The sequence below is a fragment of the Impatiens glandulifera genome, chromosome 4, assembly GCF_907164915.1.
Source record: "Impatiens glandulifera chromosome 4, dImpGla2.1, whole genome shotgun sequence".
Lineage (NCBI taxonomy): Eukaryota > Viridiplantae > Streptophyta > Magnoliopsida > Ericales > Balsaminaceae > Impatiens > Impatiens glandulifera.
In genome coordinates, this window is record NC_061865.1 from 59,326,063 (window position 1) to 59,398,151 (window position 72,089).

The 72,089-nt window shown below is 26.3% G+C and overlaps 8 protein-coding genes across 8 annotated transcripts; 4 read left to right on the forward strand and 4 right to left on the reverse strand.

Annotated features, from left to right (window-relative positions):
• Positions 1-1,015: 1,015 nt before the first annotated feature.
• LOC124935570 (protein NRT1/ PTR FAMILY 2.11-like) lies at positions 1,016-4,745 on the reverse strand. Its single transcript, XM_047475997.1, has 4 exons — positions 4,661-4,745; positions 4,375-4,592; positions 2,906-3,489; positions 1,016-1,904 (listed from the first exon to the last, which is right to left on the reverse strand). The coding sequence occupies exons 1-4, from the start codon at positions 4,743-4,745 to the stop codon at positions 1,016-1,018; spliced, it is 1,776 nt and encodes a 591-aa protein (XP_047331953.1).
• Positions 4,746-9,438: 4,693 nt separating this feature from the next.
• Positions 9,439-11,200, reverse strand: LOC124936347 (homeobox-leucine zipper protein HAT5-like). Its single transcript, XM_047476840.1, has 3 exons — positions 10,738-11,200; positions 10,125-10,519; positions 9,439-9,974 (listed from the first exon to the last, which is right to left on the reverse strand). The coding sequence occupies exons 1-3, from the start codon at positions 10,796-10,798 to the stop codon at positions 9,624-9,626; spliced, it is 807 nt and encodes a 268-aa protein (XP_047332796.1). The 5' UTR covers positions 10,799-11,200; the 3' UTR covers positions 9,439-9,623.
• A 3,285-nt stretch (positions 11,201-14,485) lies between these two features.
• On the forward strand, positions 14,486-15,728 carry LOC124936510 (RING-H2 finger protein ATL48-like). The gene is made up of 3 exons (XM_047477015.1): positions 14,486-14,699; positions 15,093-15,213; positions 15,314-15,728. Exons 2-3 carry the CDS (start codon positions 15,138-15,140, stop codon positions 15,472-15,474), a joined length of 237 nt encoding a protein of 78 aa, XP_047332971.1. The 5' UTR covers positions 14,486-14,699; positions 15,093-15,137; the 3' UTR covers positions 15,475-15,728.
• A 1,710-nt stretch (positions 15,729-17,438) lies between these two features.
• On the forward strand, positions 17,439-19,615 carry LOC124935939 (tRNase Z TRZ1). The gene is made up of 8 exons (XM_047476382.1): positions 17,439-17,724; positions 17,831-17,993; positions 18,079-18,149; positions 18,232-18,327; positions 18,398-18,511; positions 19,069-19,137; positions 19,237-19,311; positions 19,382-19,615. Exons 1-8 carry the CDS (start codon positions 17,491-17,493, stop codon positions 19,454-19,456), a joined length of 897 nt encoding a protein of 298 aa, XP_047332338.1. The 5' UTR covers positions 17,439-17,490; the 3' UTR covers positions 19,457-19,615.
• Positions 19,616-20,154: 539 nt separating this feature from the next.
• Positions 20,155-21,797, reverse strand: LOC124934224. The gene is made up of 2 exons (XM_047474723.1): positions 20,510-21,797; positions 20,155-20,414 (listed from the first exon to the last, which is right to left on the reverse strand). Exons 1-2 carry the CDS (start codon positions 21,687-21,689, stop codon positions 20,404-20,406), a joined length of 1,191 nt encoding a protein of 396 aa, XP_047330679.1. The 5' UTR covers positions 21,690-21,797; the 3' UTR covers positions 20,155-20,403.
• A 24,218-nt stretch (positions 21,798-46,015) lies between these two features.
• Positions 46,016-47,474, forward strand: LOC124935571 (galactose mutarotase-like). Its single transcript, XM_047475998.1, has 5 exons — positions 46,016-46,199; positions 46,323-46,372; positions 46,437-46,560; positions 46,656-46,754; positions 46,849-47,474. The coding sequence occupies exons 1-5, from the start codon at positions 46,016-46,018 to the stop codon at positions 47,472-47,474; spliced, it is 1,083 nt and encodes a 360-aa protein (XP_047331954.1).
• A 5,513-nt stretch (positions 47,475-52,987) lies between these two features.
• LOC124935572 (galactose mutarotase-like) lies at positions 52,988-55,259 on the forward strand. Its single transcript, XM_047475999.1, has 5 exons — positions 52,988-53,177; positions 53,337-53,386; positions 53,456-53,579; positions 53,688-53,786; positions 54,631-55,259. Exons 1-5 carry the CDS (start codon positions 52,988-52,990, stop codon positions 55,257-55,259), a joined length of 1,092 nt encoding a protein of 363 aa, XP_047331955.1.
• Positions 55,260-58,830: 3,571 nt separating this feature from the next.
• On the reverse strand, positions 58,831-59,296 carry LOC124936945 (transcription factor PRE3-like). Its single transcript, XM_047477473.1, has 2 exons — positions 59,171-59,296; positions 58,831-59,092 (listed from the first exon to the last, which is right to left on the reverse strand). The coding sequence occupies exons 1-2, from the start codon at positions 59,294-59,296 to the stop codon at positions 58,943-58,945; spliced, it is 276 nt and encodes a 91-aa protein (XP_047333429.1). The 3' UTR covers positions 58,831-58,942.
• Positions 59,297-72,089: the final 12,793 nt, after the last annotated feature.

A 72,089-nucleotide genomic window follows, 5' to 3' on the forward strand; every position in this document is an offset into this window, starting at 1 on the left:
AATTATTTTCTGGTAAATTATCTGATTGTAGAGAAATTGTCGAACATTCAATAATCGCGATTCGCAGTAGTCTGATGCGTATCATTAATAATGTTATTATTACGACGTTTTATGAGATTTATTCCGGAAAGTAGTTGAGTCGATCGGAGAGTTGATCATTATTCTCGAGTACCTACGAGCTCCATAACCTATTGGGTAACCAGTTTTTTCGTTATGCTTAAACTATTCTTATCATTTTTAATAAAAAAAAAAAAACATTTTAAAAAATTTAATTTTAAATAAAAAATAATATTTTAATAATTCATCCAAAACAAATTTCAAATAAGCTCCCGTGTATCATTAAATTTGGGTGGATTTAAGATATAATGGAATGATTGAAAAATAATTATATTAGAGTGAGATCATCATATTGTTCAATTCTTTTGTTTTTTTTTGTGTTTTAATCTTACACGATTTTGTTCGTTGTTTTCATTGGCATCCTTTAAAGAAATCCACTTATTATAGATTATTTATTTTTTAAATTAAATTATTATCACTCTAAATCATTTCATTTTAATCTACTAGATAACTTACAATAAAAGAGTCTTATTTAAATCAAGTCCATTTTTACTAGAAACACCTTACATTATTAGATTATGATCACATAAATAAAAATTGATATTAAATTCTCTAAAAGATAAAAAAAAAAATAAAAAAAAATAGACCAACCCTTTTCTTTTGCTTGATTACCCATTACAAAAATGGCAAATTCCCTTGTCAAATATCAATAATTGTGAACAATTTGTACTCATCTTGTTATAAGTGAATTTCCATCTCATTTTCCAATAACTTTCTTTCTATTTATAAAACAAACAATAATTAGTCAAATAATTCAAAAAAAACACCATAAATAACAACCCATAACACAATAAGTCACAATCATAATTATATAATAAAACCCATTATTTAACAATCCAAGAACTATCAACATATCCATTAATAAATCTAAACATTCAAATAGTAAGAAACTATATAATTAAACCATCTCTTGTTCTTTCTTCTCTTCATTATCATCTTCATCTTCTTCAATCCTTTTGTATTTGTACCATTTAGAACAAACCAGAAAATACCCAAAATTCAAAATCTCAATAACACCGATAAGATAATAAAAATATTCCAATCTCCCCTTATTAAGATCCTCCGCCAACCAATTCTCCCCGCCGTCGCCACCGCCGGCAGACACCTTATGAATCATAGAAATCAAAAGATTATTCAAATAATTCGAAAACGCAAATCCCAACGACATAAACGCTCCTGAAAAACTCTTCATCTTCTCCGGAAACTGTTTATAGTTAAATTCAATCAATCCAATTATACCAAAAGCTTCCGCAAATCCAACCAAAGACATTTGAATTATAAACCAATGAGCCGAAAACGACGATACATTGTTTCCATCCTCGACGATAATCGGTTTAGTGATTGCATAACCGCGTCTCTGTTTTTCCACGAAACCTGAAATGATCAACGTGATTGAAGCAATTAAGATCCCAATTCCGATTCTTTGAAGAAGGGTAATTCCTTGTTCTTCTTTTGTGATCTTTTTGAGATTTGGGATTACGATTCTGTCGTAGATTGGGATCCATATTGTGAGGGTTAACATGGAGAATACGCCGTATGATCCAGGTGGGATTTTGAATCTGGTTGTGAGATTTCGATTGCTTTGTAAAGCTTGGAAAGTTGTGTAATTGTTTAAATTGCCTAATGATAGGAAGAAGATTATGCTTGAAATCCAAATTGGGAGAATTCTTATTAAGCATTTTACTTCTTCTATTTGTTGAATGCTTGATAATCGCCATGGATTTGATGCAGAGCCGTCTGGTAAGATTTCATCGTCAGGGGTAATTATCGCCGCCTTATCTAGAAATCTGTGATATTAATTAACAGTGTTAAGAAATAGCGATGGTAGTGAAATCGTTGCTAAAAGAGTTGAGTTTTTTTGAAAAGTGATGTTTTTTTCTATATTCTGAAAATTATAAAGTAAAAATAAAAACTATTTAAAACTTTTTTGAGGTGAAATTGAATTGGAAAATAATTATTTTTCAAAATTTTAGATTATATATATTTTGTAATTATCAATAAAAAAATATAGTAAAAAAATCAAAACTAAAATTCATATAAATTAGAGCTAGATTGATCTTGGTTATTTGAGGAATTTGTTAAAAAAAATTATTTGGATTTTTAATTGAATTAATTATTATATTTTATATTTAAAATTAAAATTTAATAAAAATAATAAAATTATTTTAGTATTTTAATAGAATAAATAAGTAATTTAATGGTTATAATAATAATATGTGATATTGAGAATTTTAAAAAAAAATAATAAATTTAAAAAAAAAATCCAACAAACTAAAATAATATTTATCTAATATTACTTAATTATTTATCTTAAAGTAAAGAACTAAGTTAAAAAATTTTGCTTAATTTATTAAAATAGTAACATAAAAGAAAATTTTAACTCTATAAATTAATCAAATTACATTATTATTATTATTATTATAAAAATTAAAAATAAAATAGTCTTAATTTATGTACTTTCTCAATATTTGTACATTTGTTAGAACCAACTTATATATCAATTATATAACAAGTAATTAATTCATATTTTTTCATTTGATTTAATAGATAGAATTAAAATGAAAAAAATGTAAAATTCCAAAAATAATTAATATAAACTAGCTCTAAGAGATGTAATATTTTTGTGGATCAAAACAAATAATTTTATATTTTTTTTGTTAGAAAGTTATTTACCCAAACAGGGTACATTTTCAGGTTAATAATCTTTTATTTAGATATTATTATTTTTTAACAGCATTAATAACCAATAGCGACGACGGTAATAATTATTTGAAAAATGAGAACTTACTTGAATTGATCAGTAGAAGGAAGTTTCAAGCTTCCATCCATCATCGGAAAATGATCATGAATTTCCGACCATGGTTGTCGACGATCATCTTCATCATCATCTTCTTTATATAACTTCAATCCTCTTTTTCTTACAGAGCAAACAATAACTTGAACAATACTAGTCAAAGGACTTCCCTGAGGAACAACTCGAACATAAATCCTCTTCCCAGCAAAAAACACAATGCAAGAAACAAACATGAGGAATGTCGGAATTGAAAATCCAATAAGCCAACTTTTATTTGTCTGGATGTAGACGATGATCGTTAAGGCAATCATTACCGCACATGTAAATGTAAAGTAATACCAATTGAAGAAACTGTTTATTCCTTTCTTCCCGGATTCGGTTTTAGGGTTGAATTGATCAACACCGAAAGCTAGGTTGCATGGTCGGATTCCGCCGGCGGAAATTGTTAATAGGAAGAATGATGTGAAGAGTAAGGCGAGTTGTTTTGAATTAGGGTTTTGACAATTGGTTGATTGTGATATTTCACAGTGGGGTGGATGGAAGGTTTTGAGTGATGTTAATGTTAGTAAGAACATTCCCTGCAAATCATAAAATTGTGTTAGAGCTTGTTTTATGTTGGATATTTGATTAAAAGAAATTTGTTTTAAGAAGAATATGTTATTTTGGTTTTCAATTTGTTAAATTATTAACGTCTAGATAAATGATTTGACACTTAACGGAGGAATCGAATATGACATCTTTATTCTCGTAGTCAATATGTTTGAACTATTTAGAAAAAATTCCAACACAAATTTTGGTAGCTCATCTTATCATTTTGACGATGAAAAACTTTATTTGAAAACACTTAAAGTTTGGATGGAATTAAGTTTAAAAATAAAAAGATTATTAAATTGATTAATATATAATTAAGGTATATTTCAAAATATTCTTATAACAAAACATATAATTAATGAACTTTTTTATTCAAGTCCAAATTTTGTTCAGAATCTAACTTTTTCTAAGAACCTGGTTGATAGTGAGGTTTTTGGATTTTATCTAAATTTTTGGTAAAATCTTTGTTTGATTTAATTTTTAAAAGAACTAATTTTTAAAATTTAATAATCATTCTTCACTCTAAATAGACAAGATGAGATAGAAAGATGAGATAGAAAAATGAGAAAAAAATATTTTATAATAAAATAATTAATGAGATAGATGAAGTTAAAAAATAAAAAATATTAATTTTTTGATAAAATCCCATAAAAAACCAATACCAAACAAAAATATTTTCTTTATCCATATTACATATAAACAAGGGTAAATTAATATCACAAAATAACATTTAAAAAAATTGAATGACAAAATTTCAATTTTAACAATGATCAGATTTCTACTAACAATTTTATTATATATTTATATCATACTTTTTATTTTATAAATTAGGAAAATATAAAATATTATATTGTAAAAGGAAGAGTACTTACTAATAGAGAAGATAAGGAGGCAAAAGCAATGACGGTGTAGCGGCCAAAATAAGCGTCGGAAAGAAAAGCGCCGGGAATGGTGGCTAAATCGCAAGTGGCAGCATAAGTGTTTAATATATAAACGGCGTGTATTTTTTTGATATTAAACACTTTAACAAGATACACTTGTAAATTTGCTCCAATACCAGTTGAACCTAATTTCTCAAATGCTTCATTTCCTGCATGAAAATTATACTTAATTTTTTTGAAATTGATGATTATAAAGTAATTGTAATTTTGAACATACCTACTATGAAAGGAAGAGCTTTTGCTCCTCTGTAGTTGGGTGTAAGTTGATGATCATCATCAATACTAGCCTTCTTTTGATCCATGGTTTCTCTCTCTATATTTTTAGTAATTCTGATAAAGAATATGTTTCTTATATAGAAGAGAATGTGAGAGTGTATGTAAAAATAAAAAAGTAGTTGGGATGGTAAAATTGAGTTGTATTCATTATTTAAAAGAGAAAAAAGTGATGGTAATTCTACTCTATTTTGTGACCGATAATAACAAAGTTGGAAACAAAAATAAGACTACGAATCTATCTTGGTCTGTTTACTACATAAGAGATAAATAAAATAAATATTATACTAAAAAAATAATAAATTAAAATAATGACCATGTTCGAAAAATGATAATATTCGAAAACGAGAGCAAAGTCACAAAAATGTCCCTAATATGGCCATTTTTTTAAATTTATTATTATTTATTTTTTAGACATGAATTTTTTATTTATTTCTCTTGTTCACATGTGGCAGACCATGTCGAATTCGTGGTATTTCTTTTTTTTTGTTATATTTTCGTTTCATAAATTATTTAAATTGAAAGATATATTTAAATTAATATTTAAATTAGATAATATATTAAAATATTTTCTAAGGGATTGTTCGAAAAGTTTTGGTTATATGGTGTGGACAATAATTTTGTGTATGCCATTAATTTTTTGATAAAATAAAATATTAATATATAAATGTAAAATAAATAGTGTTTTTATATTTTAATTAACGAATTAAGTAAGGTAATAAATAAAATATCGAGTTAAATGAATGTAAACCTAACTAACCTAAGATTTTTCAATTGCGAAGTCGGTTGGATATTGCCTTATCAAAAATTTAAATGATAATATGTTGAGCTAGTTATATATTATATATATATATATATATATTAATGTTTTGTTGACTTTCTTATTTTATTTTTTTAGCATATCATGTTTGTAAAGTTTATCTTATTATTTTACATTATATATATATATATATATATATATATATATATATATATATATATATATATATATATATATATATATATATATATATATATATATATATATATATATATATATATATATATATATATATATATATATATATATATATATATATATAGGGATTATTTTTAATATATATATATTTATATACATATATATATATATATATATATATATGATTTTTCATTTAAGTTTTTTATTATACCTGGATTCATCTCTGGATATTTACCAACAAAGTATGATTTCGTTGCATTTTCACAAAATAAAAAAAAAATATTAATCGCACATAAAAAATGATATCTACTAAAATAGATAACTTTTCACGAATTTTACTGTAAATAAATTCAAGGACAAAATAACACCGTTCTCCAAGAAGCCAAATGAAACCAAAACTCTAAAAACCTTATCATTCTATCTCTACCGTTTGAAAAAAAAAACTATTTTATTAATTAATTGTTTAGACTATTTATTAAAAAAAAAAAAAAATCTATAAACAAAGCTCCAAACTTTAAATTCCACTTACAACCTCCAACAAGGTAAGAAATTGACCCTTTTAAAGTGTTATTATAATTATGATTAATTTTAAAAACCATCAAAATAAACAGGGAAGATAATTATGTTTAATATAAAATATATGATTAAAAAATAGATTCATTTTTTTTAGGAGAATAGTAAATAAGAAATGAAAAAAACATTTTTTTTTGTTAAATTTGTAGAGTAAATAATATTCCTCGCCAAATGTATCTTTGAAAAAAATGTGAGATATGATTAGCCTAATAGGCAGTTTGTTCTTTTATTTATTTTACAAACTTTTGAAGTAACCTATATTTAATACCTAGTAAACTGAATTTCATATAAATGATATATAATATTACATATATTAGTACTATTTTTCTATTAGAAGTAAATGCTATTTATATTACAGAAGTGTAAAAAAAAAAGAAAATAGTAAAGAATAGATATACTCCACAACTAGATTATATATATCCATAGTAATAGTTGTAAACATCCTTATCTTCATTTTCTCTAATTGATGTAGTTTTGAGTTTATTCATTTCATTTTTTAATTTTTGAAAAGGAATATTTTTTTTTTATTGTTTAGATAACCGTTAACGAACATGAAGTCCTAAATTCGAGCTCATTAGACGGTAAGTTTCGTCCGACTTATTAATTAGTTGAATGTGTTTGCAGACTATATACTCAACCCGCGGAGATTAGTCGCACTTATACGAAAGAGATGCGGAACCCAACGTTAAAAAAAAATGGACAACTCTTTGAAAACATCCATAGTAATAGTAATGTAAAGCTTTAATTCAATGCTATTAATTTGGACAGTTTATTTGAACACCAACCATATCAAAGTTTACATAATAATAAAACAATTGCTAATAATATGGTTTTTTTAATTTATATGATTGTAAGTATATTTGGAAATAATTAATTGACATTTTTATTGTATGTGGGTGTATGTACTCGCCCTTATCCCCCACACGGTTTCTTTGTCTGTTTTTGTAAAAGATTTTTCTAATTCTGACCGAATAGGAGATCATTCTCCCAACTATGTTGGGGTTATGTTTTTCTCATATTGATATGTGGAACTTTGATGAATAAGCCTATTTAGTGATTGGTTCTTGCAAACTTTTATGTTTTGAATTTGTAATTGATTGTTCTACACATGTTTGGTTGTTTTCGGACTACGAGCTTTCGGTAATTCCCAATTTGAATTTTATAGTGGAGGTTCTCATGCTCGATAACTTTAATAATTGCGATTAATATTCTCATTGTAGATGTTGTTTCTGAAATTTACATGTATTATGTTGGTTATGAGGTTCAAATTAATGTTATTTCCTAACTGTTTTTTGTAATTTTCTCTATACTCTCAATATATAAATTTTATATCAAGTTTGATTGTATGCGGGTTCATATTTTAAATTTAAATTCTCAATACATGTTAACATTTTATTTATTGTAATTGTTTTTATTTAATTTAATGAAATATAATTTCCCCTTTAGTTAATTTTTTTCAGCATAAATGGCAAATACATTCTATTTGTAATAAAGGATCATTGTTGCCTCTCAATTTAGTTTGATTGATGCCCCTCATCAACCCTTTTAACATATTCTAATTCAGTGCTAATAATCACATTATATATATGAAATTATAAGAAAAGAAAATTAATAAATCAAAGAATTTCCCTGGATATATTGGAATGTTTTTTTTTTTTTTAGAAATGGCTTACGTCATTAATTACTCAAAGTCAACCCACAATGACCATAATGAATCCACAGTTGGCCTAAGAAACGCACACGGACATGAAATCATAGTATAAAAGTGAATAAGGAATGAAACTAACAATCAATCAACTAAAACAAGACGATATGGGTTGATTTTCTCGGACTCGTCTCTCTTGTCTTTGCCCTTGTTCTTTTTTTCCTTCTTTTTGTCACTCTTATGTCTTTTTAGGATATATTTCTGGATGGAGTTCCGGCTTCTTCGTCTTCGATAGTTTCTCTTGTCACTTTTTTTTTCTTTTGGGCTTGAGTTTGGAGTTGAGTATGAGTTGTTTCCCTTAAGGTGGTTTCTTTGACAACGTTGCGACTTTCTTTAGTTTCGAAACTCATGGTTTTTGAGATGTTTTGGCTTTCGCTATCATCCACGTCGACGTAGGGCTTTTCGAACCTAATTAGTGGGAAAATGGTCTCGGTTTCAGGCTCGGTAGAATCGGGATCAGTTTGTTCTCGTTCACGTGTTCGTTGTGGTTTTCATTTGTTTTGAGAATTTCGATATAGAATTTCTTAACCACCTTGAGATTCTCTTGTTCGGGGGCGGCCACGGATTTTGATATAGGAATGTTGTTTTTGCTTTCATTTATTATTTGATAAATATTATGAATGAGAATTAAAAGAAATAGTCCCAAAATATTATAATTTTGTTTAGTTAGAAAGTTAAATAGTCATTTAAAACTATCTAAGTGAGTTATAACCTTAACCTTTAGTATTTTAGTATTAGTATAACTCAAACTAAAAGAATTTTATCTAAGTAATCGCGGTCGACCGATGCGTTTACTCCACAACACTATTATAATGACGATAGATGAGATCTTTATGAAAATTCGGTTAATGCGATTGGTGAACTAATCTTTTTTAGAATCTCCTATCTCGTTAACGCTAAATTATGTTATGTTTGTTTATTGGAGATCATTTTTTACTTATATTTCCATTGTTGCTTCTAAATAGTTAATCTCGTTGAGTTTTAGGTGTGTTTTGTGACAATTGACAAGGTGACAACTTGTATTTTGTATTGTTTTTATCGTTATACTTAATTGATTATCATTTATATCTTATTGAATGAGCATTTTAAAAAAAAAAAAAAAATATCTAAGAGATCAAATATGAACGATTTTGTGTAGATCTATAAAGTTGAGACAACCCACATGAAGAAACAGTACATCAACATTTATTTATTTTATAGTGGACTAGTTAAAAAAAATACTTAAAACATTTTTTTCTATAACAATAAATGGACTATTTAAAACAAAATAAAATAAAAAAAATCTCCATCACTCACCAAATATCCAATCCAAAGAATATTCATCATGAAAGCAATAGAAAAGGACTAATAAGTTATTAAATGGAACATTTTTGTCCACAATTGAGAGTTTTTGAACAGTATTGACCTTTCAAAAGATTAAAGGACCAATTAGCTACTTTGTCTTTTCAAAACTAATACATCACAAAAGTTCCAATAACAATAAATATAGATAGCAAATGAAAATCACATATGTCCTTATATAGTGTAGGACAAAATACTTGTTTTTATTTGGACAATAATAATCTTCACAACACAGCATAATCTTCATGTCTTAAAAGGAAACAAACACCTATTTAACAAAGGATTATTCTTATTATTATTGTTGTTTTGATTGAGCTCACTTAAAAGCAATTAGAACCCAAAAATCTGATCTTCATCTTGGAACCCACCAAACTCGCAAGTAGAATCTTCGAAAGGAAGCAGCAGCGGCGACAACATACTCGTGCTAAGGTTTTCTTCTTCATCTATCGATGAATCTGAGTGATGGGTTTCAGGAATATGCCAAGAATAGTAGCCTTGATCGATCGACTGTGGACTGTCTGAATCTATAAATCCATCTTTCATTGATATCTTCCCCACCTCTTTTTCTTCCTCCCAATTAGGAATAGGTTCAACATTCTGAATTCGAGAGGGCGTGTCGTGCTCTGGTGATTCTGGATCGTTCATCTTCTTCTTCAGCAGTTCTTCTTTGAGCTTCATTACCTAAATTGGAAAACAAAAATGCATTATCAAAGGAAGAATGGTGCCATTGAACCAAATGAAATGCCCATTCAAAATGATTTATCACATTCTAAAAACAATAATACTTGAATTGAGATTTGCACAACTCTTATTTTATATGAAAAAAACTACCTCAGATTCAAGTTTGGACTTTTCCTTAAGGAGGCTATCATAGTTAACCTTGAGTTCTTTGTAATCAGCTTCTAACCCATCATAATCCTTCTCCATCTGCTTTGTCTTCCATCTAGCCCGTCGATTTTGAAACCATATAGCAACTTGACGCGGCTGCAAACCTAAATCCTTAGCAAGCTGGAGTTTTCTATCAGGTTCTAGTTTATTCTCTGTTTCGAAATTCTTCTCCAGGAATTGGACTTGGTCATTTGTAAGTCTCCTTTTCTTTTCATGTTTATGAAAGTTATAACCATCTAAATCATCATCTACTATGTTATCTTCTTGATCAAATGAGAAGAAGAATGGTTTGTTTGTTATCCCTTTAGCATCATCAAAGCTCAAAATTGAGTTTGCACCTGAAATCACACATAATTAACCTATTACTAATAAATCAATCCATCCAAACCCTAAACCTTTGGCTGGATTTTGATCCACAATTAGAGGTTCATATCAAAACAGTTGAATCAAAACATGTAGATTAAAAAGTAAAAAAAAAAAGTCAACCCACAACATAGCAAGATCAGAATCACAGATGTTCAAAAACAGAATATCAAGAACTGTAATAAAGATGTACCTCGAAAAGAAGAAGACCCAAAATTGAAGGAGGAATCAAGGTCAAGAGGATGAGCAGCCATAGATTTACGAAACCAAAAAAGAAGGAGATGGGTTGTATTCAAGTTTCCATATCCATGAATCAAAGATCAAACGACAAAGAGATTTGCTTGAATCTATCAAAATCAATGGGGTTTAAAGCTTGTGGCGAAAGAAGCTAGTAATGACGATCTCAGTAATATGAGAAGTATGGGAACACCGGGTGCAGACACCCATCATCACAGATGAGAAATCAACAAAAGGGTATTTGATTTGCCGATCGAAAGGCAAAGAAAAGCTGCAAACTGGACGGAATTTCACCGATGAGCTTGGCGAAAAAGAGAGAATCTTTGTGGAAATGAAGCAAAGGGCGAAAGTATGAGAGGTTTTCACGGACTTGGAATGATAAAAACGATAAAAGTCGTCTTCTATTGGGAAAGGGTAGTAGAGATAGATAATAATAATGGTACTCTAGTCAGTGCCTCAGAAATTGCAGACCGCACACACCTAAACAGCATCCGAACCAAGTCGTACACGAACCTGATTGGTTCGGACTTTTCTTTTTCTTCTTTTTTGTTGTTCTCAAATAGGTTCGGTGTTCTAACATTTGTAGATTTGTTTTCGAACCAAAATATACCACTACCAAAGCAAGGCCTTGTTTGGTGTGGGTTATATTTGGAATCATAGAGGTCGATTTGATGTGTGGGTTATTTTTTTTTATGAACATTTATAAAAACAAACTTAACAAATGATCAAATATATATATATATATATATATATATATATATATATATATATATATATATATATATATATATATATATATATATATATATATATATATTAGATTAAATGGATATTTGGGTTTACATGTTCATAAATTTAAAACGGTTAAAAATAAAATTAAAATTAAAAATGCTATAGGTATATTTCGAACTTGCAACTTAACAAAAACAAGTACAACTCTTTAACCAATAAGACTAAGAAAACTTTATATTTTAAATTCTACACCAAATTTGATGAACGCGAGAACGTTTTAACAATATAAGTTCAATTTTTTAAGTAACTAATAACGATGCTTAATTTTCAAAGTGTCCGGATTTTCGGATCAAAAGTTGTGGTTAATTTGGATATATATATGTGAGAGTAAATAGATATTTATGAGTTGACCCGCCCATAAATTTAAAACGGTTAAAAATAAAATTAAAAATGTTAGGGGTATGTTTCGAGAATAAATTAAAATTGCTATCACATTTTAATCGAAATTTTTTTTCTCGATTTTTATATTATTACTCGTGTAAATGCACGAGCTAAATTCTAGTTATTTTAATTATAAATTAAAAATATTAAATAATAATTTAATCAAAATATTATTATACGTTTTCTTAGATTCCTTCGAAAAAATTGGTGAATATTGGCTTGATAACATTTTTTTTCTTTATTCTTTTCATGTTTTGGTGCCTTTTATTTTATCTAATGTCATCTTTGTATGGTTAAATTTAAACAACCCTCTTCAATTTTTATCATTAGAAGAAAAAAAAACTATTTTTTATTTACGAAATAAAAATTATACAGGCATAATATTAGGAATGACAACAATATATGAGACAATTATAATTTTTGAACATGATATTTTATATACAGTGAGATTCGTCCTCCGACCTCAATGATTATCTATATTTCTTTTCTATTTTTATCTCCGATTTGTCGAGTACTCGATCACTGTCGATACACTATTACCCAATTAAATTTATATAAGATCGTAAAAATTTAATAAGAAAAACATAACTTTATCAAATAATAAATAACTTTAAAGTAATATCAAAATATAAAAAATAAATAAATAAAAATATTAATTCCCTATATATTTATAATAATGGCCGAACCTAGGTAGACCAGTTAGCCTAGGACCCCTTCCCCAAGCGGACACCCAAAATCAGGAAAAAAATAACACTAGTAAATCATTATATGTGTTATTAAAAACTAAGCAGGTTATTTTTGTTTAAAATAATATACTTATTATATTTAATTAATATTATATAAAATATAGTTATTTTATTTTAGCTTAGGACAACCCCAATCCTTATGACCGATACTAGGTTGTAAGGACATGTATAATTAATAACGTAGATGTTAAATAGAAATAAATTAAAATGAGTTAAAAGAGAAAATAATATTTTATTATTAAAATAAAAATTCAACCTATACTCATTTCGATTGAAAACTACATGCCAAAATGTCATCCTTACTATTAATTATACTATATCATATCATAATCTTACCTCCATCCCTACAACAGACAGAATTCATATATTAAATATTGAGTCAATTTGACATATTTTTCAATATTAGACATTACAAATATAAATAAGATACTACTAATTCATTTTTAATTAAATATACAAGTTCTCGAAGCACCTATTTCATAACCAAAATAAGATAAAGACAGTCTCGCTATCTCTTTAGTTGTCGCCCCTGCTTGCTCATTCATAATTACAACCACAAGAAACTTGCCTCTATCCCTCAGAAGGGACTTATGCCACTCCACGATTTTCTTATGTGTTTGGGTCACAAAAAAATTAGCTTCAAACTCTAGTCAGCAACCTTCAAAAGCAAGGTCCAAGGGTTTTATAACAACGATCCCTTCTCTCATATAAGGGTGGTAAGCTTCGTAGCTCCAACCTAGGTTATGGTGTCTTTAGACCTTAGTTTACTAAGCTACGGTTTTATCCAGGCCAAGCAATCAAAGTCGGGGACCTAGGATCAAATAGTTCAAGACAGATTAAGGGAAGAAGTGGGATAAATTAATTGGTGAAGTAGAGAATTCTAACTTCTTTAGTTATTCTCTTATACTAATATATTGGTCTTATAATGAGTGTTTATTGATGGAAAAATATTAATTATAAAAGTTCAGAAATAATTTTTTAAAAATATTTTTAAAAACTTTAAACTATAAAATGAATAAATTTATAAAAATAATTTGAAAATTTATACTTAGAATCAAGATTTAACATAGGAAGATTACATACCTCATTTCTTCTTTCTTAACAAATATCAGATTGTCAATATTTACACTATTTTTCTTAAATGAAGAATCAAACTAATTTGAGACTGATTTTTTTTTTTATTTAAGAATTTAATTTATCAACTTCGAACAGGTTATTTATTGTTAAATGTTTAACCACCAACTCTATTTCGATTTCTAATTTATTTTATTTAAGATCTAACTTTTTTTTCATTCCAAATCTTGATTAAACAATTAGACTTTGTTTGGATTTGGATTATTTAAATAATTCAAACAATTCAAACATCATTTATTTATTTATTTCATATATCACGTCACTCAATTTATTAATCAAAATACTAAAATATTTTTTATTTTAAATTATTATTTTTTATTTTATATATATAATTTTAAATTTATTTTTTTTATTAGAGATAATCACCATTTTCTCAAAATAATCCAACATCATTATTTTTTTTCTCCTTCTAAATAGAAATAACTTAATTCAAAAAAAAACTAATAGTGTGAGATTCCGTATTAGAGTAAATAAATAATATAAATTAAATAAGTAATGAAAGAAATATCAGTATATATAGAATCTATTTTAAAACTTGAATTAAAGATCAAAATCTCAAAGTTATAATATATAAAAATTTTAATAATAATAATAAAAACAAAAACAAACAAGCCCTAGGAATCATAGAGAAAACAAGGGATGGTCGAGGGCGGTACACGGTATGCCGTTTGCGGTAAGCGTTTGTAAGAGAAAACGCAGAAAAGATTAATATCGCAGAGCAAAAATGCGAACTAGGGTTTGATAAGAGAAGGGAGAAACACTCGTCAACTCACTGAAAACAACTCCAGTAATCCTTCACACCACTTGTCTCCGATTCGATTGTGGATCGACCGGAGAAAACATTGCTTTTTGCCTTCTTTACCAGGTTCAATTTTTCGTCTTGATTCTTCTGTCTGTCTGTCTGTCTGGTGAATTGATCTTATTGAAGTCTTCCTTGTTAATTCACTTGATATTCATTCAAATTGCTATTGATCATGATGATGGAAGTTTTTTATCGCCTGAAACTTGTTGCCGATCTTAGTTTTCCATGATTCTGATAAGCTGATTTAAGGAGTTTTATAATGTGATCTAAAACAGGTATTGGATTAAAACTGAACAACTTAAAAAACCCAAATGGGAGATTTCAGTTCTAATCTCATTTGCTTCCCCTGCTCACCTTATGATTCACATTTCACAGCTCTTTACTATTCCAGCTTTAGTATTGTCATCGAGATTGAACATAATGTAACTAAATTATATGGGTTTTACTAAATTGCAGCTTTCAGTTGCTGTTGGGCATAGTGATAAAGGGTATAAGCCCAAAATGGGAGGGGTGAATTCAGAGCTTAAAGAATTGTTTGAAGATAAGAAACATGCGAAGAACCCTTTTGTACCTCTAGGTATTTCTTTGTTCAATCTCTTCAGCTGAATTCTGTGTTCGATGTTTGTCAAAACCAACTATGTTCTCAATCTTGTTATGTATGTGTGTATCATCATCAGGTGCACTTCTTACAGCGGGGGTTCTGACTGCTGGATTGATAAGTTTCAGACAGGGGAATTCGGAATTAGGGCAGAAACTGATGAGGGTTCGCGTTGTTTTCCAAGGTGCTACGGTTGCTCTTATGCTTGGCTCAGCTTATTACTATGGAGAGAAATTTTGAGGACTGTTAATGTTGTTCTCTATGATCTGATTGATTGATATTTTTTTAGATAATCTTGCGTTTTCCATAGACAGAACAGGTTTCATGTTCTTTTTTGCTGAAACTAGCAGATGACTGTTTATACTCTATGCAAGAGATGTGGTTATTGCTGATAACTTTCATTACTTATGTTAAATTAATAATCATTTACCATCTCTATGATCTCCTTTGGAGAAACTTGTAGACTAATGGAAATGGTGTTTTTTTATTGTCAATTCGATCCCCATTGTGTGTACTGTACTGTAGATTCAAGATTAGTGCATTATCGGGTTTACCACAATGATGTTTAAAGTTTGATTTTCGTTTAAAGTATTTGAAATGAAGCGGGTTAAGTCGGGGGTTGTTCTGCTAGTAGCCTCTCTATGTTAACTGTTAAGGAGACACTTCTTCAACAAATGGACCAAAACAATGAAAGTTGCCTTCAAGCTTCTATAGTAGGAGTTTGTGTATATAATTACATCAAAATTATGGTTAGATAAAAATTATTTACACCTAGGTCATGATAGTCATAAAAACAGATTTATTATGATAAGAATAAGTTTTGATAGTCAAATGACTTAATAAATTCAATTATAAATGGAGTTTGTACTTAGTATATTAGTTGTGAAATTAATGATCTTTAAAGTATGTTTTTAGTTATTATTAATTAGTATATAACTTGTTAAATCTTAATTTATAATAATTAGTTTTGTTTGTTTCATATATGAAAATAAGCATGTCAATTATAATATTTTATAAATAGTTAGTACTTATTATTTTTTATTGGTACTCAATGCTATTGATTTTATTTTTTTAATGTAAAATTCTGGTTAAATAGGATTTGAATTAAGAGCTTGTTTAATTGAATTTTTTTCTTCTAATAATTCAACTATAATTAAACATTATTTCATGAAACAAAACATTCAACTTATTAATCAAATTATTAAAATACCTTCAATTTAAAAATAAAAATAAATTTATTTTATCCTTCTATTTATACCCTTTCAACTTTTTTACCAAAAAAATATTTATCTCTTTAAAATTACAACCCTCAACACTTTTTAAATAAATTAAAATTTATTTAAATAACCTTTACCAACATAAACTCCAATTACTTAGTTACCCTATTTATTGAATTGTACACTTAATTTTCTTATATGCATAATTTATTCAATTATTGAACAACTTATTCAAAATTAATAATTTTGATTTTATTAATTATTAAGTTAATTCATTTCCCATTAAGGGAACCTAATGCTAAGAGTCGGCTCAAGAGACTAAAATGTTAGTGGTTCAATTTTATCTAGAAGTGCTTTGAGTTTAAGTAGGGGCCATAACTATAGGCTGCATACTAGATTTCTTGTATTTAAAAAAAAAAGTTAGTTAACACAAAATAAAGAATATTAATTCTTAAATCTATAGTGTGGTAACAAAACAAATGACAAATTTATAGTAAAGATGTTTTTTTAACGATTTCAAACGCAATTAACTTATTATGCTGAATTGTCAAATTAAGGCTTCTTATTGGGACCAATAAAGATTTCAAATATCTTATTTCAAGCCAAACAAATTTGAGTTTCTTTTTATTAAAGTTATAAAAACGTTGATTTGTCTTAATAATTTCAAACGTATTATTAACTACATGACATTTATAAAAAAAATTAAAAATTCTATGTCACTAATTTAACTAGTGAATTTCAACGAATTGAAGATTTTGATTACCAAATTTCAGATAATCGGTAGTCAAAACCCTGAATTGGATAAAAATTGATAGTCGATAAATGATCAATATCATTAATTTAACAACCGTATTTTAGCTAATTAAAGTTTTGACTACCGAATTTAAAAGAATTAACCAGAAACTACTTAAAAGTTACAGGGTATGTTATAATATCTTGTGTAAGTTCGAGGGTAGAATGAGTTTAATTATTTCTTCTCCTTTCTTCTTCTTCTTCTTCTTGGTTCTCTGAATCCCCCAAGTCCACAGCAGTTCTTACAATGGCGGCGAGCTCTGTAAACGAAGTTCAATCTCAAGAGAAGAATACGAAAAGAACGAAGAAGAAGAAAGGAATCGAGATTGAAGGCTACCAAATCGAAGGTCTATCAATCGCCGGTCATGAAACATGTATCATCCTTCCATCTCTCAATCTCTCCTTTGACATTGGTAAATGTCCGCAAAGAGCAATCTCACAGCAATTCCTCTTCATCTCTCATGGTCACATGGATCACATAGTAAGCAATCATCTCTATCAATCTTCAATCTTCAATCTTCATCATCATAATATATGTAGTTTAATCAAGTTAGGTCAAACTGATTTCATTTTGTGTAAATGTTTAGGGAGGATTACCTATGTATGTTGCAACTCGTGGATTATATAAAATGGCACCACCAACAATCATTGTTCCATCGTGTATTAAAGAGAGTGTTGAGAAACTGTTTGATGCACATAGATCTATGGATCATTCAGAGTTGAAACATAATCTTGTTGGCTTGAATGTGGGTAATGTCTGTCATCTCGCTTGTTCTGAAACATTATGTATAACATTAGTGATTGAAGATAAGATAAGAATGTTTTCGATTTTCAGGAGAAGAGTTTTTTGTTAGGAAGGATCTTAAAGTTAAGGCATTTAGAACTTATCATGGAATACCAAGTCAGGTATTGACATGAATTTTATAAATTATTGAAAAAAAATTCATTCCACTTGTGTTCATGACTCAAACTTACATATGTTTGGTAGGGTTACATTGTATATTCTATCAGGAAGAAGCTTAAACCCGAGCTTCTTGGTACAGATACGAATGAACTTAAGAAAATGAAATTGTTAGGAGTGGAGGTTTGTCTCGATGCACCTTCTTTTAGTTTCATCAATCTATATTTATTATAATGTATCTATCCTTTTTTAGATTACGAATACAACGGAAGAGCCTGAAATTGCGTTTACTGGGGATACAACATCTGATTTCATTGTTGACGATAGTAACAATGATGTGTTGAAGGCTAAGATTCTCATTATGGAGGTGTGTGTATTTCTGATCAATTTTGGTAGTTACAAATCAACATGTGGCTTCCAAATGGTTAAGTTTGAGCCTTTATTTGACCAAAATCTGTATTAGTGTTTGAATGTGTGGTCTGCAAATCAAGCGCTTTAGCTTTAGATAGAGTCGATTTGAAATTCATGGTTCTTTTGAATGCTTCAAATGGTTGGTAGATTATAGGCTTGACTTGGAAACACTTTTGTATTTGAATCTGGATACACTAGAAATTGTGCCACCCATGGCCTGGACCCGTTTTCCAAATGTGTTCCCATCAGGATCTACACTTGAATGAGAAATCTGGCTGAAATGGTGTATTCAAATCAAGCCCGTGAGTATAATTGATATACCGATTTACACCATAAGAAGAAGATGAGACCTACATACTCTCAACTAATATCAATTCATAATAGCTGACCCTATATACTAACTCTCTCATAACTATCTTATAGATAGATACATTGCCTTTATTCACTAATTGCTCTTTATGCCCTTATGTTCCTCTTTTGAATTCTGAAAATACTTGAGAACTTTGTTTGTAGAGCACATATGTGAGCAATATAGAGTCTGTCGAGAATGCAAGAGCTTATGGACACACTCATTTGTCGGAGGTAGAGATTATGGTCCATCATTTGTCTGCATTTTAATTGCAATGGCTTCTTCTTCTTCTTGTTGTTGTCTTAATGTTTCTCATTTCTTTTCATAAACAGATAGTAAACCATGCAGACAAGTTTCAAAACAAAGCGATTCTACTTATTCACTTCTCAGCTCGATATCAAGCTGATGTAAGTCCTGATTCTCACTTCTCAGCTTTCAATGCTTGCAGCTGCCTTGAATTTGTAATTTGTTTTTCAGGATATTGAAAAGGTGGTTGCCACATTGTCTCCTCCTTTGGCTGGAAGAGTTTTTATTCTCACAGAAGGTTTCTGAAGTCTAAAAATGTACACAAAGACAATAATGATGATGATAGTCTTTCTTAGCTTCCTTTTTTTTGTTGATCTTCATCAGACCTTTTATCATTCCAAAAGTTAATTTAACATATATATCAACTGTTACCCACTAATTTATTTCATTTGTGTGGCATTAAATTGCACAACAGTCATAATTAGGGGTGTAAGCACAACTGACCAAACCGTCTAAACCGAACTGAAAATCAATCAAACCAAATAATCGAGGGTTTATGAAATGGTCAAACCAAACCCAACGATTTGCAGTTTAGTTTAGTGGCGGTCAAGTCTGTCGGGTGTGTTTGCATACTATATATTTATATATTTAACCGTCCGATTAAATTAGTTAAGTGTGTTGACAGATGTTTAACCCGCGAGAAAATTGGTCGCACCCCGACAGTTTATAGTTAAATTTAAAAAAATAGCTTATAGTTATACCAAAATATTTTTTAATAATTAAGTTTTCAGTTGTTGAACTTTAATATAATAGTTATTTGTTTTTCAAAGTTAATATACATAATTGCTATAAGATTTTCAAAACAATTTTGATATTATCTGATCTAAACAAACCAACTTCCGACAGTTTTGATTGTACATTAACCGTTTACAACCTTAGTCATAACCCTCCACTTTATGTTTTAGGTGAGAATTTACACGGGTTAAAAAAAAATTCCTGGAAGGAAAAGAACAATAATCATTCACTAAGATAACATTTTCTCCATTATACAATAACATCCTTAAACAACAAAACTTTTGAATAAACTTAGTCAAATTTCATCAATGGAAAAAGAACACTATCATTCATTCATTCATTCACTAACAAAACAATTTCTCCAAAATTTCAGCAATCTTCATATCTATCTAACCATCCATCCCTTTGATTTCTTCAGACAGTCGGATCAGAAAATTGTACTCTATCAAAACTATTAATCAATTCATACCTGAAGAATAAAGAGAATGCAACATAAATCAAAACAAATCCAACAAACCAAAAACCAAATTATTCATTTCAAAACTGAAATAAAATACCACTAACCTTCATCCTTGCTCTTCAACTTCTTGATAACATGAGCAATTGAACAACAGAGCCTTGCTTCACCACTTAAAGACTCAACAATTCCTTTCAAAGAAACTAACTCATCATGAAACTCTGTATGCAAAACCAACGACAAGAAATGCTCATCCACCACCAAGTTAAGACATTTCAATATGTCCTTCAGTTTGGGTACCCATTGGCAAAGAGTCAACCCTAATTCAGACGATGCAATCGGGCATGGACTAGCTTCAGGAAATCTATCATACTTGTTCAACCATTTCTTCATGTACTTAACAAACCTCATGATTTCTTCACCATTCAACTTACTAACACATGAAGATAGAATGACTTCATCTATGTTTGGAGATGCTAGTATATAATGCAGACATAGTTCAGAATCTGAAAACTCATCATGGGCTATCATAAGTAAGATTGCTGCCTCACAAGCTAAACCTAGTTTCTCCTCTCTTTTCTTCTCAAGATTTGCCTTTGATATGGCAATCAATGATTGACTCTCCCATTCTTTCCTAACAATTTCCAAACTAGTGTATGCAGCTTTAGTTGGATTGAGAAAATACTTTAGAATGCAGAGTATATCAGATGCTTGAAGATCAGAGATATGTTCAATGCATAAACAAAGTAGGTCAGACTTATTATTCTCAATTAAACTACTAACCAAATGCGTTGATGAAGGGTATTGAACAAGTCTGGAAACTATCAATGTCTCCAACAAATCCCATATCTCTAACATAATACAAGCTTCTGTAATCGCGCATTTAACCTCCCGTCCAATTGAAAACTCTAGCTTTTCAATCAAATTCCGGGTGCGCCCTTCATCGGACGTTGCAAGAGGATGCGAAATCCCTAGATTCTGACAGTTGGTTTCCAGAAACGATTTCAACGTTACCATCAATTCTGTTTTACCGAACTTGCTAGGGTTCTTCATTTGCCGCTGCAACTTCTTCAGGAACTGCTGATCTGAATCTATGACTTTTGTATCGGTTTTGGAAACTTTCCATCCGTTAACACGTCTTACTAACGCACCTTTATTATCTTGGTTGATTTGAGGCATGAGATTTAATAAAATTGGATCGGAATTGAGGATAATAGGGAAGTTTGATTCAGAGGATTGGCTCTTGAGATCGGCTGAAGCCTTTGTGATAACTTCAAGAAGAGACATTGAAGTAAACTGAAGCTGATGAAGAATTTTTCTTTGAAGAGGAAGAAAAGAGAGAAAATTTCTCTGTAAACCCTAAACCCTAGAAGAAGAAGAAAGAGTGCTGATGGCGGTTTCTGAAACCTAGTAGGTTTTAGTATAATGGGCTAATTTATTTTATATTATGTGTTTGGGCCTTGACCCAAAATATGTATTTGATTGCACCAATTTCACACTTAGGGCTTAGAATTATGTGGCTTTTGAGAGTATGAGACATATAATCAATCTTGGGCTTGGGCAAGACTCTCAACATTAAATTATCGAGAGAACTCGTAAAATTTAGAATTTATAAATAATTAATTCGTTTTTGTTGTTTTTGGAGGACTATTTTTTTTTTATTGTTGTAAATTCTTTTATTATATACCTAGTCAATTTTAAAATTTTATATATTTAAATATAAAATGAATTAAAAATAAATAAATAAATAACACTATAAAAAATTTATATTTTTAAAATTAATTGTATTAATTTATTTGAATAAATAGTTTTTTTAATTTACAAATATAAAATTATTAATTTTAATATAAAATAGTATAAGGAAAATTGAAATTATTTATAAATTATTATTTTTAATGTAAAATAGTATAAGTAAAATTTTATTATCGTAAATTTAAAATTGTATGGATTTATTTAAAAATCAAACTTGTTAACCTTATCTGAAATCGTAATAATTTAATAGTCAATTCGAGATTTTAACACCCTTGATCTCGGGCAGGACCGACACTTGGGTAAGCCCGACAAGCCCTTGAGCTAAGACAGACACTCTCCTCCAGGACAACCTATTTACTAAACTTATAAAATATTTAGTTAAAAATTATTGTTTTTTATACCTAAAATGTTGTATCCTAATAGTTTAAGATACAAAATATTTTTTTTTTATTATGAGTTAAAATCTTATTAAATATATTCTTTTATCAATTTTTAAAACTAAACTTAGAGTAATAATTTTTATTTTTAATTTTATTTATTTTTAATTTTATTTTTATTTTTAATTGGGGTTAGGGTAGCACAATTGTCTATACCAAGCCCATTATATGTCCCACAAATCAAGGCAAAGAATTTTAATTTGAAATTTTATATTACAAACCCTAGAGTAGACTTGGTGGAACCGCATACTATAATGTATACTTTTTTCAATTTTTTAAAAATAATTTTATATATAAATTGTCCTAATTTATAAATATATATTAAGTATCCAACAATAACCTTATCCAAGATCCCGATCAAAATCTCCCATACTAACATCACCCACTAAATCATCAAACTCCAAATCTTCTCTGGCATATATATATATGGTTGGTCAAAATCCCACCATCAATTTTAATTTTTTTGAATAAATCGATTTGCTTAGATTTTACAGTTGGTTTGACCAAAATTATGAGATATTTTTTCCAACAAATCATTTAGTTCATACAAATATATATTAAGTTACAAAACTTCATGATGTCGATCTTCATTTGTTTAATGGTATAATTTATTTTAGATTTAAGTGAGTTGTTTATAAGATCACAATCACATGATTAGAAGAGGAAAAAGAGAAAGATCATGAGAGACTGATTATGATTTGATTCTATTTAGAAGAGACATAGCTTAACAATTTAATCAAATATAAAATTCAGAAAGGCAATAAAATCATATATATATATATATATATATATATATATATATATATATATATATATATATATATATATATATATATATATATATATATATGATTCTACACTTATGCTAATTAATTAAATGCATGTTTTCTTCTAACAACTAAGCTAAGATAGTTGTTGGTAGTCTACAAATCATTGTTTTATTTCCACATGTTAAATGCAAGCTCTATAAAAAAATCAAGATTTTTATATTTTGTTGAATATTTGTTTAATGAAAAAATAGCTTAAGGGATAGTTTTTTTTCTTGGTAATATTTGTTTGATTAAAATTAAGTTATTTGTGTTTTTATTTTTTTGAATTTTTATAATATATATTTTTATAGTTACAAATTTAATTAAAAAAACAAAATAATAACATTTTAATATTTTAATTTATAAATTGTAATTCTTAAAGTCCAAACATCAATGTAGCTCTAGTTATTTAAAAAATAAAATGATTTATTTAAACTAAAAGCATTTCATGCTCTCACAACAAACAAATATATAAATCAATAAAAAAAACCTGGTTAGGTTTTCGAGATTCGAGAAATTTTAAAATCGATTGTCGTATCAGGAATTTTTTTTCTAAAATAAAACATTATTTTAAAATATTTTTAAATGATTCTTGAAAAATTTTAAAATTGATTAATTTAAGGTTTAATTTTAAATAATTCGGGGATTTACGATAATCAAATTATAATTTTATTTTTAAAAATTCGTTGTTTAAATTAATTAAATATAATTAATTTAAAAGATTATTTATTTGGAAACAAAGTTACCGATTGATTTTTAAAAATCAATAAAAATGACATACATATAAAAACGGATTGACCATAATTTATTTTAGTTTTTGTTTGGTAATACTCGAAAAAGGACTTTCGCGCTTCATCCTCCGTACTCGTTTAAAAAACGGTATCTACTTATAAATTTGGTTTTTGAAAATCGGTTGTATAATGTTTTATTTTAACCAATTATTCTTCCGGTCCTAAACATGCATAGATTTTAGCATTATTTAATTATTGTAACAACAATATTTAAATGTCGATCTCTGTTGCTGATGACGTTGACTAGGGAGGAAAATACCTGAAGAACATCAATTTTTAAAGGAATTAGAGTTTAAACATAAATCCCAAACATGCATTTGTCAAAATATTTTTTGTGGAAATATCTCAAAACTATTTTGAAAGCATTTTCTAATTTTTGGGATTTTTAGAAAATTGTTTGAGGTTCAAAAATTTAAAAAATAATTTTGGATTATGAAAATGGAAACTAAACAGGCCTTAGGACCGGTGTCCTAGACCTTGGGTTCGTTTTCATTGGTTAGGGTCCCGGACAAGGACACTCAGTCGGACCCATTGGTCTAGGCTAAGAAGCCTCGGTCGAGGTGTTAAGGACTTTCGGTCCTTGACTAAGATTATTGGTCGGGGTGTAAAAAGCATCGATCTTGGGTAAGCCTTGGGCTAAGTTCACCGGTCCTAGGTTTGGAATTCTCGGTTAGAGTCGAGATTCCTCAGTCCTAGGTTTGACATCGATCTAACCTCTCGGTTCTAGGTCAAATCCATTGGTCCTAGGTTTAGGAGTCCTCGATCCTAAGTCTAACCTCTCTCTCCTCGCTAAAGAACATCGGTCGGATATCTCGATCCTCGATGAAGAACATTAGTCGGACATGTCTGTCCTGACTAACAAGCCTCAGTCGGACCTATCGGTCCAAGGTTAAGTTTCTCGGTCGGATCTCTCAGTCATTAGTCGGACCTACCGGTCCTTAAGAACATCAAAATTGCAGGTTTTACAATTTTGATGGAATCTTGGATTCTCAATCCAATGGCTTGGGTAGCTTTACAAAGTTTTCAAGAACATTTAGAACATCAACTCAAGGTATCAATCGAACTAGTTGATGATCAATTTGTTCATAACAATTTGTAGCCAAAAATCAGGTATTTAGTTTTAAGGTTGTTTTGAAGTATAAAGAGCTATCCAATATCTTCCTTATACTCCATATACTTGATGAGTACCAAAACAAGAACACTAACTGTTCGTTTGATCAATTTAAGAACTAATTTTTGTAAATTATTTTGAAAATTTTGATCCAAATAGTTTCCCAACATCATTACAATCATGTTGGGAAGCTTTCTGAGTTGTGATATTCAAATGTTAGCCCAAGAACATCAAACTCGTTTTTTTAATTCAAAATTTGCTTTTTCTTTTTAAGACCGATTAATCGGTTTTACCTTTCACAGAAAGCTCATAAATGATCATAAGATTGATTTTAAATCATCAAATTCAAGAACCAGAAACATACAAACTTATGAAAACTGAAATATAAAAATTTATATTTCAAACTAGAAATATGAATTAAATGATGATTGGAAGCTTACCAAGAATTGGAGAACACTCTTTAGACCTTGGGGAAACTTTTGAGATGTTTGGATCCAAGCTTTAGAGTCTTATACGAAATTTTTGAAAAATCAAAAGTTTTGAGCTATAATGGCGGATTTTCGAAATTATTTGATTCAGGTTTGAAATGTTATCTCTTGTCTTCGGAAGTGTTGAGGGAGGCTATTTATAGCCTTTTTGAGTCGATTGAGGTTTTAAGTGGATTGAATTAGCCAAAAGCCATAAATGACGTTTTGATTGTTCTTTATTCCACTTCCTAGAATAAGGATGAATCATCCCTTTTGAAGTAGGGGAAATGATCAACGTGATAAGGTGATCATTTCACCTTTTGAATTAACCAATTAATTGGTTGAATGTGGAGAAAGTTCCATCTTTGAAAATTCAAAGATGGGACTGCATGCTTATCTCCGACAATCGCGACGAAGGAGACGGTGCTGATCAAAACGACGCCGTTTTGAGGCTGTCTGGCGAACGCGGGACGCACCGTTGGCGTTCCGTCAAGTTTGGGGCATTCCGTTGCGTTTGGATGGACGAAGCTAACGTCCACTTTAATTGAACCTTTGCATCTCGGGTGCGCGCGTCTCTAACTGCATCGGGCTACGTGGACGCGCCTGGAGCGTTGTATGAAAATTCAGCGTTGATCCAATTGGCGCAGTTGCGGCTGTAGATTTATCTCCAGATTTCTGCTATACCCGATTACTGATTTTATTTTTTATTTTAAAACTTTAAAGGTTTGTTTGAAATAGATTTTTCTTTAACTCTTTTAGTTTTAATTTTAATCTTTTTAAATACACAAAATATTAAAATAAATATGACAAATATTTTGTCAATTTTTTATTTATTTATTTGTTTATATTTCAGGGTTAAATAAATAATTTTGGGGATGAAATATGTACCTCATTTCACCCTAAATTATTTATTCTAATCCCTTTATTTTTTTCTAAAATTATTTTGAGATAAAATGAATATAACATTTATTCAAAATAATTTTATTTTTTGTTTTCGCCATTTTCATTATTTAATTAGCTTTTAGTTATCACAATAATTAATCTAATTAATTGTTTAATTAGGTTTTTGACCATGTGGTTAATTATTTTGATTTATTTATTTAAAAAATAAATAAAAATAATTATTTTAATATTATAAATAGGTGTTCAAATTTTTATTGCTAAGAACCTCATAATTTTTAAAATTTATACCGTTAGAATTAAAATCGAATTCGTGACATTTTGGTATCGACTATTTTAACTAGTCCATATATATATATATATATTAATTAGTAAAATAAACGTTAAAATAATTAGAGAAAACATTTGTTCTTATTAATATTCATATATTTTTTAGAAAATTATTAATTTAAAATTTAAAAAATTCTGTGAAAAATGAATATACAAATAAATGTTGGAGAAGAAATTGTGCCAAGTATATAGTCTTGTAACAAAATAGTAAAATAAATTATAAATTTGTAAACATTATAAAGATTAAAGGTTTTATGAATTTTAATCTAAATTAGTATTTTAATCATTATCCTTTGATGTTTATAATTTTTTTATCTATCAAAAAAGAACTTTTTTTTTATCAATTTGTTATTGAAAATATTTCATCTAATTAAATTAAATCTTTCATAATAATTATAAACAAAATTATTTTCAATTTTTATTTTGACAATTCAAAAATAAATGATTATAATTATAACAATATTGATGGTGATAAAATAATAGTTTTTAAAAGATAGAAGTAATCTAATATATACATTTTGTAAAAAAAAACCTTTTTTATAACAGTTTTTATATTTTAGTTCAACTTTTATAAAAAAAAAGGTTTGATATATTTTATAATAATAATTTTTATATTAAATACAAATAAAATCATTTTCTTTAACTTTAATAATTTTTAAAAGGATAGTGATGAATACAAAATATCACCTTCCAATGATATTATTTATTTAAAGATACAACTAATTTGGATAATTCAAAATTTTAAATGAATATTAAATTTTCTCTGTATTGAGATAAGATCAATTGTCACTAAATTGAATTTAAATAATATTATATCAATATAAAATTATAAAATTGAAGGGATTAATATATTACCTAAAATATTACAATAGGGAAATAATCTTAATAATATCATAATGAATTATATTTAAATAATATTACATGAATATAAAATTATAAGATTGAAATGATTAATAATGTTATCTAAACTATTATAATATAATCTTAAATAATATTACAATAATATAAAATTGTAAGATTGAGAGAATTAATGTGTCACTTAAAGTATTACAATATATAGTTGAATAATATTAAATAATTTAAATAATGTCATAATTGTTTGTATTTAAATAATATTATGTTAATATAAAATTAGAAGACTAAAATGAATGATTAATATGTTAATTAAAGTATTAAAATAATGAAATACTTAAATAATGTTCTAATGTATTGGATTTAAATAATATTATAGTAATTTTTAGTGAAGGGTCGAATATGTATTTATACGAATATATTAAGCTTATCGGTGAAAGTGAATTTCTAAGTAATATTCTTTACTGTTGTTTTCATATATAAACGGGTTATTTAATCATCATCATGTATGAACGTTTACTTTTTCAATTTATTTTGATCGGCCTTATTTTACAAACTCATTCTATTTTTGGCATTAGGGTACATATTATTAGCAACGTGACAAATACTCCAACACCACTTAAAGTAAGATGCCATTCACGCGACGATGATATCGGTTACCACATATTACGTCGAGGCATGGAATTCCATTGGAGTTTCAAAATTAACATTTGGGGGACTACACTCTTTTATTGTCATTTTTATTCAAATGGAAAAAACAAAAAATGCGATGTGTTCAATACAGAAATATTTAATTATTATTGTGGTCCCGAATGTTACTGGGTTGTTAACGAAGATGGTTTTTATTTGAGCAGTGATAACAAATTATTTTATAAGATAAATAATTGGCAGTAGTTGTATATGTGTATCACTCACTGTATTGGAATAAAACTGAGATCATTATATTTGAGAGTTTGTCTTTTCTTTTTTTATATTCATATCTTAATTCCTTTTTTCTTGCATTTAATTTTAGAATCTTATTACTCCTTTAGTATTCTCGATTTGTAGAGGTAATTGATGTCAATCTCGCGAGAATCAAGTTTGATGAGAAGCTATTATTTAGTTTTCGAGATTCTTCTCGTTAGTGTTCCCGATAAGTAATATAATTCACGGCCAGAAAAAATTTGAAAAAGTGTGCTATTTCATTTTTAATGCATTCAAAATTGTTCTACATTTACACCCTCAATGATAGTTTATTAACAAATATCACCATTGGGTTATACTTATTACGGGGACTGCTGGCCTAAAAAATGGATCCCCACCTTATTGTTTTACGTGATCCAATTTTATCTATGAAGTGATTTTAAAACAATAATTAAATAAAATTAACTAAAAATACCAACTTAATCATGACAATTTCAAACCAATTTTCATATTAAATAAAGGTGTAACTAAAACTCAAGTTTGTAGATAATAAAAATATTTTTAACAAAATAAATTTGAAAATAGATAAACAATAACTCAAAATTAAAATATTTTAAATAAATAAAAATAATTAAATTACTTCACAATTAAGTAATAATTCAAAAACTATATAAAGTTAGAGAAATGATTGGGGGAGTTGGGCGAGAAAATAAGGAAAAATGTTGGCGATCTCTGATTGACCAAAAGAAAATAAAATAATTTTTTCATTCACTCTCCCATTTCTTCTTAATCAGTTATAAACAAATCTTATTTAAAACAAATTTTTTATAATAATTAAATTAATACTCAACAAATTAAATATTATTAAATACTATAATGCTAATTAAATATACTATAACACTAACTAATATATATGGTCTCATTATTTAAACAAATCTTATATCTTACTTAATAAATAAGAATATAATTTTATTCGTTAACATAGCTTTTTTTTCCCATAATTTTGTTTATATATATAATATTAAAATATATTAATGAAATGAATATAAATATTAAATGATTCATGAACATTTTTAGAGATAAATTTGGATGCTAAACATCATAAAAATTAAAGGTTTTGACTTTAATCTAAATTAGTATTTTAATTATTATCATTTGATTATTATCAAATTTTTTATTTATAAATTATTTTTATCATTTTTTTTTATCAAAAATATTTCATCTAATTTAAATAAATCCTTCATATTAAATATAAACAAAATTATTGTAAATTTTTGTTTTGAGCATTTGGTATTCAGAAATAAATGATTATAATTATTATAGTGATGGTGACAAAAATAATAATTTGTAAAAGGATCGATTGTAATCTAAGATATAAATTTTGTAAAAAAACCTTTTTTATACTGTTTTTATATTTTAATTTTTCAACATTTATTTTATAATAATTAATTTTATATTAAATACAAATAAAATCATTTCCCTTAACTTTAATAATTTTTAAAAATATAGTGATGAATACAAAATATTACCTTCAAATAATATTATTTATTTACGGATACAATTAATTAACAATTTAAAATTTCAATTGAAAATTAAATTTACACTGTTTCAGATAAGTTTCCAAATATCACTAGATTGAGTTTAAATAATATTACAATAATATAAAATTATAAAATTGAAACAATATGTTCCTAAAGTATTACAATTGTCTAATAATCTTAAATAATTTAAATAATGTTAGATTATATTTAAATGATATTACATCAATATGAAATTATAAGATTGAAATGATTAATATGTTACCTAATTCTTAATAGTTGGATAATCTTAAATAATGTAAAATGGATTGTGTTTACATAATATTACAAGAATATAAAATTATAAAATTGAAGAGATTAACATGTTTCCTAAAGTATTACAATAGTTGAATAATTTAAATAATGTCATAATTGATTGGATTTAAATGATACTAGAAAAAAGTGCGTGCGTTTGCACGAACGCACGAATAAACACACAAATGAAAGTTAACACATATTTTAACTAATAAAACATGAAAAAAATTGAAAATCAAAAAAGAAAAATTAAATTTTCTGTTTTTTTCGTCTTAATAAATCTTCGTTAAGGTAATAGAACACAAATTGGACAATATTTTTTACTACATTTTTTAAGGTTGTAAATATCGTAATTGGACACAACACAAGGAATCAGAAGTTTTAATTTTTCAAAATTTATGATTATAAATATCATTTAAAAGTCCTACCAATTTGAGACTATAAATATCAAACAAAACTCTTATTCAATTAAAACTTATCCAAATTAAATTACAGAGATCAATAAATACGATTGAAATCATCATCCGATAAGGATTGTTGTTCAAAATTTCTCATTTCATGTTCTTGCAGATAATTTCATTTTAAATGGAATAAATAAAAAAGTAATAGAGAATAAAAAATATAATATCAAAAGGTTAAGAGTTTGGGAACATTCTCAATAAACATCTTATTATTTCAATTTCAAATCACCAAAATATAGATTAGTGAGTCACCAAAATATAGAATAGTGACAAAATAAATAAATAAATTTATTACCAAATGTAAAGACAAATACATATATAAATACCAAAATAATGTAGATATTGAACAACCAGTAATATAACATTAAAGTTAAAATATGTAAAAAAAAATAATAATAAAGTTAATAATAATAATAAAAATAAAGTACCCGTTGTTTATGAATTTACTTGTACCACCTAACAATTTGTCTAAAATTTTGTAAAATGAAACTCATTTTTTTTGTTGGTGTCCAAATTCTTATAATCCAATTTCCATAATATTTGCATTAATTAGTTATAAATTATGACTGAAATAGAACTGAAGGGTTTGTTTTATTTGATATTAATTATTTGGATAAATTATTAATATATATGAATTGAAGGTTGTAATAATATTTATTATCTGTTAATTTTATTTCCATTAATTAGTTGTAAATTAGAATGAAACTGAATGATTTATTTTATGGATGTGTGATTATAATAATATTTATTATCCGTTAATAAATATATTCAATTAGTTATAAATTATAATGAAACTGAATGATATATATTCAATGTAAGTATATTTTTTTACAATTTAATCTCATATAACTTTGTTTGTTTTAATTGATGTTAATTATTTGGATAAATTATTAATATATTTGAATTGAAGGTTGTAATAGTATTTATTATCCGTTAATTTTATTTTCTAATAATTAGTTATAAATTAAAATGAAACAGAATGATTTATTTTATGGATGGGAGGTGAACATATTCAATGTAAGAATATTTTTTTACAAATTAAATCTCTTAAATAATTTTCATAATTAATATTAATATTTAATGCAAATCTCAATAATTATAGATGACATTTTTAAGATGAGAAGGGTTTATTTTATTTGAATTTATTTATAAATAATCAAATTATTTAGATTAAATATTTAATAAAAAATATTAATATATATATATATATATGGTAGGTTATATTTATTGAGTTTATTTTTACTAACATTTTTCTATAAAAATAGGAGTATCAAAAATTAAAATATACCATAAAAATAAAAGTTGTACAATAAAATTAAGTTCATAAAACACATTAATATTTCATTAAAATTAAGAGTATTAAACAAAATACTTGATCTTCAATTATTCCAAGTTAGTGTATACATATGAAGATATAAATCTAGAGCTAAACACAATTATTTTAAAATTAAAGTATTTTAAGTAAACAAACATTCAGAAGTACAATAACTTGCATCTAAAAGTATAATGACTTACAATGGTTGAAAGTACCTGAAATAAACCAAACAAAATCAGAAATTAATGTAATACAAAAATTAAAAAATCTTTTTACAAAAGAATTTTAGGATAAAATGATCTAAATTTTACTGACTTACCAATGCTCACACCTCCAGGCATGATAGCATGATTATCACCAAAACAACTTTGTATAACCATGATAACACCATTATCGCCAAAACCTAATAAAAAAATCAAAGTTCTTTAATCTTTAATCCAATGAACCCATCATCTCCATCAAAACATAAATTGAAATATTAAAAATCAACCTATTAAAGTGATTACTAAAAGTACTTGAAACCAACCAAACAAATCACGGAATTATTATATATATATATAGTCTCCGGATAACTTTGTTCTCATCTGTCTCTGAATAACAAATTAAGACTTAAGGAGAGACGAAACATAATAGAGAAGAAAAGTTATATTTCAAGAACTAATAAAAATATATGATAAGAAGTTTAGACTTGAGCTCAAGAGTTCATACCACAATACACAAATATGGATCTTCTTTGAAATAACTGAAAACCTCGTTCTCTATATATATATATATATATATATATATATATATAACTTTGCTCTGATCTGTCTCTGAATAACAAATTAAGACTTAAGGAGAGACGAAACATAATAGAGAAAAAAAGTTATATATCAAGAACTAATAAAAATATATGATAAGAAGTTTAGACTTGAGCTCAAGAGTTCATACCACAATACACAAATATGGATCTTCTTTGAAATAACTGAAAACCTCGTTCTCCCTATATATATATATATATATATAGTCTCCAGATAACTTTGCTCTCATCTGTCTATGAATAACAAAGTAAGACTTAAGGAGAGACGAAACATAATAGAGAATAAAAGTTATATTTCAAGAACTAATAAAAATATATGATAAAAAGTTTAGATTTGAGCTCAAGAGTTCATACCACATTACACAAATATAGATCTTCTTTGAAATAACTGAAAGCCTCGTTCTCCCTATGAAAATAACAACATTACGTCAACAAAAACTCAAGAAAAAAATATTCATTGCATCAATAACAAATAAAGACCTTTCACAATATGTATAATCAACAAATCTCTATAACAAATAAAGACCTAAGGGAGACGATTTCCGATTTCCTAATGAGAATGAAAGAAGAGAGGGAAATATATATATATATATAGTCTCCGGATAACTTTGCTCTCATCTGTCTCTGAATAACAAATTAAGACTTAAAGGAGAGATGAAACATAATAGAGAAGAAAAGTTATATTTCAAGAACTAATAAAAATATATGATAAGAAGTTTAGACTTGAGCTCAAGAGTTCATACCACAATACACAAATATGGATCTTCTTTGAAATAACTGAAAGCCTCGTTCTCCTTATATCTATATATCTATATATATATATATAGTATTCAAATAACTTTGCTCTCATCTGTCTCTGAATAACAAAATAAGACTTAAGGAGAGACGAAACATAATAGAGAAAAAAAGTTATATTTCAAGAACTAATAAAAATATATGATAAGAAGTTTAGACTTGAACTCAAGAGTTCATACCACATTACACAAATATAGATCTTCTTTGAAATAACTGAAAGCCTCGTTTTCCCAATGAAAATAACAACATTACGTCAACAAAAACTCAAGAAAAAAATATTCATTGCATCAATAACAAATAAAGACATTTCAGAATATGTAGGGAGACGATTTCATATATATATATATATATATATATATATATATATATATATATATATATATAAAAGAAAGAGAAAATATCTATGGTGATGATGTGGATCATTTGAGACGAGAATTCATTAGGTTTATTTTTAAAATAATTAATAATTTTTTTAAAATATATATATATATAAAAGAGTAACCGACATAGAATAGAAGGTTTATTTTTAAAATATTTAATAAAAAATATTAATATATATATAAGAGTAACCGACATAAAATAATTAATGATGAAATATAGATAAATGATAAATGAAGAGAGAAATATATATATCTAAGAAAGAAAAAATACTATGATGATGATATGAATCATTTTGGAGAGAGCGTGAGGTACACCTTCAACATTTTAAATTAAACGTCATTAGATATATATAGATTCACATTACGTCAACAAAAACTCAAGAAAAAAATATTCATTGCATCAATAACAAATAAAGACCTTTCACAATATGTATAATCAACAAATCTTTATAAAAAATAAAGACCTAAGGGAGACGATTTCCGATTTCCTGATGAGAATGAAAGAAGAGAGGGAAATATATATATATATATATATATATATATATATATATATATATATATATATATATATAGTCTCCGGATAACTTTGCTCTCATCTGTCTCTGACTAACAAATTAAGACTTAAAGGAGAGACGAAACATAATAAAGAAGAAAAGTTATATTTCAAGAACTAATAAAAATATATGATAAGAAGTTTAGACTTGAGCTCAAGAGTTTATACCACAATACACAAATATGGATCTTCTTTGAAATAACTGAAAGCCTCGTTCTCCATATATATATATATATATATATATATATATATATATATTATTCAAATAACTTTGCTCTCATCTGTGTCTGAATAACAAAATAAGACTTAAGGAGAGACGAAACATAATAGAGAAGAAAAGTTATATTTCAAGAACTAATAAAAATATATGATAAGAAGTTTAGACTTGAGCTCAAGAGTTCATACCACATTACACAAATATAGATCTTCTTTGAAATAACTGAAAGCCTCGTTTTCCCAATGAAAGTAACAACATTACGTCAACAAAAACTCAAGAAAAAAATATTCATTGCATCAATAACAAATAAAGACCTTTCAGAATATGTAGGGAGACGATTTCATATATATATATATATATATATATATATATATATATATATATATATATATATATATATATATATATATATATATATATATATATATAAAAGAAAGAGAAAATATCTATGATGATGATGTGGATCATTTGAGACGAGAATTCATTAGGTTTATTTTTAAAATAATTAATAATTTTTTTTAAATATATATATATATATATATAAAAGAGTAACCGACATAGAATAGAAGGTTTATTTTTAAAATATTTAATAAAAAATATTAATATATATAAAAAGTTGAGGTCTAAGGCTAAGCTAAATGTCAAAGTTCGTCGTGGTAGGGTTCTGAAATCAAAATCTCATCTCACATTGCTCTCAATTCTCTTGCTAACTCTGAAGAACAAGAATCGGAGAAGAAGAATGGTGGGTTTAGTTAATTAGGGCAGAAGAAGGAAATTATTAATAACTTTATAAATTTTATTATTTAGAATTTTAAATAAATAAAAATATATATAATATATATTAATTAAAAAATATTACATGTCAATATATTAATTAAAAAAAATGACATGTTAATTCTACATGTCGTCTAATTTAACAGAAACTTAACGGGGTTAGAGGTTCTAAATAGATGAATATTCCATTATAGTTCAGTGGTATGAATATAAATCTCAACTTCAGTGGTATGAGCGAACAAAAATTAGTTCAGTGATATACGTGAATATTCCATTATAGTTCAGTGATAAAATTGACATTTTTCTCTTAAATATTGTCATAATGAATTGAATTTAAATAATATTATGGTAATATAAAATTATTAACAATTTCAATGAAGGCTCAAATATATGTATTTATTTGAATATGCTAAACTTTTTTTTTTTTAAATGTGAATTTCTTAGTAATAATCTCTTCCTATCTCTTAAATGTTATTTTAAATTCATTTCTATTTATTTTCATCGAGTTTATCTTTCAAACTCATTTTATTATCGGTGAGGATGACACCAAGATAGTAACTAATCGTCCTTTAATAACGGTACATGTTACTAGCAACGTAACAAATGTTTCAGCACCACTAAAAGTAAGATGTAAATCAGGCGACGATGATCTCAGTGACCACATATTACGTCGAGGCATGAAATTCAATTGGAATTTTCATATGAATTTTTTTAGTACTACACTTTTCTTTTGTCATTTTTATTCAAATAGAAAAAATAAATCATTAAATGTGCACGATTATGAAATATGTGATGCTCATTGCAGTACTAATTGTTATTGGGTTGTTAACTAAGATGGTTTTTATTTGAGCAAAAATAAACAAACGTTTTATAAAATGGATAATTGGCAGTAGGATAATGCTAATTATAATGCTATTCCTTTTTTTTTATCTATGATTACTGGAATAAAACTTAAAAGATTATTATATTTGATAGATTATTATATCCTACTATTTTTGTCTTTAGTAATATAAATCGCGGCCTTAAAAATATGTGCTCAATTTCGTTTTAGTGCATTCAAAATTGTTCTACATTTACACTCTCAATCATTATTTATTAATAAATATCACCATTGAGTTATTAAACTGCCGACTTAAAAAATGGATCCCTCATTTTCTTTTTGTATGTGATCCAATTTTCTCGATGGAAGTGATTTTAAAACAATAATTCATATAGACATGTTTAGTAATTAATTTAAAAAATCTAAATAAAATTAATTAAAAATACCAACTTAATGACAATTTCAAACCAATTTTCATATTAAATAATTAATATGTAAAACTAATAATAATAATATTTGAAAATAGATAAACAATAACTTAAAAAACAAAAACAAAATCTTTTAATTGAATAAAAACAATTAAATTAATTAAAAAAATAAGTTATAACTCAAAAGTTGTATAATAATATAAATGGGAAGCACTTGCGTTAATAGTGGTAGATATTCCCTCTTCTAACCTAGTGACAATAAAATGTGAATATCTTCAGTCTTCCTGAGGTTCTGAGTTTGAGCCCGTCAGACGACAAGTTATGCGCCTAGTTAAATGATTAAGTGTGTTTGTAGGCTATATAATTAACCCGTAGGGATTCGTCGCACTTCAAAAGAGAAGCGGAACTCAGCGTTCTAAAAAAATAGTGGCAGATAAGCGTAAGCGAGAATGTCAGTTTAAGTAACGCAAACATTGATGTGAAAACTTAAGGGTTCATCCACGAATGGTGAGTCAAGGCATAAAATGTCTTAAGATAATGTTAGGGTGAGTCAATGCCTAAAATATGCCAAAAGGCGCAATCGAATGTTTAAGAATGTATTCTTTAAAACAGAAGGGTTCATCAACAGAGAGTGAATTAGATCATACTGAAAGGTGTAGTCAGATATTTATGAATTTGTCGTTAAAAACCGTAAGATTCGTCAACAGATGGTGAGTCAAGGATTAAAATCATGCTAAAAAGCGTAATTGAACAAAAGCAAGAATGTCGACTTAAGTAACATCAACATTAATGAGAAAATCTAAAGTTCATCCATGGATGGTGAGTTAGGTCCTATATAATGCTGAAATGTGTAGTCGAATATTTAAGAATGTATCATTGAACACCGCAATATTCGTCCACTAAGGGTGAGTCAGAGCCTAAAATAAAATATGTAATCAAATGTTTAAGAATGTCATCCTTGAAGATAATGTATGATGGAAATTGAGAATGGTAAGAGGTTCATCCACGAAGGGTGAGTCAGGGTCTATGATTATGCCGAAAGTCGTAGTTAAATATATGTTAAAAGACAGAATCGAATATTTAAGAATGACATCCTTGGAGATAATGTATGGTGGAAATTGAGAATGGTGAGGAATTTATCCACAGAGGGTGAGTTAGAGTCTAAGATCATATCGAACGGTGTAGTTGAATGTTTAAGGATGTATCATTTAATATCATAAGATTCATCCACGTAGGTGAGTTAGGGCCTAAAATAATGCAAAAAAGTGTAATCGAATGTTTAAGAATATCATCCTTGAAGATAATGTATGGTGGAAATTGAGAATAGTGAGAGGTTCATCCACAAAGGGTGAGTTATGGACCTAAGATAATGTTAAAATGCGTAATCGAATGTATCTTTGAAGACCGCAAGGTTCAAGCTGTGAGTTAGGTCCTAAGATCATGTCGAAAGGCATAGTCAAATGTTTAAGAATGTATCTTTGAAGATTGCAAGATTCGTTTACAGATGGTAATTTAAGACCTCATATCATGCAAAAAAAAAAAGTATAATCAAATGTTTAAGAAGGTCATCCTTGAAAAAGATACTGTATTCAAAATTTGCTTTTTCTTTTTAAGACCGATTAATCGGTTTTACATTTCACAGAAAGCTCATAAATGATCATAAGATTGATTTTAAATCATAAAATTCAAGAACCAGAAACATACAAACTTATGAAAACTGAAATATAAAAATTTCAATTTCAAACTGAAAATATGAATTAAATGATGATTGGAAGCTTACCAAGAATTGAAGAACACTCTTTAGACCTTAGGGAAGCTTTTAAGATGCTTGGATCCAAGCTTCAGAGTCTTATACGGAATTTTTGAAAAATCAAAAGTTTTGAACTATAATGGCGAAATTTCGAAATTATTTGATTCAGGTTTGAAATGTTATCTCTTGTCTTCGAAAGTGTTGAGGGAGGCTATTTATAGCCTTTTTGAGCCGATGGAGATTTTAAGTGGATCGAATTAGCCAAAAGCCATAAATGACATTTTGACTGTTCTTTATCCCACTTTGAAGTAGGGGAAATGATCAACGTGGTAATGTGATCATTTCACCTTTTCAATTAACCAATTAATTGGTTGACTGTGGAGAAAGTTCCATCTTTGAAAATTCAAAGATGGGACTGCATGCTTATCTCCGCAATCGCGACAAAGGAGACGGTGGTGATCAAAACGACGCCGTTTTGAGGCTATCTGGCGAACGCGGGACGCACCGTTAGCGTTCCGTCAAGTTTGGGGCATTCCGTTGCATTTGGATGGACGAAGCTAACGTCCGCGTTAATTGAACATTTGCATCTCGGGTGCGCGCGTCTCTAACTGCAACGGGCTACGTGGACGCGTCTGGAGCGTTGTATGAAAATTCAGCGTTGATCCAATGGGCGCGGTTGCGGCTGTAGATTTATCTCCAGATTTCTGCTACACCCGATTACTGATTTTATTTTTTATTTTGAAACTTTAAGGGTTTGTTTGAAATTGATTTTTCTTTAACTCTTTTAGTTTTAATTTTAATCTTTTTGAATACACAAAATATTAAAATAAATATGACAAATATTTTGCCAATTTTTTATTTATTTATTTGTTTATATTTCAGGGTTAAATAAATAATTTTGGGGATGAAATAGGTACCTCATTTCACCCTAAATTATTTATTTTAATCTCTTTATTTTTTTCTAAAATTATTTCGAGATAAAATGAATATAACATTTATCCCAAATAATTTTATTTTTTGTTTTCGCCATTTTTTTTAATTAATTAGCTTTTAATTAACACAATAATTAATCTAATTAATTGTTTAATTAGGTATTTGACCATGTGGTTAATTATTTTGATTTATTTATTTAAAAAATAAATCAAAATAATTATTTTAATATTATAAATAGGTGTGTAGATTTTTATTGCTTAGAACCTCATAATTTTCAAAATTTATACGGTTATAATTGAACTCGTGACATTTTGGTATCGACTATTTTAACTAGTCCAAATATATATATATATATATATATATATATATATATATATATATTATATATATATTACGAAAAATTATAAAAAAATCATGAAATGTACGTTGGGTTACAAATGTTGTTAGTAGAATAAATGTTAAAATAATTAGAGAGAACATTTGTTCTTATTAATATTCATATATTTTTTAGAAAATTATTAATTTAAAATTTAAAAAATTCTGTGAAAAATTAATATACAAATAAATGTTGGACAAGAAATTGCGCCAAATATATAGTCTTGTAACAAAATAGTAAAATAAATTATAAATTTGTAAACATTATAAAGATTAAAGGTTTTTATGAACTTTAATCTAAATTAGTATTTTAATCATTATCATTGGATGTTTATAATTTTTTTATCTATCAAAAAAGAGCAATTTTTTTTATCAATTTGTTATTGAAAATATTTCATCTAATTAAATTAAATCTTTCATAATAATCATAAACAAAATTGTTTTCAATTTTTATTTTTACAATTCAAAAATAAATGATTATAATTATAACAATGATGGTGATAAAATAATAGTTTTTAAAAGATAGAAGTAACCTAATATATACATTTTGTAAAATAAAACAACCATTTTTTATAACAGTTTTTATATTTTTGTTCAAATTTTATAAAAAAAAAAGGTTTTATATATTATATAATAATAATTTTTATATTAAATACAAATAAAATCATTTCCCTTAACTTTAATAATTTTTAAAAAGATAGTGATGAATACAAAATATCACCTTCCAATAATATTATTTATTTAAAGATACAACTAATTTGGATAATTCAAAATTTTAAATGAATATTATAATTTTCTCTGTATTGAGATAAGTTCAATTGTCACTAGATTGAATTTAAATAATATTACAATAATATAAAATTATAAAATTGAAGGAATTAATATATTACCTAAAGTATTACAATAGTGAAATAATCTTAAATAATATCATAATGAATTATATTTAAATAATATTACATGAATATAAAATTATAAGATTGAAATGATTAATAATGGTATCTAAATTATTATAATATAATCTTAAATATTGTCACAATGAATTGTGTTACAATAATATAAAATTGTAAGATTGAGAGAATTAATGTGTTACCTAAAGTATTACAATATATAGTTGAATAATATTAAATAATTTAAATAATGTCATAATTGATTGTATTTAAATAATATTATATTAATATAAAATTATAAGACTAAAATGATTAATATGTTAACTAAAGTATTAAAATAATGAAATACTTAAATAATGTCCTAATGTATTGGATTTAAATAATATTATAATAATTTTTAGTGAAGGCTCGAATATGTATTTATACGAATATATTAAGCTTACTGGTGAAAGTGAATTCCTAAGTAATATTCTTTACTATTGTTTTCATATATAAACGTGTTATTTAATCATCATGTATGAACGTTTACTTTTTCAATTTATTTTCGTCGGCCTTATTTTACAAATTCATTCTACTTTTGGCGAAGATAATACCAACAAAGTAACTAATGATGATCCCGTTAGGGTACATATTATTAGCAATGTGACAAATACTCCAACACCACTTAAAGTAAGATGCCATTCACGTAACGATGATATCGGTTACCACATATTACGTCGAGGCATGGAATTCCATTGGAGTTTCAAAATTAACTTTTGGGGGAGTACACGCTTTTATTGTCATTTTTATTCAAATGGAAAAAACAAATCATGCGATGTGTTCAATGAGAAACTATTCGATAATTATTGTGGTCCCGAATGTTACTGGGTTGTTAACGAAGATGGTTTTTATTTGAGCGGTGATAACAAAATATTTTTTAAGATAAATAATTGGCAGTAGTTGTATATGTGTATATTGGAATAAAACTGAGATCATTATATTTGAGAGTTTGTCTTTTCTTTTTTTCTTTTTTTATATTCACATCTTATTTCCTTTTTTTTGCATTTAATTTTAGAATCTTACTGCTCCTTTAGTATTTCCGATTTGTAGAGGTATTGATGTCAATCTCGCAAGATCCTAACTTGATAAGAAGCTATTATTTAGTTTTCGGGATTCTCCTCGTTAGTGTTCCCGGTAAGTAATATAAATCACGGCCAGAAAAAATTTAAAAAGTGTGCTATTTCATTTTTAATGCATTCAAAATTGTTCTACATTTACACCCTCAATGATAGTTTATTAACAAATATCACCATTGGGAACACCGAATTTGATAACAGATCCGATTTCATAGATGTTGGAAAAACAATGACCCATGTAAAATAATAGTAAAATAAATCATAAATGTGTAAACTTATACAAATTAAAGATTTTTATGAAATTTAATCTAAATTAGTATTTTAATCATTATCATGTGATGTTTATCAATTTTTTTATCTATCGAAATATATATTGTTTTTTTTTATCAATTTATTATAAAAAAAAAACATTTCCTTAACAATTCAAAAATAGAATTAATTTGGATAATTCAAAATTTTTAGAATACAATTAAATTTGATAATTTTAATAAAAGATAGTGATGGATACAAAATATCACCTTCCAATAATATTATTCATTTAAAGATACAATTAATTTGGATAATTCAAAATTTTAAATGAAAAATAAATTTTCCCTGTATTTAGATAAGTTCAATTGTCACTAGACTGATTTTAAATAATATTATAATAGTATAAAATTATAAAATTTAAAAGTTTAATAAGTTAAACTAAAGTATTATAATAGTGGAATAATCTTAAATAATGTCACAATGAATTAGATTTAAATGATATTACATGATTATAAGATTATAAAATTAATATATTACTTAAAGTATTATAATAATTGAATAATCTTAAATAATGTCACAATTTATTTTGTTTAAATAATATTAAAATAATATAAAATTATAAGGTTGAAGGGATAATTAATTTGTTATATAAAGTATTATAATAACTATAGTTTAAATAATGTCATAATTGATTAGATTTAAATGATATTACACTAAGATTTAAGGATTAATATTTTATCTAAAATATTAAAATAATTAAATAATTTTAAATAATGTCATAATGGATTGGATTTTTATAATATTACAGTAATATAAAATTAAAAACAATTTTGAAGGCTGAAATATGTATATTTATATGAATATACTATTCTTCTTTGATGAGTGTGAATCTGGAGTAATAATCTTTTAATATTCATTTTTACATATATATATATATATATATATATATATATATATATATATATATATATATATATATATATATATAATCGACTTATCTGAAATTGATGCGTACTTTTATATTTTATTTATTTTTATCGTGTTTATCTTTCAAACTCATTTTATTATTCAAAAAATAACTAATAACCTATACACTCCTTTTCTTTTTCCCGATAACACCCAAATAGTACCTAATAGTCCGTACACTCCTTTTCCTTTTCCGTGGAAGAAAGTACATGTTATTAGCAACGTGAAAAATGCTCGCACCACTAAAAGTAAGATGTCAGTCAGATGACAATGATCTCGATTATCACATATTACTTAGAGGCATGAAATTCAATTGAAGTTTTTGAGTTAATTTTTTGGGAACTACACTATACTTTTGTCATTTTTATTCAAACAGAAAAAAAAAAATACATCATTCAATATGTTCGATGTTGGATGAGAGTCTAGATGTTTTTTACTGCAATGATGAATGTTATTGGGTCACTAACAAATATGATTTTTATGTGAGTGGGGATAACACAAAGTTTTATAAATTACATCATTGGTAGTAGTAGGTTGATGTTAATTATAATGTTATTCCTTTTTATCTGTGTATAGAATAAAACTTGATTACTATATTTGATAGTTTGTCTAATTTTTGTATTTTCTCATTTTGTGAATCTAATCCTATCCTTAATAGGCGTGAAAACATACCCAAATTGGTGTTTGTAAACCAATTCATTTTTACTAATGAAAAATGGGTCATTACCGAGAGATTATAAGAATGGGTCATTACCGAGAGATTATGAGAGTACAATTTCTCGGTAATCACCATATATTTGTCGGTATAACACTAATACGAAAGTTTAGGGAACTTTCAGCATTCGTCGGTATAGCGACTTTCGATAAATCTATTTAGGTGTTTTTCGATAGATTTATGAAATCTCTCGGTTCAGACACTCGAGGGAAATACCGAAAGTTTTTCGAAACATTTTCGATTTTGTCTCAAAAGAAAATAATGAGATAATAGATCATCTCTTAGTTTTTCACTCCAGAAAAATACCAAAAGTATTCGAATCTCTCTTCCAAAACAAAAACATATGAAGTTTGAGTTTTTCTTAACCATATATATTTTATATTGAGTGTACTATAATATATTTTTAATTTTATGTTATTAAAGTTTAAGTGATACAAACAAAGAGTGACGGTTTTTTCCATATGAGATGATATGTAAAGATTAAATTCCTTAGATAATAGAGTGAAATTTATGAGAGAAAGAGATGAGTGAATTTAAGCTGATACTTCAGAAAGTAAGTAGGGAAGTGAATATCTCTAATTTAATTCTAAGTGTTTAATTTTTATTTATTTGTTTTTACTACTCATCTTAATAATATTATTGTCGTCGTCTTCTTCATCATCAACATATATTTCTAAATAAGAGTGATTCCAGTTATTGGAACACCATCGTGATCTTATTTATCTCATCCGTCTATATATGTTTAATTGAGAGAGAAAGAAAAGATAATGAATTTTATAAGGATACTCCTCCTTTTCTTTCATTTAATTAGTTGTTTAAGTTAGATCTTTCATTTAATTTTTTTAACCAATTTGTTTGATTTTTGGGTTAATTGATTCGCTAACAGGCCTGTTTAAAAAATGAAAATAATAATTACTTTAGTATTTTAATTTATTTATTTGATTGATAAAAAATAATGAGCCTACATGGAAATCTTTTAAACTGGATTGAATATATACTTATTAAAAAAATAAATTCATAAAATTATTTAATCTAAATCAATATAGCAATAAAATATTAAAACAATAATTGTAAGTAAATTAAAAAATATATATATTTGCCCAAACCTAGATCTCGGAACTTGAGGTTTCCAAATTATTTAAATAATTTCAATTAAATAAAATTATATTTTACTAAGAAAACGAAAAAATTGTTGGAGGTAAAATTATAAATTTTAAATAAAACAGTAGTTGTTTATTAGAATAATCAATTTCTAATAATCAATTCTAATGATTTTTTCTCATTCAATTTCATGTACGAAATCCAATTTCTTATATACTTTCCTCTGTTCAGATTTCGCAATGGATCTTCTATAGTTCATTTTTTAAATCTGTATTTATTTTCTGTTCTTTCTTTTTATTTTTATTTTAAATAATATCATCCCCGAACCTTGAAAATCAGTAAAAATAATTTACAATGAAGAGTTTATAGTAATTGTAGAATTTAAGATTTATTTACTAATTATATATCACACAAATTGGATAAAAGAGAGATTATTAAAAAGTGAACGATTTGAGTAAAATAAAAAAAAATAATTAGGGTATAAAATGACAATGAGAAGAAAAATTATAGAGGTGATATTTTGATTTGATCATGGTTTGAATGATCATTGAATAATTGATTATTTGAAATTAATCTAAAAGATTCAAATCAAATTTAATAATATTGAGTAAGAAAATAAAAGAGTGAATTAATTTAAGGAACAAGAGAAGAGGACAATTTGAGAAATTTAAGGTTAGTCCTCTTAAATGTCATTTCTCCATTTTTATACATGATCCGCTCTTATCTCATCCAACTTTAATTTCACTCATATAAATACAACATTTTCAATACTACTTACATTATAGTATTTTTCCAAATGGGGAGTTGCAAATTATTCGTCGGTTTTATTTTCGCCATCATTTTCCTCACCGGAACTCATCAAACAACAGCTAAGAAGGATAAACGAATTCACATTTATCAACTCCAAAAGGGAAACTTCTCGATGAAGTTCACGAACTATGGAGCAACTCTAATCTCACTCGTTGTTCCCGATAGAAATGGTTACTTCTATAACTCTTTTAATCAATCAAAAAAATAGTTAAGAAAGAAAGAATAACAATGAAATTCACATAATTTTGAACAAATAATTCATTAGCATTATTTTTTTTATTAATTAATGTTAGGCATGCTGGACGACATTGTTCTCGGTTATGAAAATATCCACGACTATAAGGTTTGTTTTTTCACACTTTGAATTTATTTATGATAATTCCGATGATATAAATTTTAAAATACAGAATGATACGACTTACTTTGGGGGTATAGTTGGGCGAGTCGCTAACCGAATAGGAGGAGCTCAATTTTGTCTTAATGGGACATGCTATAAATTGGTTGCCAATGATGGAAATAATACTCTCCATGGTAATAATAATGCATTTTTAGTTACCATTGTTATATACTTAAGGAATTCTCATTTTTTTTTACTGATTACGATATTATAAATTATTGTATTTCAGGTGGTAAAGTTGGATTTAGTGATGTCATATGGTCCGTGAAAAACTATCAAAATGATTCACAAATTACCTTTACTTATAATAGTTTTGATGGAGAAGAAGGTAATGAGTTTTTTTTTTATTTAAAATGTCCAAAATATTTGAATGTAATGATTTAAACGATGTGATTGAAATAATCGTTTCTTTTTGCATGTAGGTTTTCCGGGAAATTTAACCGTGGCAGTAACTTACCAAATAATTGGAACCAACAAATTACAAATAAAAATGGTGGCAAAAGCCTTAAACAAGCCAACACCCGTAAATCTCGCTTCCGACACATATTGGAATCTCGCGGGTCATGCAGACACAGGCGGCATTCTTTCTCATCGTCTTCAACTCTACGCCCAAAACTATACGCCCGTCGATTCCAATCTAATCCCAAATGGCCAAATCCGAAGTGTTAACGATACAGCCTATGATTTTCGAACTCCCCAGATAATCGGGTCAAGGATCCACGAACTCCCGGGCGGGTACGATATTAACTATGTATTGGTAAATTCAAGTAAAGGAAAACATTTGAATAAAGCAGCGGTTTTGGAGGAAGAGAATTCGGGTAGGTGGATGGAAATATGGACAAATCAACCCGGAATCCAAGTTTATACCGCAAATAACTTAAATCGAGTGAAGGGAAAAGGTGGCGCGATTTATAGGAAGTATGCGGGTGTTTGTTTGGAGACACAAGGGTTCCCGGATTCGGTTAATTACCCGAAGTTTCCATCTCAGATTGTGAATCCGGGTCAGACTTATCAGCATACTATGGTTTATAGATTTACAGCTAGGTAGTATTAATTAAGTTGGTGTAATTCTTATGATTAATTAATTTGTTGAAGAATTATTTTAAGTTGATATATAAGAGTTCCAATATTACATGTTATTATACACATAAACTTCTCAAATTAAACCATCATATTAAATTGCAATAAAAATAAAAATTAAATGAATTAAAAATTGATATTTGTTATGTTCAAATAATCAAACCAATGCAATTTGAACTAAGAAATTTTATAGATATAAATTCAAATGCTCTCATATTTGTTTAAAATGAAATGGTTAAATTGGGACTATTTATGGGACAATCAAGATTTTATAAATTTTTTTCAAAACTTACAATTTAGAGTTTCTTATTATTAAAGTTATTTAAAATCAGATTATGTATTTACTATTTTAAACTTCTAACTTATTATTTAAGTGACATTTATAAATAAATAAATAAATAAATAAAATTAATATAACTAATTTAATTATTATATTTCAGCAAATTAAAAGTTTTGACTACCGAATTTCAAAAAATTGATAGTATAATTCGTTAAAATTCAATAGTTAAATTAATGTCATAAATGTTTTAATTATTTATTTAGAAATGTCACGTAGATAATAAGTTAACGGTATTAAAAATTGTTAAGACAAATTCTCTTTTTGTATAACTTTATTAGTAAGAACGCAGTTTTAAATGAAGATATTTGAAATCTCAATTGACTCCAAATAACTAGCCTAATTTTTACCATTTCACTAATAAGAAAGTTTATTTAAAATGGTTAGTAAGTTTATATTTTGTAAATAATTTTATTTGACTAATAATTAAACCGAAGAGTGAAAAGTCATTTTATCGGTCCTTTCTTTGACTTTTTTTAGTATTGAAAGATGTCTTTTTCTATTTACACCGTTCATATTTGATTTAGTTTCATCGTTCATATTTGATTTAGTGTTGTACTTTGTTCAATTATGTTTAGCCTGATCGGATTTTTCGTTTCATAATTTTATAATCCGAATAATATTCTTAGCTTTTGGTGGTGGGTTGTTTACTACTCATACCTATACTCATACCTATCGTTTGTTTCGGTAATTTTTTCTTAAGTTTGTATTCATCATCTTCTTAGCTACAAAGGAATGAAGTTGTCAGATCTGAAGTAATTTTTCATTTGTTCAATAATAAATTATTTGAACTGATATTTTATTTTGAGGACATTTTACAGGTATCCTTATTTGTTTTTTTTAATGAGTTTCTCATTATTTTGACCATATATGTAGATGATCAGTTATCACTTGACAAAACATTTTTTGGCGTTGCTTACCAACCTACGGGTAAAGACAATTTGTATCGCCGTCCAGAATATTTGATAAAGATTCTTCTGAAGCAAGATGAAAAGCGTTTCCTATAATTTTAAGTTTTGCAAAATTATATTATTTAATGTTTAAATCCGTTTTAATTGTTTAAACGTTATATTATATTATATTATATTATATTATATTATATTATATTATATTATATTATATTATATTATATTATATATAAATTAATTTTGCAATTGTAACTATATATATATATCCTTTTATCATCGTGATATATATATATATATATAATTATAATAATAATAATAATAATTTAAGCTAATTTGGGATTAACTCCAATAAAATGAATGAAAAAATAATAATATATAATTGGAGAGTATATAACCGAGAACATGATATACAAAATTAGACACTCATTAGTACAAGTAATAATCCGATTGACACTAAACTATTTAGAAAACTAAGATATTTTAATAATCTAAAAATGATGTTTGACCAAATATTCTGAACTATTTCAAACAATCTCATATAAACTAAAAAAATAATCGGTTTGAAGCGGGTTTCAATCACTAATAAAATAAAATATAGGTAATCGTCCATTTTTGAAATCTAGTTTTGATGGTATTTGTTCATTTTAAAACATTAGTTTAATCTCAAATAATCTAAAGTCCAACAATACATGATTATCATGATCTACTAAAGTTTTATTCTAATCTATTTTACAAGAAATATTTTTATGACATATTTTATCATATAAATTAATTTTTAATAGCTTATATTTGACCAAGGATATTTAAACTACTAATTATACAAATAACTCAAATCTAAAACAAACTCATAAATCTATTCCTAGATTGATCTTCTAATTTATTTTTATTTTTTTAAATTGTTTGATATCAATGTAACTAATCTTATACACAATTTAAATTAAATTACATTAATATGTACCAATTTAAACAACTTCTATCCCAGAGTAACGATAGAGTGAAAAAACTTGACAGGAATGTGTAGGAATGATATATCACATTTTAAATAAATTGAAAATTTAATAAGATAGAGAATTTTCAGATTTTCATTCCAATTAGGATGTGACACATTGTTCCCTATAAATTATTGTCAAAAAAAAATTTCGCTTCCTATAATTACTCATTTACAATAATGCGTTCTCTTTCACACCAGACTATTTTTAAAAAATGGTCATAATTTGATGTTAAACAATAATACAATAATTTGAGTAAGTATGATACACATATCAAATAAACATTTATTTTATTCTTGTTTATCAGTTCAACATTTTTATACATGATTTTTGTTATAAATACCCATTTTTTGTTACTATTCTTTCCGTATATAATATTATTAAAAATACTTTTCAAATCGATAATCGGAGATTATTAGCTGGTTTTCTTATTTTCATCGATTTAATTTTCCTCATAGAAATTCATCAAACTACAACTAAAGAGAATAAAAGAATTGGCATCTATCTAATTCAAAAGGGTTCCAGAAAGAAATGGTTCTCTCTATATTTAATTTTTATTTTATTTTATTCTAAATGTGGATTAAATCGGTCAAATATTAGTTACAATAGAACAAATAAATTAAAAATAAGACAGAACCTTTAATTCATTAGCTTAATTTCATCGTTATTGTTTATTAGTTAATGTCGGGAAAGCTGAAAGACATTGCTATCTGTTATCAAAATATTAAAAACTATAAGCTTTTTTTCGATTAGAAAATAAAACTATTTGTGACAACTTTATTAATATAAAATTTAAAATACTTACTTCGGAGCCATAATTGGGCGAGTCGACAACCGAAAATGAGGTGCTCGATTTTGTCTTAATGGGAAATGTTATAAATTGTTTGCAAATAATGGAAATAATACTGTGGTAATAATATTAATAATAATGTACTTTTAGTTATTAATTAATTAATTTATTTATTTATTTTTTCATTAAATTTAATTTATTCTCATTTATATATTTTACATTAATCATTTTCAAAAAATAGATCAAAGAATTTCTTTTTCTTTTTTTATTGATAATAATGTCATAAATTACTATATTTCAGGTGGTAAAGTTGGATTTAGTGATGTCATATGGTCGGTGAAAAACTACCAAAAGGATTTACAAATTACATTTACTTATAATAGCTTTGATGGCTTAAGGTAATTTGATATTGGATTACTTTGATACATTTTTTATTCATTTAGAACAAAAAAAACTATTTATGTAAATTTGGTTTATTTGAATAATATTATCAAAATATCTTTAAAATATTATAATAAATTAAAGTAACAATATTAATAAGTTGATTAAATTTAGAGTTATCCAAGTAACCCAAACCAACAAAGAGCTCATATATAATCTTGAAATATTTGAATGATCTTTTGAGTAATTTCAAATTCAGACATATTTGGTTTGATATAAAAAAAAATTCCTTTTATAAAAATTTCAAAATGTACACCATAGTATTTTTTATTTATTTTTTATAAACAATTAATTCTCCTTAAATTCAAATAGAAAATAGTAGTTCCTTATGATAAATTAATTAATAAATAATACAAGATAATAATTTAAAAAAAAAAATAATTAAAAATGATTCAACGATTATCGATTTGTCGAGGATTCCTCCAAAGATAACTCAGGTGAGTTTTTGAACGATAACGGTTGTAGTAGAGCAATCCGAACGAACTAATCAAACGGTGTCGAAAGAATCTCTATCAAAGATTATGATCGGCAGTTAATATTATCTCTAATTTAGAGGGTTGGTAAGCAACGCATTAAAAAAACCTAAAGAAATTAAAATGTTATTTTAATGGACTTTAAGTAGCCTTTCTAATATTGGAGTGGTGAATTTTTTTATTTTCAACACTAAAATTTGAGTTGGTGTGTTTTAATCGGTGACTAATTCTATTTAGTCGAATTAAATTTGTATCTCAAAATTTTGTAATCTAAATAATATACTCAATCTTTGGTAGGTGGGTGTTATTAATACTCTTCAATCGTGTTGTTAATTATTTTTTGAGTTCATGTTCATCTCTTTCCGTCTTTCTTCATAGTGGGGTGATGATAATGTCAGATTTGTCAGATTTGAAAATTTTATTTTATTTTTCTTATACAAATTTTTAGAATTTATCTTTCATCCTAAGGACTTTTATAAGTATCTTATAATAATTTTTTATAGGCTTCTCGTTATTTTGATCATATTTGAATATGGTCCATTATAATTTGACATAACTTTTTTCGGCGTTATTTATCAACACTTATGCAAAGATAAATTTCACTACCGTTCAGAATTCTATGTAAAGAATCTTTCGATATCACTTAATTGATTTAATCGACTTACTCTCATTCATCACTAATTTTATTGAATTTAAATGAGTTTGTCTTTGGAGCTACACGTAGAAATTGTGAAATTGTGAAATTGTGTGATTGGTGGATTATTTTCACTTTTACAAATTTGTATTATATATTGTTTAGAACTTTATATAATTTATTTTATTTTTTAGATGTTATTTAATTTTCTATTATTTTTATATGTAATTTCTTATTAAATGTAAGAGAAAATTTATTTTTTTATTATTTATCTTTTAAAAGTTTAATAATTATATTTATGAGAAATGATAAGGGATAGAACTTGGAAAGATGAATTTATATTGTTTGATTGCATGGTTAAAATTTTTTTCTTTCTTTTTCTCTTTTATATTTTTTTGAGTTAATGATGTGATACATGTTATTCCTTTTCAAATTCTTTCTCAAATTTCTCACTATTACTTCTCATATAATTATGAAAGTCAAAAATATTATTTTTATTAAAAAGAATCTTAATATGTTAAGTGAAAAAGATATTATATATATATATATATATATATATATATATATATATATATATATATTATAGAATAAGGGTTGGTTCGGGTTTCTAAATAAATGAGAGAAAATAAAGTAATAATTGGTTATAATTTTTAGGATACGAAGAATATATATTTATATAATTATATATTAAGAAACAAATTAAGAGATTATTTTCTTAATTTCTCTGGCCTTAATACGGTAAATCTTTCAAGAATTTTATAAAAACTTTAGATTTACGTAATCAAATTAACAAAATAAAAATAAAATGTGCATGTCCATTTTTTACATGATTGTTGTTATAAATATCCCATTTTTATTACTATTATCTCCATATACTGAATTATATTATATTATTACAATACTTATCAAATGGGTATTTTCAAATTATTCTCTGGTTTTCTTATTCTCCTCTGCATAATTTTCCTCACAGAAACTCATCAAACTACAGCTAAAGATGATAAAATAATTCACATTTATCAACTCCAAAAGGGAAATTTCTCGATCAAGGTCACCAACTATGGAGCCACTCTTTTATCCCTACTTGTGCCCGATAAAAATGGTTCTTTTTAAATTCTAACTTTTTTTCATTTTATTCATAATCTCGATTAAATCGGTAGAACAATTGTTCAATAGAACAAATAAATTAAAAACAAGACTGAAATTCACATAATTATGAACCATTATTTCATTAGCTTTTTTTTTTGTTATTTAATTTTAGGAAAGTTGGAAGACATTGTTCTTGGTTATCAAAATATTGAAGAATATAAGGTTTGTTTTTTTCACATAGAAAACAAAATCATTTGTAACAACTCTAATCATATCAATTTTGAAACACAGAATGATACGACTTACTTCGGAGCCATAGTTGGGCGAGTCGCCAACCGAATAGGAGGGGCTCGATTTTGTCTTGAGGGGAAGTGCTACAAATTGTTTGCCAATGATGGAAACAATACTCTCCATGGTAATAATAGTAATAATAATAATGAAGATTTAGTTAATTAATTTTAATTACCCACTATTATATATTAAAGGAAATCTCATTTTTTTTATTGATAATACTATATTTCAGGTGGTAAAGTTGGATTTAGTGATGTCATATGGTCGGTAAAAAATTACCAAAAGGATTCACATATTACATTTACTTATAATAGCTTTGATGGAGAAGAAGGTTAGTATGAGCTTTTTTTTGGTCAAGGCCTTAGTAATTTGATATTGGATTACTTAAATACATTTTAGATTCTTTCAGAATCGAAAATTATTGATATAATGTGGTTTATTTGAATAAGTTATTAATTGAATAAGCCATTAGAATTATTGAATTTGTTGATTATTTGAATTCCCTTATTGAAAAAAATAAGATTTAGTAGATACTGAATTATTGAAAGTAATCTCACCTCTAGTAGAATAATAAGTATTTTATTACCATCACAATTATTTCTTTAATTTGAGAATAATTAAATAAATAAATTATTTTTATTTCTTTTTGAAAGATTTGATATTGAATTAGATTCAACTGTTTTAGATTAAAAAAAATTATAAAATTTGAAATTAAGTATATAAAAAAATTCTAACCAAAATATGATAGATTTTGATTTTTGATCAAATAAAAAAAATATAACAAATAAGTGTCATTATCATAATTTATGGGTTGAAACTTTTATATAATTTTCAAAATATAAAAAACAAATAAATACAGTATTGTTCTTTTTGAGATTGAGATAAATCTCAAATATTTAACCTGTCACATAAAATTTTTTTAAATTATAGATAAAAATATCAAAATATATTTTTTATTACATAATTTATATCTTTAACTTCCTATTTACCTAAAGAATTATTTTCCAATAATTTATATTAAACAAGATTATTCCTATATATTTAGGCCTTCTTTAATCTTGAAATATTTGAATGATCTTTTGAGTAAGTTGGAAAAACATATTTATTTGATAAAAAACAATTCAATTTTATACTCAATGTATGATTTAAATTATCTAATTGAATTATTTTTTCAGGTTTTCCTGGTAATGTAATCGTGGAAGTAACATACCAAATAATCGATACCAACAAGCTACGAATAAAAATGGTAGCAAAAGCCTTAAACAAACCAACACCGATAAATCTTATTTCTCACACATATTGGAATCTCGCTGGTCATGCAAATAAATATGGAATTCTTTTTCATCGTCTACAACTCAACGCCCAAAATTACACACCCGTAGATTCCAACCTCATCCCAAACGGTCAAATTAAAAGTATTAACGGTACATATTATGATTTCCAAACATCCCAAATGATCGGGTCAAGAATCCAAAAAGTCCCGGGTGGGTATGATATCAACTATGTATTGGTGGATTCAAGTAAAGGAAAACATTTGATTAAGGCTGCGGTTGTGGAGGAGAAGAAATCGGGTCGGATGATGGAATTATGGACTAATCAACCCGGGATCCAACTTTATACTAGCAATAAAATAAGTAGAATTAAGGGAAAAGATGGAGCGGTTTATAGGAAGTATGCGGGTCTTTGTTTGGAGACACAAGGGTTCCCGGATTCGGTTAATCACCCGAACTTTCCGTCTCAGATTGTGAATCCGGGTCAGATTTATCATCATATTATGGTTTATAGGTTCACAGCTAATTACTAGGATTAATTAAGTTGGTATACTTCTTAATTATGATTAAACCGATCTATTCTTTTATATAATAAGAATTTGGAGCATTCTCTAAGAATTTGTTTTTTACAGATCTGTTTATTTTTCCCTATTATTAATCTTATGTGTTAAAAATACAAACCAGTCCTTGACATATTACATCATTTACAAATTATTATAAACACAAGTACATAACTTTTTTTTTAAATAATTCATATATATTAAAAATAAATAAAGTTATTCAATAGAGCATGTAGCTTGTAGACCCCGAAGAGACTCATTAACTTCCTGATCGGTTGTATCGGTTTTTTGGAACGGATCTCAAAAAGCGTTGTAACAGTAGTATTATATATGATACGTATCGGGCGACTGCAATCATTAAAATTTAATTTGAATGGTAACTCAATTATGTAGACATATCATATCAGTCGTATCAATTCAAAACTTTCCAATAATTAACCAAAGACTCGGATATCACCCAAATCATCTTAATAATACACTACAAAAGACTATAGATATTAGGCATCACTCAACAATGCAAAAATAAGTGAGTTGTCGATTTAACCTCCTCATGACACATATATAACATTGACTTACCATAATACAAATTTTTTTCATACACATATCTTCCGTAAAAAATTTATCATGAAAAACGTTTCATCTAAAAAATGAGATATTTGATAGAATCTTTTTTCATACACATATCTAAAGGTGAATTGACCACCTTCTAAAGACAAGTCGATAAGTTCAAGATCTTCAATTGTCTCTAGAAACTCGCGCATTAGATTACTAAGCTTATTAGCCCATTTTATTTTAGACGGAGATCTAATTTCATTCATGTCTCCCACAAAAACTTTTTAAGTCTCAAAGACTAGTCATATTTTTCATCTCATTAAAGAACTCAATTCTAAATTGTGAAAGAATCGACCCATAGACAACAGAGATTACCCATTGGAAATTATCCTCCTGATTTCTTATTGAACGTTAACCGAGTATTTACCAAAACTAACATTCATTTTCTCATACATGTCTTCATTCAATGTCACAAGAATTTCACCCGACACCCCTATAGAATCAACAGTCTCTCAACCATACAACCGCCAATTATATAGACATCTAACGATCCATTGATCCATTTTTCGAATTTTAGTCGCACTAAAATAGTATATACCGTAACCAATGATTCCCATTAGTGTCTTAATGACCCTCTCTTCACACCATCATTTATCACATAAACGTACAATAAATAATAATTACAATCATTGATAAAATTTAGTCGGAATAACATTTACTCGGCTTCGAGACATATTTTTCTACTTCCATATAACCATGTGGTAGATCATTTAACTTTTTTAGCTAACAAGTTGGTCGTTTTTTTTATGAAGAAGGGTTTGGGTGGAAACTATACATGAGGGGTGTAATCTATCAAAATTGATATTTAAGGCTTGAGCTTTAAAAAAAAATTTATTAAAAGAGACTCGAACTTTGAATTATGTTTCAACCATCAAAATTTTAGGCATTTAAAGTTTTCTTACAAATGAATGAATGAATAGCATATCTTCTTACTTTAACCTAGTATTTTTTTTTAACTAATTTATTACATTTATAAAAATTAAATAACATTTTTTTTTATCTAATTTTCCCACATTACACATCTTTTAACATATTCAAATTGTTTTAGTATGTTTTAAATATACTTGAATTAAAACATAAATACGTTGAAATTGGTAAATCATACACAAAATTATGTCGTTATAAATTTTTGTGAAAAATAAATACTAAATTTATCTCTTTTCAACTCTTCTTAAATCTTTTCTTAGATTACACATTTTTTAATCACTCAAACCAACTTAGACAAATTAAAATGTGTAAATCTCAAAAATAAATACATCTTAAACGTCTCTAAATATCATTTCACTTACAAATATGATAAATTAATTTTTTATTTTTAAAATTATAAGTAAAAAAATAAGAAGACACGTGTTTTTCCAATTTGAAAAAATCTTTAAATAACTAAAATTTTGATAATTCGACAACTAGTCTTAAAATAAAAAGCCATTGTAAAATTGAGTCTCACTAATTTCACCTAATTTGCCGAATCGAAATGGATAACATATATATGATTCTCTGTCATTTATATTTAATTTGATTAATTTGTGATCATCTAATTGCGGATCTTCTCAATCTCCCCCAAAATTGTTTCCAGATTTTATTTTGAAGGATAAATTAATTTATTGAAAAATTGTCCTTGATACATTTTTTAGATTATGTTTGTTTGAGTATTTATAAATTTTTGTAAAAAAATTATAGTAAAATTTAAAGTAAATTAATAAACAGGTAAAAAGATCTTATCAACAATATTGAGGACATACATGCATGTTGTTCGATCACAAGTTTGTTTGTAGCCAGTGATTAACAATTGACAATACTATATATTAATATAAATATATATATTATATAATGTCATGTGACAGATCAAGTTGAGAAAGATTAATCTCTCTGTATATATAATTAAGTCCCTGTCTCTTGGCATCAAGTTGAAGACATGATCAATGACACATAATATAATACTAAATTTTGATACTTAGTACATTAACTAACATGCTCATATAGGGATGTAAGTTAATTAAATATGCATATAAAATTTACAAAAATAAAAAAGAAATCAACTACATCGATATTATTTGAAATAACACTATTTAATTGTTAACTATTTTGAATTTATATTTATATATTTTTAATGAAAGAATTGAACTATATAATATGTGGATCCATTTTTTTAATAAACTAATTAAGATGATTCAAGTGAAAAGTGTTTTACACTAAATTAATAATTTACATTTGATTTTACTGGAGTATGTACTTAATTAGTCTAGTTTTATGAAAATACTTAGTCGCGAAGAAATAAAGAAACAGATTCTCTTACAATACATGAATATTATTGTAAATTGAACATAGTATAATCTTCAAAAAGGACTAACTAACAACAAGAACCAATTATAATGGAATTTTTTTTCTGAAAATGTTGGGGTTCTGAAACTTGTTCGAATAAACACACTCGTGCTTGAGTTGAAGATCTAAAGAAGTGTAGGAATATCCACATCTTTTTTCTTTAGACTATGCATCATGCTCTCTTTAGTTTCTTGGATCAAATATCAAATTGGTCATTTTAAGTTTATACTTCGAAGAAAATTCGCTTTATGTTTTTATCTTGATTCTCGACAACTTTGAACAATAAAAATAGACGCAAGTGTCTAATAAATTGATCGGGTTATTTAGGAATAAGGTTAAAGAATGGCGACCCAATTTTGTTCTACTCTATATTCTTCATTATCATTTCCCCAATAATGAGTCACCAATGTCTCACTTTGGCTTATATTTGACTATTTTGTTACTCTAAAAAAACAATAATACTAAACAAAATAAAATAATAGACATTGCTATTAAAAGATGAGAACCTCAAGAAATATTAATTTATTAACTAAGAGGTGGTGAAATACATTAACAAAACAAAAACCCTCAAAGTCATTCCGCTGAAGAAATTACACTATTAATTAATTAATAATATATTTTGCTAGCTACTAGCTATTATTAGCAAGAGAAAACCATTAATTAATAATTAAGATATATAAATTAAACTCAAAAGATCATCATTTTTTTTTAATTTCTTCTTTTTATCATTGCATGAGCAAGCTCCTAATCATCGCCGCCTGAGGTCCGTCGGCGTTCGCAAGTAACTCCGATAACCGCTCACTAAGATCATCAACTTCCCTGTGCAAATTTTTTATATAATTGCAAGTTTCTTGAAGTACCTTCGAAGCCGAAACCTAAAAATAAAAAAAGTTATAATTTAACAAAATAATGGTAACCCATTTTCTAATTACATTAAAAGATTAGTTATTTACTTTATTGGATCTTCGTTGTTGACGAAGCTCGGGAAGAAGTTCCTGCAATTTGGAGACTAGGTCATGGATCTGTTCGTCGGAGATGGAAGATGATTGCCTTGAAGAACGTGATCTTCTGCTTGACATGATTATATGTTTTTAATGGCGGTTAATGAAACCCTAAAAGCTAGATTTGTGTTTGTGTGTGTGTGTGAGAGAGTGAAGTAAGGAAGAGAGAGAGGGATATGGAATGGAGAGAAAGCGGTGGGGGGAGGTTGTATTTAAATAGGTATAAGGAGAAGGAAGGATTGTTGGAACTTGAAGAAGGAAAAAAAGAGTTTTTCTAGAGATATCTTTTCAAGAAGATGATGACACATATTAGGTTTTATTTACATTTTTAGACAAAAATAAGTTAAAATTTACCTACTTTGTCGAAAAGAGTTTATTTAAGTAAACAAAATGTTACGAGTTTGATTTTCACTTAAAGCCCATTATATTTGAATGAAAACCGACTATGAATCACATACTCTCCCAACCAATCCCAACCAAAAGAAAAATATTATTTTAGGGTAATTTTTTTTTTCTTCAAAACTCGACTAATTTGATCTCCACCTAGAGAGAGAAGTGAGACAGCGAGTCTGTCAGAAGTCTTTAATTGCTTAATGGCTGGCTAATTTTTATTAATCATCTTGTTTAACAAGAAGAATCTTTTGGATTTTCTTGATTTATAAATTTTATTCATTTGTTGGGTTCATTTAATAATAATATTAAGAGTCTTCTTTTTAAAACAAACTCATTAGAATAATTTAATTGACAAAATTCTTACCTAAGATAAGTTGAGATAAGTTTTATGAAGATGAAAATGTTAACTTTAAAAAAAAAAAATTAAAAATTAAAAATTAGGATATTCATTAAAATTGACATAGTTATGTTCAATTTTGTTATTTGAGAATTGAGATTGGATTATTTGTGATTTTTATTGATTTAAAAAAATATATTTAATGGAAAATTTAAGTTATTTAGATTTTTAATAGATTAAATAGTAATATTTTTATATTTTATAGAAATAATTTAAGCTTATATGGTATTTTAATTCATAATTAAAAAGAAAAAATGCAATAACACATAGCCCCTCAACTTGTCCTTCAATTTAGCTAGGCTAATTCATTCTAAAGTTTCTAATCTTCCAATACATATATGTAACTTAATCATACAATCATTGACTAATATGAACTAATACAATTTAAATTTAATTATGAAAAATGTAGCTTTAATGAATGTTGTAAATTTTCAAAAGTTATTAAAAAATGAAAAGCTAAACAATTATAAATTTCAGGTTCAATGTGAAAATATTATAATCAAACAAGGATTGTAAAGATATTTTGATAGTAACTAGGAAAATAAACTCAGGTACGTAAAAATAAAATAAGTTGAAATAAATAATTATGATGGTGAAATTCTTGTCATTTTAAAAATAAATAAAGTTTTGAAAACTATATTTTTATATTTATTTTTTTATACGTGGATGGATAGCTAGCTTTGATATTATAATAAAAAAAATATTTAACATAATAAAAAAATGAGATATTATATTTCCGAGGAAAGTTGGTAAATCACACCTTTATCTTAATATTAATATATTTAACACGAACTGTTCTTATTTTATTTATTAATATAACCCATTTTTTTTGTACTTATTCGTGTGTATGTATGACGTAAACTCTTAATATAACATAAAATAATTATTAATAATAAATAGAATCAACAAAAAAAAAATACTATAATTATTATTTTATTTATGTACTCATCTACTTAATTTAATCAGACGTATTACCCTTAAATTGAATGTATATTTAGCTATTTTTATAAAATTAATTATGAAGCTTTTCCTTTGCGTAAATAACACAAACAATTATCCTAAATTATTTATAATTTTTTTTTTTTGCTAAGAGTTAAAATTTATTTGTTTAATAAAGTGGTGGTTTAATATTTTACAAATTAAGGAGAGGATGGGCAAAGTATTGACTGGTCAAACTGCAAATCGTGTTTATTACACAAACTATTTTTATTTTTTATTTTTTCAAATCTTTTATGACGAGCTTGTATGGGCTGGACCTCAATTAATCACAAACTCTTATGATATAATTTAATAAAATAATTAAAACTTTTTATCTTAAATACTTTAAACACAAGTTTTTTTCTAAATCATAAGTCGGGTTGTTGAGAAAATTAAATACAAAAATCAAAGGTATTTCGAGTATCAAAAGAAAAATGTTGAATGGGTTTTTAACCGACTTTTAAGAACAAATATCATAAGAAATCGTAATAATAAAGATATAGATGATAACAACTAGAATAACCGAACGAACCTAAACGAATAGACGGTTAAAGTAATTTAATATTTGTATTAGATTGTAAAGATTTGTAATTCTTATAAAGCAATGGCTCTATTGTCAAACCTCAATTTCCAATGTACTTTTGTATTATGGTGAAAAAATGAATACCCATTTTTATAATAGGTAAGGCTTCTATTTTGTTTTTTCAAATAAAATATCATTTTAAGGACATTAATTCTGGAAAAATAAATCTAACTTTAATTTTATTTTATTTTATTTTTATAGTTAAAGCTTCAAATATAAGAAAAAGTAAAGCTTATGTTACCTAATGAAACCAAAGAATATTTTGAGAAGAGTAAATATGTCAGATTTGTTAATATTAAAATGTGATGTTCCATTAACCTGCCCATAAAAATATCTTAAGTATTTTTTTTTTTTTTGTCAAATATTTATTGTGTATTATTCAAGTATTACAATATAAGTTTCACTTTTAACTAATGAATTTATATCCTCAAATCTCTTATCTTTCTATTCTCAATTAAATGAAAGGTGGCAATATTGTGTTCTAACTCCTCCGATAAATTAGTAAAACAACGTTAAAATTTAGCAATAATCCTAATTTGAATGTTTCTCTCAATTGTTTGTCTCTTCACATGGAATGGATTATTGTCATTTAGTAATTTATGAACTTGTTTCTATAGATCGAAATTGACACTTTATAATCATAGTTAATGTAAAAACCGTTAAAAAAACATGAATTTTTACTCATAATCTTAGTATTGGGGAATTAGAGAATGACAATAGAAGTATAATGACATTAGGTCTAGTTCAAACTTCAAAAGAGGCCAAAATATTAGCTTGTCTTTTAGCTACTATAAGACAAATAATGGTCAACTAATTAGTCATAATTAGGCATATAATTAAGCCATATGATATCCAATTTCAGCTATTTAATTGATAATAACTTTAATTATCAATCCTTTAGTTACAAGACACCCTAAAAAAAATTAAAATTTCGGGTTCTATTCATACTCAAGTTAAAAGAAAATAATAACATGGGAATATAGTAATTCTTTTAATTAAATAATAATAATAATAATAATTTATCACATATAAATAAAAAAGCTCAATCAACAACAAATGACTCATTGTAGTTTGTAAAAGGCATCCAATGAAATACATGATTAAAATAAAATTAATAATAATAATTTGGTTTTCTAAAAGAAAAAAAACAAATGGGCTGCCATGTGCCACAGTCACAACCCTAATTTATTATACTGATTACTGTTATAGTACTTTTTAAAATTAAATTAAATTATTTCAATTTTTAACAATACCTTATATTTTTTTCATTATATATTTAAATAATATGGAGTAATTTATAAGATTCCACAAGTTAATTAACCTTAAATGGCTGGAATTAAGAAGAGTTATAATTTGCAATTAATATTAGGGCAAATAAGTCAAATAAAAGATTGATTTTCTTATATAACGTGAACTTAAAAACATGTACGATGTCTCACAATACTTAACAATACAATGAATATATCATTTCAATTTTCAAATAATTAGTCGTCAAATTTGACCTAGTTAAGAATTAATGATTATTTACTAATAGTATCTTAACACATTTAAATGTGTTGTACAATAATTAATGTTAGTTGAAAATAATTTAAATTCGAAGTCATTAAAATCATTAATTATTATAAACTATAAGATACAATTAACAACACGTCTGTCACTTTTGCCAAAAGGACATGGTTTTGAAATATCGGGTACTTCAATCAGATTTGTTTATAATGGTGGACGGTGGCACTAAAGAGCTGTTTAGTGATGGTGATTAATGATTTAATAAGTAAAGAAAAATTGTCGATTGCTATTTGAGTTTCGACTTTTATTCAAAGGGTCTCGAACTTTTAATCGTATGACTTAACCATTGTAATTTTAACCATTGATGTTTTAACCAAATTGGCTAAACGCACATATTACTATTCTAATTTATTATATTATATATTTTTAATTAGTTTGTCACATTTATAATGAAATGATATTTATACATATTATGGACATTATTTTTTTATAAATTGAGTATTTTGTTTGAGATCTACTCATTCAAATTTAGGAAATGTGATTTGGATAATTATAAAAATTGTGTTCTAAGTAAAAATTTGAAAAATATTGAAAATGGATAAATTTGGTATTTATTATTCATAAAACTTTGAAACGACAATTTTGTGTACGATTTATTAATTTGAGCGTATTTGTGTTTTAAATTGAGTATTTTTTGACATATACGGGTTCCAGCTACCGCATCTATTTTTAAAATGTGTAATGTTTGGAAATATTTAGAAAAAATTGAAAAGATAGATAATTGTTTCTTTTTTTACATGTGATAAGTTAATTAAAAAATAAAATATTTAGTGAAATCGTGGTTTTGAGTCTAATGTTATACAATTCAAAGTTTGAACCAATACGGTGAAATCGACCCAAGTTCGAGTTTTTTTTAACAAAATTCATTTCATAAAAATAATAAAGAATAAAATACAAAATAAAATTGATATAGTCGAGTCTCACACCTAACTAAGCTAATACACACCAAAAAATGATAGTGCGAAGGATAAACTATTTCAAGCTTTTGAGAGTGAGTGAAGAGACTAAATCAACACTGCTGCACAAAACCGAAAAAAATGATAACCAAGTGTCAACGTCGATAAAAACTTGTTTGGCGTCATGCCCAACGCAGTCAAGGGGAACCGAATCGAGGCACAATTTTAAAAAGCGTCAAAACATCGATAAAAACCTGTTTGGCGTCATGCCCAACGCAGTCAAAGGGTAACCGAATCGAGGCACAATTCTAAAAAGCGTCAAAAATATGACCAGACAATCACTGATGATACAAAACAAAAACTCAAAAAGGGACAAAAACAAAAACCAAAATACATACCCAGAATGTTGTATTAACCAATACCAAATCAACACTGCCGCACAAAACCAAAAAAAATGATAACCAAGGGTCAAAACATTGATAAAAACCTATTTGGCATCCTGCCCAACGCAGTCAAGGGGAACCGAATCGATGCACAATTCTAAAAAGCATAAAAAAAACATGATCAGACAATCACTGATGATACAAAACAAAAACTAAAAAAAGGGACAAAAACAAAAACCAAAACACACACCTAGAATGTTGTATTAACCAATACCAAATCAACACTGCCGCGCAAAACCCAAAAAAAAAATGATAACCAAGTGTCAAAACGTCGATAAAAACCTGTTTGGCGTCATGCCCAACGCAGTCAAGGGAAACCGAATCGAGGCACGATTCTAAAAAGCGTCAAAAACAGTATCAGACAATCACTGATAATACAAAAATAAAAACTCAAAAAATAAAAAGAAAAAAAACCAAAACCAAAACACACACCTAGAATGTTGTATTAACCACTCAAATCATCTAAAGAACCGGATAGAAACCAAAATAACATCAACCACAAACAAACAATAATGATTAATGGATGTGAATTTAGATATTTAAGTTTACTTGGATTAGACTTAGAATTACTAGATGGAATCATAGAAACATGCAGTAAAAAAGAACCAAATACCATATATATATATATATATATATTAATTATAACTTATTTGAGAAAATCTAATCTGAAATAAAATAAAATAAAATAAAAATCATGAGATTGAATATAATTGGTTAGAAATATATTGAGGAGTCAAAGAGTCAATCAGCATACATCTAGGAGGCACATGATCTTGATCCAATGGACAGCAAGGATTATAATACAAACAACATCTCATTTTATTAAATTATTTCTCATTCCGTATCCAATGCCTTCTAATTAAATAAATAAATAAAGTGTAACGTTATAATCAACTTGTTATTTAAATATTGCTTCTTAATTAAATACATACATACATAGTACAAATTAAATAATACCAATTATATATATATATATATCCTATTCAACCAGCTTTATAATTACATTAAATAACCCCAAGAAAAATCAAATATAACACTAATATTCAATAAAAAAAAAAATGTATAAATTTCATAATAATCAGGAAAAATAAATAAATAAATATAAAAGACAATAGAACTCTTTTAAGACTCCAAGAAAGATACAAGATATAACAGGAGAGATCCCTCAGATATGATCTTTAAATTACTTAATTATTTGTACTATATACAATATACATGTATAAATGATTAATTAATTAATTAACCTCTTCAATTATACAACCATATATCATCATCCCCATCGTCATTTCCTTCAATGTTAATTAATTAATTAATTAACTTTTTTTCCCCCTTAAATATTATTTAATAATTAATCTTCTGACAACCAAGATAAAGATTAAAGATTTAATTAGTTATTAATTAGTCAAGTCGGTGTTAAATGTATATATTTTTTAAAAAATTTTAGGAAAACTAAAATGGTTCCAAACCACAATTATCATTCATTTTCTTTTATCATTTTTTATCTTTTAAATAAGACTATTGATATATAATAAACTATCAAATAAATTTTTAAATGAGAGTTATTTTCATTATTAGTGAACAAATTACATTGTGGAAGCTCTAAATTAAATGATCATGTTTGTGACTAAATTACACTCAAGCATCCATGTTCTTTTTAATAAGAAAAAATGAATTAGGCATCTAATGCAAATTATTATTATTATTATTAGAGGGCATCCTAGGGATGGGGAATTTAAATAATTAAAAGAAAATTTGAAGTGTTTTATAATTAATTAATTAATTAAATAAGTAACCATATAAACTGTCATGACCGACCAAAAGCATTTTGTAATTATAAATCATGCATAGGTACTTAATAGTTTGTGTAGTAGATAGATCTAGGTTAAATTAATGTTATGAAACTAGTAAAAGGTTAATATGTATATCTAGATTAGCTAGGTTTACTAGACTTCATCATTAATTATCCACTTTTGCAGCTTAAAAATTTTTTAATTATTTTAAATTATAATATTTTAATAATTTAGTTCACTTCACTTCTGTATCAACGAACCACTCAAATAAAATACGATCCAATATCAACTTAGACCTTGATTGGAGATTATGTTTAATATTTTGATTAATGAATTGAGTAATACGATAAGTAAAAAATTGAATAATGTGTTTTGGTTTTGGTTATCGATCAAACCAATTTCTTAGAGAAAAAAATTGAAACCGACGTTTTGTGGTTTTTCAAACCGACTTCAAATGCTTGATTGTGTATTTGTGTGTTTAAAGGTTAAACTTGGCTTACACCATTGTGTAAAATATAAGTGAAATAGTTTAGGTGGGTAAAGAGAAAAGAAAAGAAAATATGATAATTAAGATATAGATCTGAGATGTGAATTAGGAAATAAATAGTTTAAATGATAATATTTAAGAGGAAAATTAATGTGGTCCAGTACTCTAGTTACATTAAATTAAGGATCGAATTATATAAGTAGTAATTAATTAATTAATTAACCCACTAATTAATTAGTTAATTAATAATGCAGGGGGTGTTGTTAATCATTAATGATTATACATTAAAAAGTATTGTCCCACATTGGACTGCATGCTCCATTAATCATTGTATCAGATTAATCAACCATGTTTATTATTGATTTTTCATATCATTATATTATATATTCTTAATAATTAATTAGCTTCAAGGAAATCTGTGCACGTGTAGTCCTCATTTTTCTGCTATTTTCTTTCATTTTTTTATGATATAAATATTCCCTTTTTTTCTTATTTATTTTTAGTGCAATTTATGGTCAGATTTAGATGTACATATAACATAAAAATGAAAATTTGATGTATCATGGTTAGTTTGATGTATTTTATGAAAATAATCAATGTCTCACATTTGTCAAAACTGTTGTATGGTAACGGTATTTGGAGTCAAGAAGGAATGAATCGAATCTAGCCGGTAATGTTCTAATTTTTTTTTTATAATTGTTAGAAAATTTGGATTGATTCAATATATATGAGAGGTCTAAATTGTTTGGTTAACGGTTGATTATAATGTGGATTATGTCGCTGTATAAATTAGTAATCAACATATACCACGTTATTATTGTGAAATTTATGATTTTCGTTTTAGAAAGCCCATTAAATCAGTTTGGAACCATATTGCTTTTTTATAACTTTTATCCTCGTTAATCTTTTAAAAAAAATTCTTATGTCATATATAGTTTTGTTGTACGTATTTAAGATATTTTTACTTTTTTATATAATATATAAAATATTTTTAAAAAAATATATATTTCAAATTGAAGAACAATAAAATAAATAATCTGTTTCAAACATTGGATGCATGATTTATTGTTTCAAAAGGTTAGGATCATGTTATTAAAAATTGTCAAAGTTATAGATTTAAGACATAACTTTTTAAGAGAAATAAAATAATATTGTTTGGTGAGTAGTTTATATTTAATTACTATCTTACCATCAAGATTTTAATAATAATATATATATATATTTAAAACCATAGTTTATTTTATGATCCCATAATAGTAATTTATTTAAATATTTAATCTTTGAAATTATATATTTTTTCATTTCACCCATCATTTTGATCACAAGAAAATCCTAATAATCAAAATAAAATAAAAGAATCTCTCCTACTACTACTACTTAAAAAAATATAAGCAAGTTGGATAGTTCTCAGAATGACTCCAACCTGATTGGTTCCCCCAAATCTTGAAATCATTGATATTTGTCTATTGAAGACTTTGTTTGATTTTATTAAATAAATTGCTAGACTTTATATTGAAATATTACTTAAGATTTTAAATAAACTCTCGATAATACGAGTTTACACGTGAATTTTTAATTTTAACTTAAAAACGATTTTTTTTAGTAAGTCTCGATTTTAACTGTCCTATTTGCGAATTTAAATTATCAAATAGGGCTGATAAAAAAATTTCTATTTATATCTTTCTTAATTTTTATTTTTATTTTGAAATTATCTATGTGTATTGAACAATATTTTTGTAAATTATTCTCTTTATAACACAAAAACAATTAATAAATAAGTTAAATTGAAAAAGTTTCCAATAAAAAATAATAATAATTAATAATAAATGTGTTGATGTACAGGAGTTTTGTGTTGTTGTTCAAACTTGAGACATCTTGATTCTTGAATATTCTTCCAAATAAACCAATGAGAATGGGCCCAATATCACAAAAGATATTTACTCATTTCGGACCATATTGAATTAATAAGAGAGCCCGTACTAAATATTTTTCTAAACTCTTAAATTGGGCCTTGGGCATTAATCACTAGGCATTAATAAACATGCTCACAATTAATTTTTTTTTAATTTATTTATATATTGTCCCTCTTAAATTTGAAAGTATTCCATTATTATTGGTCACTTTTGTGATTATAGATAAGTGAAGATTATGATTTAAATAGGTTTATTTATTTATTTTAAGGTTTGGTTCTTTTTCTCCTCTGATTCACGTTAATGCCGACAGATTAATTATATAGCTCGTAAATTTATTTAACCAATTTAATCAGACGAGTCGAATTTTCGCAAATCTATTCCACAAAAATCAATTTAACATAATTTTTTATTTGACGAACTCAAACATGTAACCTTATAGAAGATGGGGACTTTGCTCTAACGTTAAAAGTTGGGATTACATTAATGGTTAAAAAGGAAGAGAGAATGTTGATGGAAAATAATGTATATTTTAACATGTCGGTAAGAAGGTGGAAGAAAGAGAAATAATTAAATTAATGGGAGAGCTTAATTATAATATGAATTCACTGTTTAGTTGTAAGATAAAGTATTATGTGTTTGTTAGTTACAACAGCAACCACTAATTATGATTAACTTTATTTAAGTTGTCTTAATTAATTTTCCATAAACAGTATAGACTAAGTTCTTCTCCCCATCCTTGATAGCTACTTATTCTTGTTTATATTATCTATAAAGGAAACCCATCCTATTTGACCTCATCTTTTCAAAAAATAAAATAAAAAAACTCCAGTCATTTTCATCGAAGATTGAAGCTCGAAGGTTAATTAAACGGTGTACCAGTGCTTTAGTTATCACAATTTTAATTATTTGAGTCATTTTCTAATAGAACAAATTAATTCGTCGTTTTCTATAATGCGGTATTTATTTATCTTAACTAATTTATGATATTTGTAAAAAAATAGTAACAATTATTTATTTTCTCAAATTGTTAACTATTCTTACATATCAAACATTAAAAAAAAAAATCAAAATGCAATCGATAAATTAAACACATATATCTAAAAAAAACCCAATTTAAAACATAAATACTTCAAAAACTAACGAACATATAATAGTTGTTTCAAAGTTCTAAAAAAATAATACCAAATCTATCTTTATTTGAATTTTCTCAATCTTTAATAGATCATACCTATTTAGTCACTCAAACCACATTCAATAAATTAGAAAAAGTATATTTAAAAATAATTAAATTAAAAATAATATTTACAAAACGTTTATGAATATCATTTTGCTTACAAATTTGTTGAAAATAATATGTTATAATATAAAGACATGCGGTTTTTCTATTTAAAAAACCTCATATTGTTAATATTTTAATATTTCGAACCTTATTTAATAAAACTATCCAAAATCGATTACCAAATAACAATTAGGCCTTAGTTTAACTGGAAAAAAAATGATGTCTAATAAATTAAATGTCACCAATTTTCGCTTAAAAGCAAATCAATTTGGGGAGGTCGTTATTATAGTCTTCTAAGTAAAAAATAATAAAAATAAAAATTGCTCAATTAAATTAGGCATGAATTATTATAATTTTATTTTGTTATAATATGAATATAAATATAACTGTTGCCGACAATATGGGAACAATTAATTGTAAAATATATTTCAAATATCCAGGGCGCCTGGACATCCGTCACACTAAATAAAGTACCCATCAAGTTTTAATTATATAATTTTATATTAATATGTCATTAACATATTTTAATAAAACTTGAAATTGCTAAAAATAAATCCAGGGGCCTTCTTTGATTCCAATTATATATTAACTTTTATTTTGGTATTATTTACTATTCTTAGTAAATGATTATTAATTTTAAATTTGTTACAAAAATTTGGTGATTAAAATTGTTGTAATAAATATATTTTGTATCCACTTTTTAATTACAAAAGTTCATATAATTCAATCATATTTTTCAAATCAAATAAAAAGAAAATTACTTTCACGTGTTTTATTTTAACAATTTTGTATAATGATAGTAATCGTGACAAAATATTAGATTTTAAATAATTTTTGAAAAAAAAAAATTCATTCATATGGTACATTTTTTTAGGTAAAGAAATACCCTTTTAGATAAATGTTCTTTGTTTAATTTTATTTTTATAATTAATTTGTGACATCTTATAATTTTGAACATCATCTCAATAATTTTTTTAATAAAACATTGATGGGTGGTGATCAAAATATTGTATAGAACTCTATCTACATGTAAAACATCAATATCATAAATCTTTTTATTCGGAAATTTGACAAAATAAGAGGGTTATTTCCAAATTTAGCATAGGCCAACTAAAATTTTCAAATATAACCTTTTGCCTATGGCAAAATTCTCTTTTGCCCTCAACTTAAAAAAATAAAAAAAATTCAGTTTCTTCCATCCCTCTCCTCTTTTCATATTTCCAAACGGTCCCTCTTTCCCCTTTCTAAACTGCCTCTTCATCTTCCCCCGAAACCCCTCTCCCCCGACGACTCCCTGATCCAAGCCCCGACGACTATTCGGCCCCCGACGACGATCCAAGCCCCCGACGACTATTCGGCCCCCGACGACGATCCAAGCCCCCGACGACGGAAAAAAGCAGAACGAACGAAGGTTGAGGTTGAGGGTGAGTTTTCTCCGAGGCAACGAACTCCCAAGCAACGCCGCAACATTGAAGTTGAGTTTTTTCCGAAGCAACGAACTCCCGAGGCAACGCCGCAACATTGAAGGTGAGTTTTTCCCGTTTTCTGTCGTTTACTTTCCATGCATGCTGAAATGGAAGAATGGTTTAGGGTTTTAGTATTTAGTGTTTGGGTTTAGGTTTAGGTTTAGGTTTATTGGCTGACTGAATCGTTTTGAGTTTAAAATGTATCTGTCGAAGGCTGTTGTAGGTTATCGAAGGCGAATGCGCATCTGTCGCCTGCGACAGATGCATTTTTCGCCTGCGACCTTTTGGTTACTTGGTTGTTTGTACAAACAATGTTAGTTTGCTTTCTGACATTGTGATTTACTTATCAGATAACTCAACACAAATGGGCATGGCCCTTTATGCAGTATGTTGATATTGAAGGTCTTGGGTTGGATGACTACTATGAGTTAAGGTACTTTTTTCTTTTTTGGTTTACATTTCTATTGATTTTAACGTTGAAAAGTGTGTATAAGTTATTGACAGACCTATGTACTTCAGTACTATAAAGAATCAAATGGAGGCCAAAGATGGAACTGGTTATAAGAATGTCCGTGACATTTTTGCTGATATGAGGCTAGTGTTCGACAATGCAATGCAGTATAACGATGAAAAGAGCGATGTTCATTTGATGGCGAAGACTTTGTCAGAAAAACAAAGAT

Coding starts and splice junctions, on each gene's coding strand:
- LOC124935570 (XM_047475997.1), bottom strand. CDS start 4,745: ATGGATCAAAAGAAGGCTAGTATTGATGATGATCATCAACTTACACCC. Junction 4,593..4,660: donor AGCTCTTCCTTTCATAGTAG/GTATGTTCAAAA, acceptor ATTTTCATGCAG/GAAATGAAGCATTTGAGAAA. Junction 3,490..4,374: donor CCTCCTTATCTTCTCTATTA/GTAAGTACTCTT, acceptor TATGATTTGCAG/GGAATGTTCTTACTAACATT.
- LOC124936347 (XM_047476840.1), bottom strand. CDS start 10,798: ATGGCTGCTCATCCTCTTGACCTTGATTCCTCCTTCAATTTTGGGTCT. Junction 10,520..10,737: donor TGGGTCTTCTTCTTTTCGAG/GTACATCTTTAT, acceptor GTGTGATTTCAG/GTGCAAACTCAATTTTGAGC. Junction 9,975..10,124: donor AGTCCAAACTTGAATCTGAG/GTAGTTTTTTTC, acceptor TTTCCAATTTAG/GTAATGAAGCTCAAAGAAGA.
- LOC124936510 (XM_047477015.1), top strand. CDS start 15,138: ATGGGAGGGGTGAATTCAGAGCTTAAAGAATTGTTTGAAGATAAGAAA. Junction 15,214..15,313: donor GAACCCTTTTGTACCTCTAG/GTATTTCTTTGT, acceptor TATCATCATCAG/GTGCACTTCTTACAGCGGGG.
- LOC124935939 (XM_047476382.1), top strand. CDS start 17,491: ATGGCGGCGAGCTCTGTAAACGAAGTTCAATCTCAAGAGAAGAATACG. Junction 17,994..18,078: donor TCTTGTTGGCTTGAATGTGG/GTAATGTCTGTC, acceptor TTCGATTTTCAG/GAGAAGAGTTTTTTGTTAGG. Junction 18,150..18,231: donor ATCATGGAATACCAAGTCAG/GTATTGACATGA, acceptor TATGTTTGGTAG/GGTTACATTGTATATTCTAT.
- LOC124934224 (XM_047474723.1), bottom strand. CDS start 21,689: ATGTCTCTTCTTGAAGTTATCACAAAGGCTTCAGCCGATCTCAAGAGC.
- LOC124935571 (XM_047475998.1), top strand. CDS start 46,016: ATGGGGAGTTGCAAATTATTCGTCGGTTTTATTTTCGCCATCATTTTC. Junction 46,200..46,322: donor CGTTGTTCCCGATAGAAATG/GTTACTTCTATA, acceptor AATTAATGTTAG/GCATGCTGGACGACATTGTT. Junction 46,373..46,436: donor AAAATATCCACGACTATAAG/GTTTGTTTTTTC, acceptor TTTAAAATACAG/AATGATACGACTTACTTTGG.
- LOC124935572 (XM_047475999.1), top strand. CDS start 52,988: ATGGGTATTTTCAAATTATTCTCTGGTTTTCTTATTCTCCTCTGCATA. Junction 53,580..53,687: donor TGGAAACAATACTCTCCATG/GTAATAATAGTA, acceptor ACTATATTTCAG/GTGGTAAAGTTGGATTTAGT. Junction 53,787..54,630: donor TAGCTTTGATGGAGAAGAAG/GTTAGTATGAGC, acceptor TTATTTTTTCAG/GTTTTCCTGGTAATGTAATC.
- LOC124936945 (XM_047477473.1), bottom strand. CDS start 59,296: ATGTCAAGCAGAAGATCACGTTCTTCAAGGCAATCATCTTCCATCTCC. Junction 59,093..59,170: donor AACAACGAAGATCCAATAAA/GTAAATAACTAA, acceptor TTTTATTTTTAG/GTTTCGGCTTCGAAGGTACT.